Below are 72089 nucleotides of genomic sequence, written 5' to 3'. Positions count from 1 at the left end.
TAGCATTTTGTGCACTCAACAACCGGAGTGCACATAAACAATATTGAAGCTATGTGGTCGGGGCTGAAAGAGTATTTGGCACTTTATCATGACTCCAGAGGCCGACTATTCTGTAACCGTATGGATGATTTCCTCTGCTGGATGCATTACGATTTTAGAACCTCTGAACCTCATTCTAACCTTGACAAGTTTTTGAACCACGTATAAGAAGTGTATCCACTTTATTTCCTTGGTTTTGTATAACATATTTTTACTGTATACTGACTGTTTGCTGATTGTCTAATATTTCTCAAGGTTACTTAAGATTCGTTCAAAGGTCGTTCATAAATTAGAGTCCCGCCGTCTAATCTTGTCTAACCATGGGGCCCTTTAAGTGAAGTTGATAAATTAATTAAAAAACCCAAATTTTGTTGATCTTAAGTGTTTCTATTGGAGAAGTGGTAGTAAAATTTCATATAACATTAGAAATTTAGTTTACTTGGCTCGAAGAAGTTCCAAACTGAGATAAAAGTCTTGCTGAATAAAAAATCGATTAATTGCAATAACCTCAAATACGGATTTCTTCTACACAAATCTACATTCTAGGCTTCAAAATTAAGACATTTATAAGGATGCTACTAACAAACTAGTAAGTAGTAAACCTCAAGTTTGTTAATTATTTCAAGACTGTCTTTAATACAACCCTTAGAAAATGTGAAATTAAAATTGGTTAATGACTTCAGAGATTGACGAATTTAGTGATTACCGTAAATCAGTATCTTCCTGCTTGAAATAATCACGGTTGACTACCTCCAAAGCAGTATGTTCTTACTGATATTCATGATTGAAACAAACAACATTAACTGATTTAATCATAGACTTCCAAAAAACGACCAAGTCTAGTGTGAATATGAATGCCAATTAGTTATAACTGACTTCATTTTGAGTTGGTTCATTGAAACTAATCGACTAGAGATTTATAGTTGATATTTAGTATAACAGAGTTTGAATTGCATTTGGCTCACCTCTTCTTGTTCTAATCAGTTGAAGCAATATATAATTGTTTATTTTAGCATATATTGACAAAATTCCCCGAATTTCAATATCACTCGTAACCATATATATAAAACATTCGATTTCTACACCTTAGGATAAGAAATCAGTCATTTTATCGCGTTATTATTTTTAAAGTGGCAGGAATCTAGAAATCTAACAGTAATCCAACATTATGGGATTTGGCGTTAAGATTTAACAGTCTTGAAGTATTTCTTTTTGTTATATCCCGATGTGAATAATGAATGGTAACTTTCGGGACCCACTTATGCAACAATACTATGTGTATATTTTTATCGTATAACCATTGCGGAGACTGAGATTGGTGTTTTTGGCTTAACTGGGTGGGATGGGCAGGAAGAAGGACCGATAAGGATTGTAGACTACTCGTACGTGTTTTATGCGTCATTGATCTGATCGATAAATTACTGTTCTCTAATTGGCGGTATCATTACATTATACAATAACAGGGCACACAGGCCATAAGTTATAATACTTTTATGATTTGAACCAAATTTATTTGCAAAACATTTTGTATTAGTTCTCTGAATTCACTAGATCGTTTCATCAAAATCATGAACTGATCTAAGTTAGAACACTTTCGAACAACTAGAAGAACTGGATAACGATTTCGTCTTAGTATAAAATTCCTCAGCAGTGCGCATAAGCGGTCCCACATGCAAGAATTCGACCTGAGACCTTCAGTCTCGCTCACGAACGCTTAACCTCAAGACTACTGATATTGATATCTAACCTCAATCAATCCACTGAAAACAATGGAATGCGGTCGTGCAATATATTATATATAATTAGTATCTACTTTACAGAAGATGAAAATATATATGAATATTTTAGCCATATACTCAAAGAGTTGTTCTGTATCCATGTGTTTCTTGAGAAAATCGTAAGGAGCATGTTACATGACGTAATAGAGATCTTTACATTTGAGGCCTTCAATAAAATATCGTTAGATAGTATCAATAAAACTGGACCTTAAATAATATCCAGTACCCTTTAAAGAAATATAGAATTCATTTTTACTATATGAACTCACTTGCTTATTATCATTTTCAAGTAACACTAAATGATGTCGATTGATGACATTTGTACAAGTTTCCAGAATAGTGTAATTCATTTTTTGAAACTATCCCTTATTGTAATACAATTACATTTCAATGTGACATTTTTCAATTCAATTCAAAGTATCATTTATACTATTACAACAATTGTACAGAGTATAATCTACGTATTAACTCTACTATATGTGAAAATTCTCATATGAATGTTTTCTTTTTCCTTTGTCCACTTGTATTCAATACCTCAATTCATCTTCATGAATTATCAGTACTAAACATAAAGGATAAATTAAGGCAGGAATCAGTACAGAGACGATTTACACTTCGTATTCTTGGAGCTGATTGTACCTTAACTTATAATGCAAGATGTAATAAACTTGGGCTAGACCCTTTATGGGAGAGGAGACTCAAACTAAATCTTATCTTTTCCTTCAAACCACTTAATAAACTATCCTCTACATCCAGTCACGTGATTCATTATGCGGAAACTTCTCATTATGACATCCGTAATCCCTTGGCACTAGTGAAACAAACTTATTCTAAATCATCTATTTATATGAATTACTTTACCTGTAAATTTTCTAGACTCTGGAATAACCTACCACAATCTACCCGTACGATAAAATCACTCCCATTATTTGTTCTCTGCATCGATGCATACTGCTCTTCTGAAAATGCATTGAATGTTCTAGCACCTGTAAGTGTATCTCATTCCACAAGTGATATTATAGGAACTTCAAATGTTTAGTCATCTTTGTTAGTGCATTCCCTAAGTAAAATCACCTACTTGCTGTCACTTTATGTTAACACCGTCCCCAGCAAGTTTAACTAATTTGAATAACATCAACAGTATATCACTGTGACACATGATACATGCATTTTGGTAGACCTGATTGACATATTTTGGTAATTACTGCTTTGTTGTTCCGTGCTCTCTGTTTTCGTTTTAATTTCTCTAGTTGTAGATAATTATCATCAATTCGATCTGGCACACGAAATGACCTTAATTACTCCATTCATAAATCAACAGGCTGTCCATTTAAGGAATATTAAAGATTTCCGGCTGATGCATTGGATCACTGTAATACATGTACTACATAAGCAATTACTGAACTAGTATACTTAAGACTTTCTTCTATCACATGTTTGTTCTGTACATCTAATGTTACTATTTATATCAAATTGATCATGCCTGTAAAGTGGCGTGAATTCTGCAATTATTATTTTCAGAATATATAAATTATTATTATATTATTTATAATAACGTCTTGTGTTCATTTATATCAGATGTTTAAAAAAATATTCACTTTGTGCTAAGTGTAATAGACTTTCACTTCAATGAAATCAATGACAATGATCTCAATTGAATATTGCTATCAGTATTAGTTAGTTTGGGTTCTATACAATTGACTTGTATGTATGTATCCATTGTAGTGCATTTTAACATGGTCGATGGATAACATAATAAGATTTAGGACATGAAATAGAATTATTAATGGAAATTACACTCTATTATGCGATAATCATCTATTAAATGAATGTGAAATTAACCGGCTGTCCTAGTTATGACACATTAAATGAACATTAAAAATATTGGAGATAACCTCAGTGTATTAATATGTTCTTTTTATTGTGTACTGGTATCATTTTCTTATTTCATTTATCATAAATTTAAACGTGTTGGATTTGATGTTAGAAGCATTTTTTGAATTATTATTGATGCCAGCCGGCTCAATAGTCTAGAGGTTAAGCGCTCGGTCGCGAGACTGATAGGTCCTGGGTTCGAATCTCACGAGGTGCGATCTTGAATACGCACTGCTGAGGAGTCCCATGATGAGACGAAACGGTCCTACAGTGCTTCCAGATTTTCCGTGGTGGTCTAGCTTCAGTTGGCTCGTGATCTCAACTAGTAAAATTACTATAATATCCACAAAACCCTTTCTGATATTAATTACTGTTGTGTTGATCTTTATGTTTTATTGAATATATTCAACAATGTAGCTTGTAGAATATTTTGCAGAACGATTCTATGTTTTAATGATATTCTTTTCGGCGTTTTTTCTGACAGTAATGTAATCTTAAAGTTTCCATCTGTAGTAGGACTGTGATGTTTAACAGCATTTTAGGCTTTAAACTGACTTGAAGCAGTCTAGTTTTTTTAACAGTAAAAGCTTTTCAACTAGACGATCGACTGATAATAATCTTCAATTGATTGGACCAACGGACACAGATACTTTGTACATAAGAATAACATGAGAGATGGAACGAAATAGTAATTAGTATACAATTTAGAAGATTGTCATTCCAAGATATAAACTGTACACCATACAAATTAACAAAAACGGTCTCAATTATTCAACAGTAATCACCTAAAATGTTGACAAAAATAGTTACAACATGATTACTTGAGGATAAATAAACATATCTTTTCATTTAGATTATTGGAAACTGCTAATAATCCTTTTTGTTTCTTATTGGTGAACAATCTTAATAATGAATTTTTAATGATATTTATATTTATATCTAATATTTTGTTTAGAAATATATTATTTTACCATATGAAATGACTCTCTATTGATTAGCTGTGTTGTTTATTTGTTGTCCGTTCATTCGAGCATATCTGTCAACAATTTGGTTATCATAAGTAATTACTATTTGATTATGTTATTTGTATCAATAAAACAATAGATTACGGTCTACATTCACACATGCTTGTAAATTTCTTACATTAACACAACCATATCATGAACTATTAGGAGATAGTAAGCTTCAAGAATTGAAAGGAACATCCCCATTATGGACAGTGGAGTTCTATCAAAAATTGTAAATGTTTCATTATCCAAGAAAGTTAATCATAGTACTATGTTATTTACACTAATATAAATAGTTTCATTCTTGTTAAGAGAGTTGAATGGCTATACTTACATAGCGTTGTTGTTAACATAATTGTTAACTTATGATATGCACAATAAACTGCCAAATCACATGATACCTTAAGGTCATTTGGTATGTGCATGTATGAGTAGTCTACTACTAATCAAAGGATTATTCATCTAATCATAGTCAGTGTCTACAATGTTATTTTCAGTTTGGAGACCTATATAAATACATGATTTTTAGGCATCATTTAGACATCAAATTTTACCTATACAATCTTGGTATTATGTCACTCTCATGAGAACTCATGAGACCCCCACTGACTTAGTCCTGATCAGTTAGTACTACATTCAGGCACATCATTTTGAATCTATTCAAGCTACTAATAAATTTATCTTGTCAAATGATCTTTGGTCAATAATTAATGTGGTATTATTTATTCTGTAATACTGATTTTATTTCATCGATCAGCTTGACAACGTTAGGTTTATATCTTTGATTACTGATAAATGCTATTTACTCCTCGGCGTTGACCATTGATTTCCTAACGGTTGTCTTCAGTTATTTAACATAAAACAAAACACGTCATTATATCAAGTCACTATTATGCTGGGGCCTCAGAAAATAATATTTTATTTTGGCTACTGACTAGATTGTTAGTAACATAAGTCAAATTTACAAAACTTTGACTTCACCAACTCTACCCTAGCAAGATTTATCTATTGGAAATCAAATTTTAAATAGCATCCTTTTTTCGACATTTGCCCAATCTTCGTATATATGAAGTAAATAAATACTGAAATAAACTGATTAAAGGTTTTTTTCAAAAGTTGTCATATTATTGTAATCAAACAGTCGAAATTTTAATATTTATTCAGACAAAAATAGATTAGAAAGCTAGAAACATATAAGATTGTTTTAAGAAGTTGACTTATACACTAGATAATGATCTGATGAAACTATAACAGTATTTGAATGACTGACTGAGATATCGGGAGTGCTGTATCATAAATTGACTGAAGTTGAAATTGTACAGTTGGATGACCACTCACTGATATATTAGTTAAGCGCTCGGTCATAGGTCGGAGGGTCATGGAATCTATCTCTCTTGATGTCGTGAGTAAGCTCTATTGAAGAGTCTCACATTGTAGCGGTATCGATGATGCTGACCAGGTATGTGAACGTTTCCACCTCTTTCGGAGTTTCCCCATCAAGTGTTATTGCTTCGGTTGATGCACTCTCTGTTTTATTTGAGGGTTTTGCTTTTTCCCTTGTGCATGCTGAGACCTACTGTTTCAGATGCTGTTGCTATACTAGTTGTCTTGACCTGCATTTGTTGGTGTGTATGGGATAAAAGAGCTAGGTGATCTGTAAAATCCGAATCGTCTAGTTGCATTCAACCTATTCTTTTTATTCCATGTTTCTCCTCAGATATTGAGGTTTTCATAATCCAGTCAAACACCCGAAGAAAGAGAAAGGCGAGAGGAAGATGGAGAGGAAGAGTAAGCAGCCTTATCTGACTCCGGTCCTCACTTGGAATGTATCTGTCAGCTGCCTTCCTTTTAAAACTTTGCAGTGTAGTCCATAGTATGAATTCTGGATGATGTTGACGATTTTCTCAGGCACACCATAGTGTCGAAGGAGGTTCCATTAGGTTCTCCTATCCACACTGTCAAGCGCTTCCCCATAGTCAAGGAAGTTGATGTACGATGACGAATTCAACTGATCACTCAACAATGATTGGGAATGTCGCGATTTGATCTGTGCACAAACGATCCTTACGGAACCTGACCTGTTGATCTCGAAGTTGGGCGTCTACTGGATATTTCATCTGGTTTGGCAACACTGTTGAAAACTTTTCCTGGTAATTATAGTGTGGTGGACACCACTCACAAGGATGTTTATAAGTAGTGTGTGGCAGAACGTGACGTCGAAGTTGAAGGGATTGTCAGACGGAGTGAAGAGTTTCAATACATCGAAAGCACGACGTTGGCATAACTCGTGGGTTGTTATAACAAGGGAAAATTAGTGTGAGTCGTGTTGACTGAACAATTAGCCATCTAAATTAATTTTGACCAAATGGTGGCTACTTACAAATATTAATTATTGATGCGAATCCCACAATGAATGAATCTCAGAAAGAAAGAATAACTCGTCAGTGAAAATGAATCGTTTCATGTTAAAAAAACTGACACATTTACAGATTGAATATTTCAGGCAAAGCAGACATAATTTAAGTTCATTAAAAACATAAGTGATCAGTAATTTATAACTGTTTGTACTTTCTCGTTGTTGATTTGAAAGTCACCAATCCGTCAATCATCAATCGTCATATGCACATGCCGAGCGAATTACTTCGACAGTACGACCTAGTTATAAGTATCTGATTAAGTTGAATAGGGACTATCAATAGTATCCACGATTTGCATTTCATTCTGTTAGAGACTCAGCTATTGAAGTTATCCTCATCCGATTGTTGATACACAAGATTGTGACTGGAACTCAGTACATTTCGTCTAAAGTGCAGTACTCATTATCAGGCCTGACATATTAATTGGGTTGTTTCTATTTTATTTCACATCGACCAGCTCTCTCTACACACTTGTTTGCAGTTATTTTACTTTAGTGAATATTTATGATAGTATGTTCTACCAATAAATGTCAGCTATCATGTATTAATTGAGTTGTGAACGTTGATTTTAGCACAAAAAAAAACACCAAAAAAAATCCAGCAGATATCGATGACAATTTTCGATACTGAATTGATTGAGAACAACAAAATTACAAACCAGAACCTAATATTCGAATTAAATCATTAAATAAAAGTAATAAAAACACCACTGAAATTAACAACTAAAATTTGAATAATAATCAGCAAATGTTTGTAGCTACTTATAAGTAGTTAAACTCTGATAAGAGATTTTTCTGGGGCTTAACATATTGATTCTATCTTATCACTATTTATTGTCTATTTATTACACAACCGATATGATCGATATTTTACAATGAAGAAATTTACTTACAGTGAGGTTAAGACAAGGTTGTGGAACTGTTTTTTCTTTTCGTCCCCATTAAACCGCATTACTAGATTAAAAAGATTATATCACGAGTTGATCATTATTAGAAAACCATTTAAAACTAAAAAAACACTGGACAGTTGCTTCGTCTTAGTACCGTGAAATGAAGTAATCTATGCGATGTCTTCAATGAGTTAATATAAAAACTTAAAAGATATTTCCAAAATAAATACTATTTTTGGTATCATGTTACCATTTCTTTCCAAAGTAATACCATACTGAGTATCTCACAGAATTACATTTTACCATTATTATAAGTATGTCATAAACGAACTTAATAATTTACATTCATTGATTATTAATCTTCAATCAATATAAGATGTTGATTGTTTAATTCTTACAAATTTTCACTGATCAAATTTCAATATGGATATTGATCTAGGCAAATCGATATGAGAGTTGGTTGCCAATTAATGATGACCCACTCTAAATATTTCTATCCTAAAGGAAATCAACTACCGATTCTAATAACTTGATTGTGAAATCTCAGCCTGTAACACTCCAGATAATATGAAATGTGAATCGATTCAGAGAGTATTTGTTTTTGGAATATTTTTTTTAGAAATACATTGATAATTAATACTGGTGAATATCAAGCCTAGTTATAGAGTTTCCTGTTGATTATTTCTGGACAGCCCTGATGTAGAAGAGAAAAATCTGACTACACTGATATGCTAATGTTCAGTAAAGTAAATGTTTAATCAGATTGTTAATTTGTTTGTTTACTTTTATTTGTAATAATGTAAAATAGAAATTACTTTTAAATTCTTCCAATAAGTGTTATTAAGTATTGTTATGGTTGCATGTATACTGAATTTATGGGAAAGAGGAAGAAAAAAGGACACCGCGCCGGGAATCGGAAGCAGACATGAAAAGGATAGATAGCAACTGGAAAGGTTTTCCCAGGATAGTGTTCGGTTGAGAATGCTAGTGGGCGGCCTATGCTTCTCCACGAGAGGTAACAGACGTAAACAAATAAGTATAATGAATTTGAAAACCTGTTGATATTTCACAGAATCATTCAAATTAAGAGCTGTTTCAATCATTTGACAGAACGTTAAAAAATGAGTTAGTTATTAAAAGACTTCAGTTGTTCACTAACAAATTTTAGTAAAAATATTTGTTTCTGTTGACAATGTAAACTTTTGAGTTCTTTTTGTAATTTATGTCGAGGAACAAATTTGTTTCCATGACCACAAGTACGTAGTAAATTAATTACCTTAACAAAACCTTTAGTTACAAGTGTAAGTAAAGTTGAATTACGGCCAAAAAGCGTAATTCAAGACGTAAGTTTCATTCTATTTGAGATTTGTCATTTGAGTGTACTTTGATCTCAATGACTGATATTTACACTGGAATTTAAATTCAACATCTACCTCAAATGCTAACATTTTGTACACTGAACTGCTAAGTTTAAATATGCCATTGATTGTTTCGTTCACCAATGATAATACTTGGAGAGAATTGTCTAATGCTCAAAGATTTACATATTTTGTTGAGACTTAAATTAATGAGGTAATATATCTTTTTTTAATTGTTAGATAATTTTGTATAATTTTCTTTATTATGACAATCCAGGTTTTTTCACTTTATTGTAGATCATTTTATCGCCAATTCATGGCTGTCGTGAATTATATTTGCTGAGAATGGTTAAAATCTATTGAATTCATTTAATCTTTAGACGAAATTCATCCAATCTTCAAAAGAAAAAAAGCGGAAGTGTACTATGCTCATAGAAATTGGGAATGATAGGGTAGTCCCTGATTATATTGTCCAAAACGATAACGAAATCTTTGCAGTTGAACCGTCTAGCTTAGAGAACATGAAAAACATTGAATTCGTGTTTAAATGAGGAAGATATTTTTCATTAGAACAACTGATTTACGGCAATTGTTTAGTCCGAAGGTAATTTTGTATTATGTACTTAATTATTTATCTATCAATATGAATTATTTAACGAGAATGATGAAAAATTTATTTTAAGTAAAGAACTGTTGAATATTGAAAATAATAAGTGACAACTGTTCAGTTTTAGTTTGAAATCCCTCAGTGGTAAGTAACCGTATCCGTTCAATGAATTAAAACAACATTTGACTTTTGCGATGAATTATGTACCTTTAAATTATTCAGTCGGAATCTTATAGACAATAGCTACAAATTCAGTCATTTTACAATATAATACATCGTCCATTCAATTCAACAAGTATACCACATACTATGATTACTTACTTAGTCAATAGTAAATTCATTGTACTTTCATTGGATTGAACAAACTAATGAGATTTAATTACTACACATATGAAAGTAATTAAAAGTAAAAAAATTTATTCTGAAACCTTGTTTTTGGTATGATGATGTGAAATTGAAAAAAGGAACGAACAATCTATTAGTGAGATGACAAAAATAAACACTAATGCTGATCAGTCGAATCTCATGAACCTGGGTTTTGTGCCAGTTGATTCATACTGAAAAGGGGTATCTGCAGTTTTGAGAAAACCAATGTCACCAATATTAGAGAACGATATGTTACAACCAAATAGTACTAGCACTAAAATAGTGATAATTATTTTGGTTGAATTCATTAGTCAATATAATCTAGACCACCATTGAAAAAATGGAGGCATCGGACGTCCGTTTCGTCCTAGTATGGGACCCATCAGCAGTGCACACCCACGATCCCGCATCGCGAGATTCAAACCCAGCGTCTATCAGTCTCGCGCGCGAGCGCTTAACCATTAGACCACTAAGCCGACATCCAACGGTGTTAATGTCTAACTTCAACCAATACACGAAGTTGCGCCACTGTACAGCATTTTCTTCAGTGAGCTGATATCTCACAACAGTCCTGGTTGAACTCCACTGGTAACGGCTTCTCACTAGAACTCCAGGAAATGCCTCTTGAAATCACCCGCTAGTGAGCATATGCTTATTATCAGAAAGGATTTTGTGGAGAATTTTTTGGAAATTTCAATAGTTAAAGTCATGAGTCAATTGAAGCTAGACCATCATGGAAAACCTGGAAGCATTGGATGGCCGTTTCGTCTTAGTATGGGACTCCTCAGCAGTGCACATTCACGATCCCACTCCCCGCGAGCTTCGAAACCGGGACCTCCGGTCTCGCGCGTGAACGCTTAACCCCTAGACCACTGAGTTGGTATTCAACGGTGTTAATGTCTAATTTCAACCAATCCACGAAATTTAGCGATCATCTTTCATTGTACTGAGGTAAATACCTGTCTCTATCCAACATGGATTAGTAACCATTGTATCTTGATTTCGTTCCTATCAAATATTATTTTAGCTGATAATTAAAAAAAACTTTTTCCTAGAGCTTACGTTTATGATATTGTGAGTAGAATACAAGTATACAACAAGTTGATAGAATATATATATTGTATGCATCTAACTAATTTCTACCCCTTTTTTTCTATGATACAGAATTGAAGAAAATCTGTGTTTAAATATATATATGATTTAAGGCTTGTCTTCATTCTGATTGGTTAAATTATTTAGATAGTCAGACAAACATGTAAATGAAGCGAACCAACAGTGTTTGTCTGCGTTCTTGAAATTTACACATCTGCCATAGATTTCACTCTTTTTATGCATAGAATTATTGAAGAAAGTATTACACTAGAGAGAACGAAACACCAACGATAATAATAATAAAGAATATTTTACAGTTACCCCTTTGATTATGATTCTTTTTAGTTAAAAAAAAATCATAACAACAATAATAATAGTATGATTGTAACCTATACCAAAGAATCTGTTCATATGCCTATGGTATTACTCGATATTCATTACCGATTTTCCAGTTGAAATTAGACATTTTTATTTTAAAACTCTTTACCGATAAATTTATGTCATTCATTCGGTTAGTTTGTTTGTTTTTTGTTCTTGTTTATCACACGAAAAATATTTTACAAATGTCACATTATTATTAATAATAATACTACTACTAATAATAATAATGGTAGTACTATCATTATTATTACTAAAAATTATTCATCTTATGGTAGTGACCGCCTGAGTAATACCATTATTAATAATAATAATAATCTTTTATACATTAAAATATTTCATTGTCTAAAGGAAATACTTTATGATCTGACAACAGAAAAATCAAGTTCTGATCATTATCATTATTAACATTCCTACAACTGTTGATAGCAACAACAACAGCAACAACAATAAAACAGAAATTTTCTATGAATTTACACAGTGCTTTTTGCTTTTGAAAAAAATCTAACAGAGTATATGTGTACAATAAATTGTAAAACAAATGTGTATATGATCTACTGAACATTTATTGAAATATATATATATATATATATATATATATATATATATATATGATTAACCATTAATCATTTGGGTTTTTTGAAATATCCTGTATCTGTCTCTGTTTCCTTGCTACTATTCTCTTTGGATATACAAACCTATATATATATATATATATATATATATATATATATATATATATATGTATGCATAAATGTCTGTGCGTTTTTCGCTCTTGTGCCTACTCTATTCTAATTCAACAATCCTATTATAGAGGAAATATTATCAATTTACATACTTAAGTATCATTCATAATTATTTTGTAATCAACTATAAATATAATTGTGAACTATTTACCTAACGGAGGAGAAAAGTGTGCACACACAACAACAACAACAAAAATTATTCATTCCTATTCGTCACTCGTCAAAATTCTCACTATACACCTAGACACACATACAAAATATATACATTTGTATCTAAACGTACAACAATAAAATATCTAAACATTTACTTACAATAAATAATTTATAAGAAGTCAATATTCATCTCAAATTGTAAATTAACAGAAATAATAAATTCTTTATACAATTAAAAAAATTTTATTCAGTGGACTTAATTTACCATTATCATCAAATGAGTGTTCTACTCAGTATGCAAAATTCGCAAACGATTGCAAATTTACCCAAACATGCGATTGGTTCTAATTATCCAACAAGAATAAATAATCTTTCAAATATTATTATTAGTAATAGGGGTAATGTTGGATGTAGTGGTGGGGATGATGATGATGATGATGACGATGATGATGAATGTAACAGGGGTAATCATGTATCAGTTTCTAGTTATTCTTTACTTCCATCAGGGAATGATTTCACACAGATACCATCCAGTAATAATCAATATGTTGATGCATATATGCGGCATATAACAAAGTCAACAAGAACAATTACAACAACAGGGATCTTAGGTTCAGTGAATAATGTTATAACACAATCCCAACAGCGCCAACCCCCTCCTTCTCTGCCACTACCACCGTCGCAAAAACAATATCTTAAAGTATCATCTACTTCAGCGTTAACCCAAACATCTCATTCATTATCAGATAACCAAAGATCAACACTGGAATTAAATTCCCAATTTCAAACAGAACAGAACAATCGATTGGTCTTGCTTAAGACAAAATCAGAAAATGTATGTGATATTATTGATGATAATTTGCAAACTGTGGAAGATTCGGATTCATTGGACATTGAACTGACAGTAAATAGTAATAATAATAGTAATATTAATAATAGCCGTTCGCACCAGTCATCATCGTCAATTTCTCAACAATCATCGGTTCAAACACGACAACAGAGACAACACAGTTTTTCTGAATATCATCCACATCATCATTATCAACAGGAAATGTTGAATTCATGCTCAAATTCAATGGATTTATTTAATAATTCCAATGTAGAAAATGTTGTATGTCTTTCAAATCATTCACATTTTATTCAAACAAATCGAGGAAACACTGAAGATTATGAATTTGATGCCATGAATGAAGTGACTATGATGCATGGTGCAAATTTTCATTCACAAATACAACAAACACAACATAATGATGAACACCCTCATTCACGCCATCATCAACATGATTTTTATCAATTTCCAAATAATTCATGGAAATATCTTAACTCTAAACAGTCTTCTGTTACAATCACTAATCAAAGTAATAATAATAATGTTGATAATGATTTACTTAATAAATTTAATATGTCTACAAATTCAGTTGTATCAACAAGAGAAAATTGTAATACTACTACTACTCCTATTAGTGCTACTAATACTACTATTGATAATATGAGTAGTAATGATAGTAATCATGATGATCCACTTGTTACTAATCATGCTTTTACAACATCCCATTCTATTCGTAATTATCCCTCATTTACTAATAATAACATTCCAACAGGACAACTATTAGATTCAACATCATGTTATCATGTATTATCAACGAAATTATCATCATCAGCATCGTTATCATCCACATCATCATCGTGTACATCACCATTAACATCAAGAATTAATAGTACATTGGTGATGCCAATTATTAATCAACATACATTACATAATTTGCAACAATTACATAAAAATGAACGTTTATCAAATAAATATTCTAATCAAACAACAATGAATATTAATAGTAATAATAATAATAGTAATAATAATCGTCAACCAAATATCACTGTAATTTATCCATGGATGAAACGTGTACATTCAAAGGGTAAGTAATTAATTAAAAATTAATCTTCATTCATTTATATAATAATTTAGCATTTTAAAAATAATGGAAGGAGGTTAAGAAATGTATCACAGATAATGTTGTTTTCATTGTTAAACATGAAAGTTTATTCTGAGTCATTATTGTTAAGCTTCAAGCTATCATTATTTTTACCTGGTAGTAATCAATCTCGAGAGAGAATTTCTGCAATATTAACGAACCATATTGGGTATAAGGAATATATCAATAAAAGTGATATGGCAAATCAATTAATTATAAATATAAACGATTTGATACAATGTTGGTAATTTGAGGGTTATAATCCTGTGAGACCTGAAGGTTGATCCTTTATAGGGCTATGAAGAATCTCGTTCTAAGACGAAACATTTGATCAGTGATTCCCAGTCTTCAGTGGTCGTCTAGTCGAAGGTATTTTGTAATGTAAGATAACATGAAATAATTATTCATTCCTTACCAGTTCTCAATAATCCTCCAAATGATATATATATATATATATATATATATATATATATATATATATATATACATCATATCGCATTATTAAATCAAATTAGGATAAAAATTCAACATAATATTGATCTTCCTAGAAATTTTTCTTTAAGTAAACTGGGATTAAATGTGAACAAGTTCATGTCTCTCTGAAATGTTCATGAAATCAATAGTAGTTTGAATAAGACTAAGAGAAAAAAAGGGGAGAAAAATGTTGTTAAAATATATTTATGATTTAAGTTTTCATTCGTAAAATTGTATCATCATAATAAGTATGATTGAAGTTAGAAATTATACGGTCTTTATAAGATCTTAAATGTCCTATGCTTGATTTATTATGAGATTGTAAGTGAGCACTGTTGTTTACTTAGTTTATTAATTAAAAAAAAAACTATCCAGTATGTCCTTAGCTTCTAGTGGTAACCATGTTAATATATAATTTTGATTATAACCAAATTTAATTTAAAATTTATATTCATACATAATGTAATACCTTTATTATGAGACTACTAAGTTTGTATGAAAGGATTGTTATAAAAATTGGATAAAGATTATTAATTATAAGAAAGAAATTAATTGTATGATAAGTCAATTGATCATTCATAATTAATATAGAGTCTAGTACATATATAAGTCAACTTATACTGTCATACCGTACTAACATGATAAGGCCAAAATAACAAAATGAATAGTGAATGAGTTGAAATAATAGTAGTATTATTGATAATGAAAAAAAAAACACATTAAGAATCCACTTTGAGAAGACAAAATAAAATAGTATTTGTAAAGAACTACCGATATTTAAAATCTAGAAGTAGATAAAGTACAAGTTCATCTGTGTTACTGTGACCAATTTTGAACTCTACCAATTATGTCTCTAACCACTGATTATAGTTATTAAGCATACCACAAGTAAGTAGTCTTTACATTCAACATTGGTTTAATTCAACAGTTAGGGATTTCATGAAATGATCCCATATATATTTGTTTGGAACTGTACAATACTAAGAATGAAACTATTTAAAAATCATTTTAGTAGAATGATTCTCCTTTGTTTCGTTTTTCAGTTCAACAATTTGATTTATTCAAATATTGCATTTTTTTGACTTCTTACAAAAGGCACATGTATATACTAGTATGCATAAATCTAAAACTGTATGACTAACTTTTATATTCAATCCTTTTTTTTAAAGACTTAAATGTTTAATTATCAATTTGGTTGGTTGTAAAGAAAAGGTGTAAGACCTAGAAATTATAAAACAAACAAATAATAAGTAAATCAATAAGTTTGACATCACCAGTGAGTGTTATCTGCCTCATTAGGAGACCTGAACTCTTGTAATCATTGTCATATGTGGTGACAAGTATTGTACTGTTAGGAACAACTACAAACAATAACAAAATAGTTGCTCATTTCTCTTTTTTTTGTTTTTCATTAGTTCTCCAATTGATGTTCATTGAATGCAGAAAACTGTCTATTAAATTGTTAATAAATATTCTACTAATCATCTTAACTATTTACTTTTTTTATTGACTCCTGTTACCCCCATCTTAACTAATTTCTAGTTAATTCTTATCATAAACTTGCGGGTTATTTAAACAAAACTTTAAAAGGTTTATATGTTAATAGAATGGTATTAGAAATTTCAATCGTCTCAATTTAAACATCACTTATTCACACAGTAAGTCACTTATATTCAGATTTAGAAGATATCACTATTGGAAATTTGGTTGTAAAATTTTAAAAAAAATCTAAATATGAAGCGTGATTTGAGAAATATATGTAACTTCATACCTGTGAAGAAGTTAATAGGTTCTCTTAACTTATATGAACTCTTAAAATCCTATACAATTATTATGCAACCCATCTTATGAGTTTTTCTTTAATTCTAGGAATCTTATGTAGACCATTCATAACCTCTAAAATTGTTACATAATCTATCTTATCTGTTTCCTGACCTCACTTAATTGATACATCATTCATCCCTTATGTTTTTGGGATTCCAACATCAAACGATCTCCATCCTGTTCCTTCATATATATAGTTATTGTTGATAACCTTTGTTATTCCAATTCCTTTCATTCGTCTATATCAATTGTTTCACACTATATCTTACCTCAGTGTCTACTTACAGTACATATATGGTTCTAGGCAGCTGATGAGAAACCACGAAATATAATGAATTCATATTATTCTGCATCTATGTTTGTTCTGGCTTTATTTAAACTCAATATCTTATTGGATAACCCATAGATATTTGAAATACAAGATACTAAGTTTCGAATTTCAATGTGAAACTAGAATGCATGTAAATCTAATGGATGAGTACCAAATAAAATGAAACGATTACATTTCTAGCTACAGTTTGAATATGCTAAAATTTACGTGATTATTAATGAGACTGAAAAAGTGTTAAGTTTAATGTCTGTATAACGTTACTTGATTGTATCTATTTGATTCCCTAAACTTGAAAGAAACTTATCAAAGTTATATTCTCTTGTTTCTAAATACTTGCACATATTAAATTACTGAAGAATCTTTAAGTCAATCTATACACTTTAGTAGAGATTATGAAGTAGACATCAAAGACTATCTAGTCTTCCGTAAGATTATCCAGTCTGAAATAGGAAAATCTAAGATTTATATAACTTAAGGTAGAAGGGATAAACTGATGGCAAATAGAGATTTTATTCACCTCAACTGTTAAAATTATTTTATTATCATAGTTTAAAACACTAAGTGGTCTTATCCAGACCCAAAATGAAAACCTGAAATTATTATATTAACCGAATACGTTAATCTATTTATAGATTTTACTGATGCTTCATGACTCAATACACATCGTTTGTATTACTGAAGAGATGTGAATACAACTCGATTTTACACTGGAATGATTTAAAAGGATATTATACTGAGTAGAGTAGACAATAGAGACAGGTATCTACCTCAGTATAGTGGGAGATGGTCGCGCAACTTCGTGGATTGGCTGAGGTTAGACATTAACACCGTTGGATGCCGACTCAGTGGTCAAGGGGCTAAGCGTCCGCGCGCGAGGTCGAAGGTCCCGGGTTCAAATCCCGCGAGCGGGATCGTGGATGTGCATTGCCGAGGAGTCCCACAGCAGGACGAAACGGCCATCCAGTGCTTCCAGGTCTTCAATCGTGGTCTAAAATCAATCGGTTCATTATCTCAATCAAAAACTTAATAATCTCTACAACCCCATGCTGATTATACTGAGTAAATATAATACTGAATTTATGCACACGAATTATATCATGCATAATAAAAACCCTAGGAGTATTTCATTGATTTATAATAACTGTTATACAAAGCAAATAACACACTGAATTTAAGTATGATCTCAAGTCTTAATTCAATTTAGACACTTCTATTTTTATCTGATTACATAAGAACAGGATTTCTGTAGGGGTTCTGACTTCTTGCATTATGTTTTTTCGTATATTTGCAAAATATTTGACATAAGAATTTAATCATGATTAAATATTAGTTTGATTCTTAGAAAAGACATTTAAATTATTGCACACGATATTTCTGATAAATATGTTGTAGTGTCAAAACAACAATTATTAGGAAATGACCAGCTATCGTCATCAGTGGAGGTTAGACATGTCAGGAGTGATGACGTTATCACCACTAGTACTGGTTAGTTGTCGTGCTATACAGTTGTAGTTAAAAACATATAGCACTAAATCCCGACTCAGCGGTTTTAATAGTCAATCATTCCTCGCTAGCCCCAGAGATCCTGGGTTTAATTGTTGACGAGATCATTGGCATACATTTCTAAGGAGTTCTCTACCAGTAAGAAACATTTGTCCAGTGCTTCCTATTTTTCAGTGGTTTTTCAAATAAGATCAATCCATGATGATCAATCTACACGTATTTAACCAGTCAGTTTATAGAGAATATTTCAAATGTATAGAAATGATATCGTCATGAACTGATACAAACAGTAAGCACTGTTAAGTTATTTTTACTTCAATTAAAACTAATCAGCAACCGAAAACTTTCTACTCCATTCCTGCGGTTAATATTTTTCGACTGATAGTCTACATTTCCAACTTCAACTGATTTGTTATATTACGATAAAACAAATATTTAATTTGCATTTCTCTGTTCTTTATAACTACTTCCCACTACAAAATATTCATGTTTCATTTTAGGAACTTCAAGGTGTAAATATCTCAGTTGAGTTAAGTGATATTTAAAGAAATCAATTAATCCAGTATCCATTATACTACATCTTTCATTTATTTCAACTTCAGAAGTACATTTATAAACATACTACTACTACTACTAATAATAATAATACTAATATGCTAACTAAGTTTTCAGTTAAGAAAATTACCACTTACATGTGTTTTATATTATTATAACAAACATATTATTATCATATAGTGTGATTAGATAAAGAAATGATTTTCATACATTTTTTGAACAAAACATAACAATAGATAATGATGGTTTTTTAGTGCCCCGAGATCTGACTCCGTTTGGATCGTATGACGATGTTTATTGACATACGCATGTCATGAATCTTCGAATATAACCATCGACTTAAATTGTGTTAGTGAATAATGGAATTAAATAAGTCAAATACGAGAATGGATGTTTGAATACGTCTATTTTGTATAATCGTTGGTCGGAAAGCGAAACAAAACAAAATGACGCGCGACGGAGAAGGTGTAGTGAGCCAACTCAATTTAATCAAGCGTGAATCGATATTTATAGTCAGACAAAAATAAGTTAGAGACATGTAATGAATAGGATAAAAAGAGCACACACAAATGCTCATATAAAAACAATCAACGTTGATAAGCGAATAAATGACAAGATCAAAATATGAATAAAAAAGAATGAATAGATTGGCCTGTCCGGAAGCTAGAATAAGCTATGTGGACTTAATATAGCAACCGACACTACAGTCTACTACATAAAATATTAGACTTTGAATCACTCTATTACAAATTCAAATTCAATTGTAAATTACTTGATATCACTAGTTCAAGGCTCAAGTACAATAATCATGACAGGTTCGTGAAATTTCTTTTTTATTACTGAGGTTAAGATTATGAGCAACGTTTGTACTATTTAATAAATTTACTTCATCTATTACTTTCGACTGTTTCTGTCCATTTTAATGGGTTGTTGTTGTTTAGTAATAAATGGTAGAGTAATTTTTATTGAAAACTATATCTTTCATTATATTTGTGTTTTTCATTCATAAAAGACAGTTGTCATTAACCCTAACAATTACATATCGATATATAACAATTGCTTATTAGATGAAGATAAAAATGATCAAAAGTGTTGGATACAATATATTTAATAAAACACTGAAAACATTACTGATAACATTAGTCCTCAAATCATTTTAATTCTAATGAGAATTACTCAAGTAGTTTTCTTATTTTCATCAACATAATCAATCATTATGATTGAATTTATTTAAATGTTACACGTTGCATATCATTTTTTATTTTTAATAACTCCCATTTTCAAAATTTAAGTCACATAGTGATCTTAGCTAGATTACTATTGAAAGCTTGGAAGCATTAGATAGAAGTACTTTCTTTTTATATCCAGTTGTTTTAATACTATCCATATCACGTATAATAATTACTAATTACAAATGAAAGAATATAGTGTAGATAAAGTGAAATGATTTCAAATCAGTGTAGTCAGCTTACAACAGGGTATACACAATTGTTTTTAATCACATATTAACTTATCAGAATATTTATTCTAAACAGGAGATCAAATTGAGACTGATAATGGTATATAAATAACGACAAAGGTTAATAAGGGGAGGGAGATATAAAGAATAAAAGTCAAAATCAATATTACCAGGGTAAGAGTAGTCGAAAGTACAAATCGTTATTTATCATGTCCAATGGAGGTCCAAGTTTTTGTATACCTAGAATTTTAACAAATCTATATATTTATCCTTGACTAATTCTAAACACAAAATTACAGTTGTGATGGTTAGAACAATCAGTCCTTTGACCCCATTAACAACAAAAACGTTGAATGGACATCCATTTAGTCTAAATGTATTATTATTATTATTATTATTACCAGAGATTAATTGCTTTTTTTGTGGATTATAATCGAAAAAATGAACGGTTCTAAGTTAGAACACCATTGAAAAACTGGAAGTAATGTATAGTCGTTTCTTCCTACTATGGGACTTAGAAGTGCTCATCCACGATTCCGCAAGCGGAAATCAATCCAGGACCTCAAATCTTGCACGAGCACGCTGAACCTCGAAATTACTGAATCGATACCCAACAGTCTAACCTCAATCAATCCACGATACTGTGTAACCATCTTTCAATGCCTCACACCCGACACGGTTAGCTCCACTGGTAACGGCCTTTCACTAGAAATCCATTTTCGGTTCTTGCATGCGGCGATATGGATGCACACTGCCAATGAAATCCATATTGTGACGAAACAGCCATCCAGTACTTTCAGGGTTTCAATAGTTGTCTAACTAAGATCGATTTTTGATTTCAATGAAATTTAACAATCAATATTATTCATTCTTAAAAACAACTGCAAATTCAATGATTTTTATGTAACTCGGGATTTAATTTTGTCTTTGATGTATGCTAACAGTTAATATCATTATAAGTGAGGGTTTAAGTTATTCTGTTGTCTGTATCTGGGATTGAATTTCGATCATTCTTTATTGGCATATCGTCATCCTGTAAATATTACCTTGATATAACTATTTCCGTTACAAGCTATATAAAACATATCAATTGTTGTTAGCAGGGAAATTTGTGATACGCGAATGAAATATAATTCCTGGATTCCTCTGATAGCCACAATCCATCTCTTCTCAACATATAATTTCAATGTTAAGGTCAAATGAATTTTTCTGTTGCAATATAAACTATCAAGCTTTAAATATAAATATAGTTAAACACAAATTCATATCATTCTGATAATTGTTGAAAATGGTGAAATAATACAGTATTGATGGGTGTTTTCTCTAGTTTAAAACTTCTGTGTAGTACTGTATAATGTTTTCTCTTGAGATTTGTCAGTTTACTGACATCGAATACTTCTTCAATCAGCTTAATATGAAGTACTCATTGATTATGGTTGTGTAATTGTTTTGATTTAATGATAATTATACAAAAGATAAGCATATAAAATTATCCTAATGTAGAGAAAATCATTTATATACTCCTCATTAATATTTACCTTTGTATGACTTTCAATGGTCTAACTTACACAAATTTTACGAAAAAAGATTCAATCCTTTCAAACTAACTAACTGACATTTTATGGATCGCAGATTTGAAGTAGAACAATATAGTTTCTAAAATGATTCACAAATAAAATTAAAGTCTAACTAATAGCAGAATAATTAATAAATAAATTCTGAGTTACTATCCGATCTCCCTGATGAGTTAATTACAAAACCCAACTATCGACCATTACCATTGATTAATAGTCACAGTCCAATTTTTTCCATAATTCCAGTTTTTGTAGATCTAGTTACATTGAACGTAAGATTAAGTAAGCTCTTTACCGTATTCTTAAATATCCCTTCTCTTAGTTGAATACAGGGCAGACAATATCATCTGGACAAAAACTAGTAACAAATTGATTTAAAAGTAGCTTTGGAAATTAACTACCATATTTCATTCAGCCATCCACAAAATTCAGGATTTCTCTTACTAACGTGTAGAATATTTTGCTGAAGTTCATGCGATTGTCTTAAACAATGATTGGATACGTTATGTGACATGGCTGAATACCGATTGCAAAGAATCAGATCCATTCAGTTTTTTCTTGGCTTAGATCCTGAATTTTAATACCCCTTATTCCAGGAATTTATTCTTTCTTTTCGAATCATATTCACTAGGTCTAAACTCTTAACTGTTATTGATATTATTGCGAATTCTATTACTTTGATATCCATCACGACGATTTTATCCTGCTATACTGATATAGTGTGGCAACTTGGTCAGATAAACATTTGGACTGACTCAAGACTTGATATTTAAACTACAGAAAAACTATAAGAATCCATATAAATAAGTTCAATATTTATGCATCTAGGAGACAGTTTCATGTGACTTCTTCCGTCACCAGCACCCTTTATAATCTATAATTAGCTTACTCCTCAAAAATAACACAACCTATTTTCAAATACTTCTAATTAACAATCATTTAACGAATATTGATTTTGTTATCAATTGTCAAACTTATCTATAAATGTATAACTATAGTCTTTGCTTTCTCAAAGTACTTTTCTTCGAAGAAATTAATGTATTAACCATTGGCTTGTTTAACAGGTTTAGATTACCAGACTTGACTTTCAGTCATATGGTAACTGTGATGGGTAATAATATTATCTTTTTGCCCAAACCGAATCAGGTGATGGGAGATGGGTTCAAATATACAACTTAGTGGTTGAAAGTCAAACGTTTTAGTCACTGAACCATAGCTTTGAAAATCGGTCTTTCAAACAAGAAAACTGTTCAACGATTTCGATTACCATTTTCATTATATATATACTGTAGTGAGCGAGAATTCAAGTGGGAAAAACCAATTTATTTTTAAAACAAAATGATAGAATATTTCGTAAAATATGAGAACCATACATTAAATACTTCATTTGCAACTCTTCCATCAACTTTCCTTCACATTCTGTATGATATTTCCAGTTCACAATTCCTTGCTGTTTTATTCAACTCAATCTTCTTAGCCTTCTACTGCCATGCATTTCACTTCTAATTGATGTTACATACTACTTATTTCGAAAGACATAAGTAGCATACACCATAGGTATATTCGTTCCAGATAAGCCCGAAATCTCTAAAGTCACCTTCTACTTGGTTAAATATGATGAATTTTGTTTTTGCACAAAACAATTTTCCCATTAATATTTTAATGACTCCCATCTAAAAAAAATTGTAGAAAAATTTCTTCATTATCAAACACCATGTTTAATACTTTCATATCACAACTCCTTAAACATTGAAAAAGTTCGTGACAAAACCGTAAAATTTTAAATGAGAGTAAAGAATATAATGAAGGCAGTTTTTTGTTCTTCAATAAACTAATTTCCTCTAATTGTGTATCAATCAATTAGTAGTCTATTTAATTCGTTCGTGATGAACAATCCATATTTAATTTCCGTTATACTTATTATGAATATTTCATCAGATGAAATATCTATGAGAGTTCGTTTTGTTTTTTTCGCATTACTTTGTATTTTTATTAAATTAAAAAAATAAATATTTAATCAAAAATGACACTTGGTTCCTTTAGAATCCCTTTATTTATTTTGTTCTGTGTTGATAACTATGCAAAGGATGCCTGTTCATTCAGACAAAAATTCTTCTGGTAGATTATGCATATCTATTGAATTGTTTATTTTTTGTTGTTGTAAATAATAAATAAATTTATACGTTGTAATTCTGATCTAAACATATGCTCACTAGTGACTGGCTTCAGAAAGGTATTTCCTGGAGTTCTAGTGAGAAGCAGTGATCAATGGAATTCAGCTGGGTCTTTTGTGAGATAGTAACTCACTGATGACAATGGTGGATGTGTCGCTCAATTTTATGGATTAGTTGAGGTCAGACATTAACACCAATGAATGCCGGCTTAGTGGTCTAGTGGTTAAGCGCTCGCGCGCGAGACCGATAGGTCCTGGGTTCGAATCTCGCGATGCGGGATCACGGATGCGCACTGCTGAGGAGTTCCACAATAGGACGAAAAGGCCGTCTAGTGCTTTCAGATTTTCTATGGTGGTCTAACTTTAATTGACTCATAATCTCAACCATTTAAATAATTTTTGACAATGATCTTATTTACTTTAAAGAAAGGTCGATTGATAAAAGTTAATAAGTGTTGATTCAATTTCAAAGTGTTATTAATGAATAAATCCTTAAGTTTAAATTTTTTATTGTGAAGTTGATATGACATGTAAATAATTCAGTGATTATTTTGTTTATTTCTAATATCAGTACTACAGGAAGAAGATAAATGTTTGTATATATTAGTCTTACTATTCGGAGTTAGATCGGTGTCACATAGTGTTAAAATCAATGAAGTTAGCATTAATTTATTTTTGTTACGACTGAGCCATTTTTGACAGTACTAGCAAGGGAACATGTTTGATTTAGGTTTTGTACTAGTCGGTATTCGTCAACAAGGCTTACTTTCTATCTCGAATAAATTTAAGGTCTCTGTGGGACTTGAAATCGAGTCTTAGAAAATTACTTAGAAAACTTGCAGTTTACACTTTATGTTATATTATCACAAATATATTACAAACATTTGAGATATGAATTCTATTATTCAATTAAGAGAATCAGAATTCAGTTAATACCAAAAGATATACGATATTATGATATTGTATATTAGAATGTGACGAATCGGTCTGAACATCACAGTTTAATCGAGTGTTGAGAACAGTCAAAATGGTTCCATGGTTAGTATCTTAGATTACGGTAATAACTGACAAGACAACGATATGTAAGGATAACATCAGACCTTCCATTATTTAAAAAACAGTGCCATGTAGGAATAAATCCGTTAATTACTTCGAAATTGCAAAACAGAAAACAAGTTGCTCAGTGAAATTTGATTATCATTATGATCTGATCATTATGACATCAGTTCTTAACCAATGACATATAGGTTATACAAATGAGCAGATACAGAGGGAAATCGCTCAGTGTTAACGTTTCTGACTATGACAGTGGATGATTTGAGTTCAAATTCATATAGAAAGGAATTTAAATTCACTCACAGTTAGAAGAGCAAAAACACCTTAGAGATTTTCAAGGTAAAAGGATTATATTTAAGTATATATACCAGAGAAGTAGTCAGATTAAGTAGAGGCTACTTGTTGAAGTTTAACAACAAAGCCAATAAAATTACATTCCCTCTTAGTTGCAGCTTATCATTCGGATAAATAATCGTTCACACTAAAGCTTCATATGAGAACTAACACTTCGTATTGATTATTATGAATAATATAATTTTTTTTAATATTACAAACTGTATACACAATATGGTGTATTTACTTGTCAATATGAATAAAATACATGAGAAACTATTCACTTTACCGGAATCTTTCTTTTTATACAACTTTTGTAAACTGTTTAGATGAAATCAATACTCATATTGTAGCATATTGATAAATGTGTAGGTTGTATTTGTCATATATTGATCTCGACATAGTATTCAAAACCAGGAGGTACTGAACAGTTGCTTCTTCCCGGTATGGGACTATTTATTAGTGAGTTTCCAGGATATTCATATGTAGTAGTAAGGACTTAATAATTAGAATCACTGGGTTGACGTTTACTAGTATAATTCCAACTTCAGTTAGTGTTATAATTCAATGGGCATTAAATTTCATTCAATTCAAAATAAGTCAGTTAGAGATCACCAAATAGAATGACAAACAAAGATTATCATGTTGAATCGAAACTTGACTGAATTTATAAGATATAAATTATTGGATTTTGAGTTCATGTTTGAACAGTCTTATGCAATCATATGACTACAATTATGTGGTAAGAAACGATTATTCGGTGGTCGGTAGTAATAGGAAATAGAATAAATACTCTTTTAAAACAGTTCAAAACAACCTCACCCTCCATAATTTATATCACAAAGTGACTTTAGTTAGATAACGATATACATTGTTAAAGAGTTCTATACTAAGATGATACAATCGTCCAGTGCCTTTTGGTTTTCTGCTGTTATCAAAGATCTCTTGAAAATTTCCACAAGCCCATACATCTTAATCTATCAGAACACATATATTGGTTGTATAATATCGATCTTTATGAAAGTAAATTTTTCGATTAATTGGAATTTCCTTTCAAGAGAAACAAATTTCATTCGATTATGAATAATACCAATATTGTTAATTTCTCATGTTGATTTTCGACTAAACACATGAATAAATTAACCTTTCTACAGAAAAAAAAATTACTAGATAAAGTGTCCAAGTAATTTTCTGTTTATCAGTGTATGTGGAAAAGTAATCAAACTAGTCTTGACTACTTGTCGAAAACAAAACACAAAAAAAGAGGAAAATCTGTTTTCTTGTCAATAAAAATTCGTATTAGGAAATAAAAGAATAATGGTATTATCATTGCAAAGAGTAATAATAATAACAATAATAATAATAATCGCACAATCAAAATATGAGCATGACAATATAGTACATAGAATAAAGTTGAATATACTTAAGAAAAATACAGCTTAGTAACAATGATTGTGCATAGTTCTGGTCATTGAATTAAAACACAAATACATAAGTGTATTAGACCTTCTCTCTAATTTCTTTTCCCATTTAACAAGTAGTACTGACTTATCGAAATACCGAATCTTATTTACATGAATTTAATCGGAAAAAACAACGCTGGTCATCGTCATCATCATCTAATCAAAATGATGTGTACACACGTGCGTGTGTATATATGCATTTATGTGTATTTGTATATGTTTAACAAAGATAAAGAATAAAGTGATGAGAAACATTCAAAGGATATCTGACGAAGATTCCTGAAGTCTGTAACAAAAGAAATTTGAATGTCTTATATATGTACTACTACTACTATTACCGCTATACCGCATCAAACACAGGGTAGAGGAACACATATAAACATATACAGAGGTATATACCTAACGAATTCATGACTATGCAGAATCGATAGCTGTGTTTTGATGTTCACACATGCATTTATTATATTCAGTTATCAGCTGATACTGATGTATTTCCCAGAAAATATGAAAATTGATTGCTTATTCATTTATATGTGTGCATGTTGTTTTGAATATGTGCTTTTGTATGCATGTATAGATGTGGAAGGAAACACTAGTTATTCCACAAAGTTTTTGCCACGAAAAACACTAAAAGTCAAAAAAATGTATAAAAATAAGACAAAAATCATCATCATACTGACAAGTATAACATAGCAACAAAAAATAAAGAAAATCAGGTGTTTTCTACTATTTTTATATATTTCTTTTCATCTCCCTATCTTCCACATTCTCTTTGACACACCCACACTTTTATTATTCCAAAGAACCAGAGGGTTCCATCTACTTTAGTAGTATTAATCATTTAATTGTCTACACACACGCACACACACTTCTGATATTCTTTTTCTTTTCATTTGAAGTAGTAACATCATTAGTTTCGTTGATACAATTAAGTTTGTGCTTTAAAAACTTGATCATACTGACGTATGTTACCATTTCCTAATGTAAATTTTCAATAGTCAACAGTGATCAATGTTTTGGTGAAAAATGAATTAAGCATTAAAACAAACAAACAACTATTCACTATTGAATGCAGTTGAAGTCATGTATATTTACGATTAGTTATGTTGATCAATTTCTAGTTTTCATTGAGTAAATCAATTCGAATTTCAACCGATCACAATGCATTTATCATGAAATTGTGAATGTGAATAACACTGCTAAGGAGTCCCACAGTAGGATGAAACGGCCGTCCAGTGCTTCCAGGTTTTCCATGGTGGTCTAGATTTAACTGACTCATGGTCTCAACTATTAAAAAAAGCATTATTTACTGCTTAGATTATAGTTAATGTTAATGATGCATTGATGTTTGAAGTAATAGTTATCTGATACAAATTTAAATGAGAATATCAACTTTTGGATGGTAGTCCATCGATCACCATTCACTAGTTGACTTTATTATTTTTAAAAAACGTTTGACTAAATAACAGTGTTAAACCAGTTCCAGTAGAATACTTTAAGGTCAACAGATTTTGATCAGTTCTTGTATTTTATATTAAAATTAGAGGAAATACAAACTCTCAAAAACATTTATGTGTGCTAGTTACCATGTTTGATTTCTTTTAAAGGGGAAGAATCTTGCAATATTGTATTTCAGCTAACGAATTTTTAAAATTACAAACGTTAGCTATTACATAATTTTGGAAGGAAAATAGACTGGAAAGTTTTGGAACATAAGCAAAAAATTACAAATTTCCATTGATTTATTTCCATTAGTCATCATTGTATTGATTGAGATCATAAATCGATCTATGTTAGACTACCATTAAACACCTGAAAGCACTGGACGGCCGTTTAGTCCTACTAGGTGACTCCTGAGCAGTGTGTATCTACGATTCCAACCACAGGATTCGAATCCAGGAGCTTCGGTCTCGCGCGTGAATGTGTAACCTCTAGAACACAGAGCCGGCATTCATCATTGTATTTATTGAAAAATGAGAAATAATCTTAAATTATTCTTTGCTAATATTTACTTATGTTAATAGTTTTATAATAATAATAGCAAGTGACATCATTCCTTCATTAATATCACTTTCAAATCAGTCTAATACTTGCCAACTCAGTGATGATGTATTATTTAAATCTGTAACAATCAACTGAAACCTAGCTGTTTAGTTAAGAAAATTGTAATTTTAACAATGACTCATCAAATGAAGATCACACACTACGTTACAGAAGTGTAAATCATTGACTCAATTGTATCATACTTGCTGCTGCCTCTAATTGTCGTGATCTCAGTTTGCTGTAGAGTTATGTTTACAGAATCTTGAAGAGTTAAGAAGAAACTCCTGTTTAATGTTTTTTAATACTCAACGGTTTAGTATTACTTTGCAATGAGTCCATTACCAAATAAGCCTACAATGTATTATTCACTCTAGATATACAATGAAGAAAAATGTGAATGGACTGATGAAATGTTTTGACATTTTGACACAAATGTCCAGGGATAACTAGTACTAATCATATAAATGTTTTTAATGAGATAGAAACTTGTATTTTGTTATAATTTATCGGGCGTTGAACAGAATATTTGTGTTTTTTTCCTTAATTATATTTATACTCAAATAGTTTATTCAGCGTCTTGCATTAGTTCTGTTCTGAAACAATATTAAATAAGTCCTTAATTATATGTTATGACACTAATGATAGAGGTTGAACTGGATTGTAATTTAACATATCGACAGAAATAAACCCTCATACTCTAGCGTGCATCAACTAGATTGTTTGAGGAAACCAGGTAAAGTTGAAGTAGTCGGTATATCTTAGTAACTACTAATATTCCAATTAAGATATTAAGTATACAAGTCGACCTGCATTTGCAGTCTGTGTTTATAGTAGCAGTTTAGTGAAGTACACTCAAATCTTCCCATATCTTCGTCAGTTAAAATAATTAGAACTCTTGTTTGTATGTAGAGGCTCTCGAACTGGCCTTAATTGTGTGACTATCATAGAATTTAGAACCAAAAAACAATGCTTCCAAATTATTTACATCCATATAAACACTCGATAAATTATATACATACAAATTTAGGTTTGGTGGAAATCTTGATTATGATATCTGGTTTTTTTAAATTCTGGGCCGATAGGATCATATATTCTGAAAATGGTTGATTCGGGTGGTCAACTGTCTCGGAACTCTCAGTAACATTCCCTATCCAGTGATGTAATGTACCATACAAAATATTTCTTATTTTTAATCATTATTGATAAGTGGGTAAAATTTCCCAACTTATCAATAAAAGTATCATTTTTCCCATATTATTAATATGAGTAAAATCAACTCAAAAATGATTGGAAGAGCACATGACCTTGAAATGTTCGACCTTGTCATTTAAAGAAAAACCATATGTAAGAATATAGATTTTCTATTTCGGAAAATATTTTTTCTTTTTTTTTTGGGAAAGAAACCTCATTTCTATCTTTATCATTCTACTTATTTGTTTATTTAATAAAATAATCAAAAAGAAAAAGTCAAATAAATCGAGAAGTAATAACATCAACTTAGTCATAGAATATTGTTTCTTCTACTTCATCTTTGTTAATGTTGTTGTTGGTGGTAATTTTTTTTTAATTTTCACCTTTTACGCGTTCAATTCATTTCATGTTTGTATTCAAAGTGCTATATCCATATTGTCATATATGCAAAAATATTATTTAGTCGGAAAGAAAAGAAGTATACACTTAAAGTAAACTATCGGTATTTCAATGTATACCCAATACAACAATGTCCATTTCAGATATATATATGCCTACCAAATATCATATTATTCACACAATAAAAGGTAGCAATTTTATTCTCGGATATATATAATACAGTTTATAAGCACACACAAAAATAACTATTTTCACTGATATTTTTAACAGCTGTTTTCTATTATAGCTAAGTCACAAAATGCAAATGCATTTATCAGTAATAATAACAATAATAATAACTATTATTGTGATTATAGTTAATGCACAGTTTCGAGCTCATTACCCCGAGTATTGACTAGCCAATTAAGTACACTTTGTGACAGTAGACTATATTTTTACTAGCCTCTTCATTTTTAATATACATGTCGTGTATATGGTATAGATATATATGTATACATACAACACCTCTATGTATATATAGAGAGAGATAGATAGGTGTACGATGTTACATTATCTTTAAAATGCAAAAGAACTGACCTATTTAATTGATTGAATTGATTCTAATTGAAGAAATGACTAAACTATTGTCTATGAATTTGTTTAATTGATTTTTGTCCCTCTTAAATTGTCAAGACATGCTTACAATTGTATTAATACAAATAATAATGGTTATTAGGAATATATAAACGAAACTCTACTGAATGAAACAATCAATTGATTGATTAAATCATATATTCTGAGTTGAACAGCAATGGCATATACAAAATAAAACTGTTTTGTTTTTTGACGGGGGAACTTTACTATCCCAAATCAAATACATTTTTTCATCGATTAGAAATAAAATGGAATGTTTGAAAAAAAATTTCTCCTTTTATATACTGGAAGAATTTTGACAATATTCTATTTAATATAAATTAATATTATTAATATGTAAAGCGTATAACGACGAACTAATTGATCTATTGTATACAGCGAGATGGGTAACTTGAAATGAGTGGTACAATAAACATTGACTCTAAGTTTTCATCAGTAGTATAGTCTATCAACAACAACAAAAAAAAACTTCAATTGAATTCGTTTATAATCATGATATTCAAAAATTTCAGTGTAACACCTTCATGAAATATGCATTTTAATTGAAAATTATCAGTGAATATCTGATCATAGCTTCTTAGTAACATATAAATGAATTGATGAAACCATCGTGATGGTTATGTAAATGACAATTAAAATAATAACTTTTTATTAGTTAGTTAGTTAGTTAGTTATAAACAACCCTATTTCAGTTTATTTAAATTAGATGAAGTTGATAACTAATATCATAAAGATTGTAATTCTTCATATTGGTGAACTGTGATCAATAGTGGAATACAGGACATGTTTTTCTTTTTCGAATTGTAGTTCATCAATTCACTGTACCAAAGTTTCATTGTTTATGTTAGGAAAATATCACAGTATATTGTCCTTTCAAGAATTAGAATGTATTTATTCATCAGACTATTAAATCAAAAGAGTCACTAACTTGTTCAACTAGTATAATGTTTTCGCATTTATAATTGTTTTTACTTTGTCGTCATAAATATTCAAGATTAAATTTCCCCAATATCTGTTGATAGATAAACTCTGGACGCGAACATTTAAATGTCCATTATTTTCTAATTAGTTAGATAAGTTTTGAATAGTAGCTTGCAGTAGAGTTTAGGACATTTATTTTAAAACAAATAGTCTAGAATACATAATATTTTACTGAAATAAATTTCGGTCAAATAAAAGTTTTAACATACAGTTAAGATATATATATTAATTCTGGCTATAGTTAGGATCAAACCATAGATCTGCGTACAATAGGATATGAGTCGCGGCTATTAGTGGAATCTAGGATGTATGTTTCGTCTTATTTGAGATTGGCCAGCTGGATATACCTGCAGCTTGGAGTTAATGTTCATTCTAGGACTCGAATCCCGGTACCGTTCGCTTCAAAAACAAATCACAAGCTGGCATCTATCTGGACTCATTAGCTAACTGGATAATGCGATGGAATCTGAAGTGAACAATACTGAATTTGAGTCCCGGAGTAGACGTCAATTCTAGAATGCAGGTATATTCAGCCAACGAGTCCCAAATAAAACGAAACACGCGTCCTAGATTCCACTGCTAACTACCATCCATCTCTGCTTATGATGCTTGTGACTTAAGGCAATTTCGAGGCAATCCTCACAGGAACACATATGCAAATAAGAGACTGACCAATTACACTCCTAAACATCAATTAAAAGTTGCAAACTATCAATAAAAACTGAATTTATAGTTCTGCTTATTTATGAGTACGTGAGTTAATATACTTGAATTATAATGTCTAGTTATAGAATTATAGTTTTAGACTTTTACACATTTTACAGTCACACTAACCTAGTTTAAAGTCATGCTTAATGATTCACTCATTTTGTGATGAAATAATAATAATAATAAAGATTTTCCATTAGTTGTCTATATTGCTTACGATAATTTGCGTGTTTATTTGCCTAGTCAGTTAAGAAAAAGCTAATTTATTATTATTATTATTATTATTATTATCAATAATAACAACTCTTCATTCAGTATTTCATTTACAGACAATAATAATAATACAACTGTATATTGTGTAATTCTACTATTGAAATTATTTAGATCAAACCACTACTTCACACTTGTTGATATAATGAACAAAACTATAATCTAATGACTGTTTAAGAAAAATAGGAGACAGTTAGAAAGAGAAAGAAAGAGGAATGTGAGAAATAGGCTAGAAAATGTAAAATAAACAGTCAAACAATAGAGGAATTAAAAATTATAGATTAGAATATAAGTATAAAAGTTGGAAATTTGAACACTTAAGTAATGTAAATGGTAAAATCCAATAACTGAAGCTTTGATCTAATGCATGTACAATCATCCTGTCAAAAATTACCGACCAAAAAGTTTACAAGTTCGATTTAAAATTACATATGATCGTCCTATGAGGCAATATACATATACGTATATTTTTTCTGCTTATGCCGCCAAGTTCTGCTATGGAAAAAGTAGTTTTGGTGACATGTTGACTCCGTGTGAATCAACAATATATATTTGTTTGTACATGTATACAAATGTATGTATGAATGTATACCTGTACATGGTAGAAAGTAAAGCTTCTGTCTGTTACTAAAAATAGCTTGCAGTAGATTCAATGATTGTTACAATAAAAACATTTGTTTAAACGTATATGCATAATAGTATATAGAATTCATAATTCACCGTATGTGTGTACATGTATGTATATAATGTATTGGACATAATCTTACCAGTATAATCAAATAAGGTGAATAAATGTTGGTACATTTCTTGATTATTTTCACATTGTTAACTTCCTAATAGATCTAGACTTATGATTAAAGATTCATAGTTATAAAAGATATTCTGTTATTCAGTTGATCAAGAAGATTCAACTATGGAAGGTAGTAGGTTCTAATTATAATTTGTTTTGCTGAGAAGTAGACTATATAATACTGAGGTGTGTGCTACTGATGTCGACAGATACAAGTAGTACGTATCACTAGTTGAAAGTGAAATGCCCGGAAGCAGAAGGTTATGAAGATAAAAGAAAAGAGAAAGCGAACAAAGAATGCTTGCTGTGAAAATAAAAGGAACAGTGAATTCTGGGACGATTGATTAACATTTTGAAAATTAAGTATTTACAGTATGGTTCTCAGATATTACTAAAAACGTTCTGTAATTTTGTATTCAAATACTTTTGATTGTCTCCACTTGTGTTCTCGTTCATCGCAGTACGATATTAAGTATTTAACAGAGAAGGTAATATCATATTAACTGCATTGAACAAATAATTGCCACTGAATAGTGTTCTTGAGGATCATTTGTAGAGACAGTTAAATTTTCATTGTTTACATCATGCAACTGCTCCGCTTTAGTAACTTATTAGTAACCAGAAAGCATCCGACAACTGTTTCATTGTAGTATGAAACTACTTGGCAGTGTTCCCCTATGGAATTTAGCTATGTCGACCATGTCGGCAAGCTAATTATATAATTCAAAGCTAAGTACCTAAGTCTGTACTGGTATTTTAATTTCTTTAGAAATATTAGTACAGATTTGGTATTGAGTATGCCCATTTAACCGCTTACCTCGATGAGCAATGTTATCTGGTGTAGAAGCGGGTTGAAATAAAGCCAAGGGTTCCCAAACCAAAACGTGGAATCAGTCCAAGGAATCATTACTTGTTTGGAGGGGTCAGAGTTTCTATCATAAATAATGGTTAGAGACATCGGTTAACATGCTTTCAAATCATCTGCAATGGTACAGGTGTACTCACTTTTTATGTACCCTTAGTTTTTGAATCCTAAAATATTCTGACAGTTTTACGCTTTTTACATCTAATATTTTCTCCTCCCATTAAAACCATTACTAACTTTGATTCTCTTGGATTTGTCGCGATAATTTTATCTCGCTGTGCATATATGGTGAATGCCTGAATCAAAGATAGGGAGTGGAGTAGTTGAGGGTGTCAGTTGTTTTAATTATCTGGAGAGCCTCATCAGTCCTGATGGTTCAGTGCCTGACAAAATCTCGGCACAGATTCAGAAGGCTTGATTGACTTTTGCAAACGCGTTATTAGTGAAGTAGGCAAGATTTTCGTCTGCCAGTCGAAGGTCGAGTTTACTAAACAGAAATTTACTCCATTTTAATTTATGGGTGTGAAACATGGTCATTAAGAATAGAGAATATTCGTACGTTACTAGAACTGATTATAGGTGTCTTCGAGGTATTGCCCTTGTATTTTTGGACCGCGAGGTAAGCAGTGCCTGAGTTAAGAATGAGACATTAGGAAAGAATAAAAAATCGGTTACCCGAAGGGCAATTTTACTTGGTGTGGGAGTAGGCTGGACGAAAGCTAGGGGCAGTCGAACCAAGACATGTCTCAGTCCATGAAGCCATCGACAACTAGATTGGGTCATGGTAAAAGGTGTAAACCGATTGGTTGAGATTCGCGTGATTACCGTTACCAATGGTTAGTGACTTTAAATGACAGGGCTCAAAATCTTTTACAGCAGCGCAGATGGTTCCATTCTTTGTCTTCCGCCGAATTCTGAGCTTCTGAATTTCTAACAGCTTTTCATTGTATCTTTGTTTCACTAATTTATATTTCCTTAAGTCGATTAGTTGATGCATACACTTTTCTATCACCACTCGTACTGTTACTACCTCTACTATTCTGGGATTCGGCATGATAATTTCGTCTCTCTGTGGTAATGGGGTATGAAAACTTGGACTGATGTACATATATACCAGCTTCTACGTTATGGCTGTTACTGACTGATATGGTGAACTGACTGACTTATGTCAGGTTCTACGATGCATATAACTTACTAGCTGAAATTTCATAAAGCATGAAGTAGAGCTCTTACAAAATTCTTACAACTTTAATAACGAATCACTAAGTGGTCAGGTACATTTTCATGAGCAGAAACTAACATTTTGTACAACGCAAAATTATATATATTTATGTATAGTAAAGTGGTTCAGTATACATTCCTAAGACAAATATTCCTGAATTCGATCAGGAAAATAATATTATATTACTTTTATAAGTATTTTATTGTAATGATTCCTTAAATGAGCATTGAAAGAATGCTTAAATAAATAGTCTTACGTGTAAATAAAAACTACAAATTCGACTAAACAAGACAACTTCCCATTAATCTCCCCTTTCAAACTAAAGGTACGATTTTCACGAAAATGTATACTCATACATCTTTTTCGCTGTTTATCTGTTTATATATATTCTATTACAAGATATAGTCAGAAATAATTTTCCACGCTTATGTACAAAAATGAGTAAATGAAAAACATTGAAATACTGTAAGTACTTGTTCTTATGTGTTAACAATTCTTTGTTTACATACTGTGAGATAACTTATTGTTATTATTTGTTTGAACACATAAATATTGGTACAAGAGGGCACCAAATATATATGCGCCACACAAAACAATGAGAATTCGAAGCGAATAAAATAGGAAGTAGGGAGCATAAAAAAGAACAATAATGAAAAGGTCAGTGTAAGGTAGTGTAATAATAATAATGATAATAATAATGGGGGAAACGGAAAGGTAAAATCAGAAGAAATCTTTAAGTTAAAAAAGAAACAACCACTTTTTTATGAAGAAAGTAAAAGGAGGTTACAGCAGGATCGCCACTGACTTCTATTCTGAGCCATATCTAATAACGTCTCTAGCCACTATGTCGCACCATCTCTCGGACCCCAGCCAGGGAGTGGTGAAGGACCAACACAAGCCAGCCCTTCGCAGCTTTCTTTCATGCCACGACACCATGTCATATACTGACCACCTCCCCGCCTTTTCCAACCAGTCCCAGAGTCGGTAAATAATACACGACGTGGAATTCTCTGGGACGACATTCGTAGAACATGTCCAAGTCACCGAAGTCGATGTTTCAAGATAGTGACAGCAATAGACTTATCGTCTCTGCACCCGAACACACGATGCTGAACCTCTAAACTACTAACATGGTGCTGCCACTGGGTGTCAGCAATCCTTCGGAGAAAACGATGATCGAACACAGAGAGTCGTCTTACGTCCTCAACTCGGAGAGGCCAGGTTTCACAAGCATAGAGCAAAACTGCTCTCACCGACGCGTTGTAGATCCGACCTTTTACAGCCAGACTAACATCACGAAGGCGCCAAAGATGGCCCAGATTGGCATAAGCCTCTCTGGCTTTCATTATACATGAATTGATCTCATCACGCACGCCACCACCAGCACTTGTGCAGCTACCTAGATACACGAACTTCTCGACTACTTCTATCTGCTCACCATCCAGAGTGACTACAGGATTAGAATCTTGACAGTCTTGTAGAAGTACTTTGAACTTCGAAGGTGCAAAGCGCATACCGTACCTACGGACATTGATTGCCAACTGATTAAGTGCAGATTGCATGCCTTGGGCATTATCGCACAGTAAGACAATATCGTCCGCATACTCAAGGTCGAGAAGTCTTTCTCCAGTTAACAGATCCACACCGCCATTACTTGCATCCATCAGAGCTGTCATCGATGGCAAAGTTGAAGAGGAATGGTGAGATTGGGCAACCATGTCTAACCCCACTGCTCGAATGGGACAATGAAGAGAGGTGGTTGTATGCCCTCACTCTGCCGAAGGTGTTTGTATATAGGGCTTTTAAGATGTTAATAAACTTCTCAGGCACACCCTTCCTCAATAGACAGTCCCAAATATCAGTTCTGTCCAATGAATCGAAGGCAGACCTAATGTCAAGAAACACTACGATTGTTGGCCTTTGAAAAGTATGACAGTGTTCTAACATTTGGCGGAGGGTGAAGATATGATCAATACATCCTCTACCAGAACGAAACCCAGCCTGCTCCTCGCGAGTCAGTCTTTCTCGGGTTTTGAACAACCTACGAAGTATGACAGAAGCCAATAGTTTGGACGCAATCGGAGGTAGACTTATCCCCCGACAGCTGTTACAGGAACGACGTGAACCCTTTTTAAAGATAGGGACAACTATCGACTCATTCCATGGTGTTGGTACACTCTCTAGCTCCCAGACCTTTGTAAACAACGTCGTCAGTTCCTTAGTCATAAAGTCACCACCATCTTTAAAAAGAGCCGGAGATAAGTCATCTGGGCCGGGTGATTTGTAGCGCTTGAAGAGTTGGAGTTCTTTGCGGACTTCTGCCTCATTTGGTGGATCATTCGTCACCGGCCATGGAGGGCAGGACAGTTTGACCGATGTTGCCGGAGCAGCAGGCCAGTTGAACTGCCCTTCGAAAAATTATGTCCATCGTCCAAGACGTCGATGGATGTTAGTGATTGGCATCCCATCATCCTCACAGATTGTTTCGCTCACACCAGACTTCTTGCTGCCAGTGGCTCGGATGAGTTGGAAGAGCTTCCGGTAATTACCAGATGCAGCTGCTACTTCCAACTCATTAGCACGCTTCGACCACCAGGCTTCTCGGTCCTTACGCAAGCTTTGCCCAATTCCCTTACGTAACATCCTTCGTTTATGGTCAAACTCACGGTCACCCGGAGTAGACCGACGGGCTTCAGTGAGTTGTAAGGAACCAGAAGAAACCCAGTGCTTAAAAGCGGGAAGTTTCGCAAACCCACAACTGACTGTTCCCGCCATTTTCATGGCGTCATGCAATTGCAACCAATGCTCATCTATACTTTTCGGTGGAGTGGTAGCTAGCCTAGAGGCTAGCTCGGTTCGATACTTACTTGCAACAGAAGTTGCAACCAGCTTGCTAATAACAATCCGTTGATGGCGGTCACTTCGTTGTCCACTGAAAAGTAAGGCAAGATTGGATCAGACCAAGGCATGGTCAGAGTCCAGATAGGTACTCCAAAAGGAGCGGCAGTCTTGTACACAACCACGCCAGCGGTAGCTGATCGCGATGTGATCAATCTGAGTCCAGGCTTGAGATGCAGAGGGAGGACGCCAGGTGGCACATCGGCGATGACTGTGCCGAAAGTTTGTGCTAGCCAGAAACAGGTTGTGGTCTGTGCACAGTTGCAGTAGACGGTCCCCGTTATCTGTCCTACGACCAACAAGTTCCCATCAGCTACCTAGACGACTCTCTTCTGTGCCTAGACGCCCGACCTTAGCATTCAAGTCTCCGGCTAGTACTACAATATCTGTTGAACACACTTTCTGGAGGAGAACAGATAACTGGTGGTAAAACTCATCCTTGATTGCATCCGGACTGCAATCTGTTGGAGCATAGGCGGAGATGACGAAAAGACATCGTTTCTCACGCCGATTTCTTCTCACTTTGATGGAACTCTAATCTAACAGCACATAATCGACTGTTAATGGGTATCCAATCGATTAGTGCTGTCTCAGCTCTAGCGCTTAGTGCGACACCAACGTCAGCAAGACCAGACGAAGATGCCACAGAGTCCCCGAATAAACGCACGTAAAACAAGGTTTTTGAAGCGACAGATGCAGAGCGAATTTGTAGTACTTCACCAGAGTCTTGAATACGGGTCTCGGATAGACAACAAACATCGATATTAAGACTTTCTAAAGACATAGCCAGTCGTATCTGTTGTCCGACCTGCATAAGTGTGCGAACGTTGAAGGCAGCCAGTTTGAATGGTGCACGTGGTTTCAGAAAAACTGCTTCAGTATTCGTACTTGGTGGTAGCATACAATTTTCAACCAGGCAGTGACTCGAGAACGTTTAGACAGAACCGGGTTTCCACCATAGGCGAGTCGCTGTATAAGTCGAAAAATAAGGATACACAGAGTGGGAATAAAAGAGTGTGAATAAATGACGTGACAAAAATAATAATAGTAATAATAATGTGAATCGTTTGATTGTTAATCGAAGCAAGACAAGTATTTTCCATAAATATCGACATTTCATCATATTTGTATGTGGGCTGTGATACTGCCCGGGTGCGCAGACCGAAGCAGTGCTTAGGTTACAGTTGAGGTAATGGGAAATTTGACAAATAATATATGAAGTTGTAAATCTTCATTGACTAAGGTGTCTTAGACATGTGCAACGTTTACCCCACCACAGTCTACCTCTATCCCCAATGATGGTTGAAGTAGGTATATGTCGAAAAAATCTATTACGGTTTCTTAAATAACCACGTTTAATGGGTGGATACGTTGGTGACATGGACGGTAATTAGTCGCAGTGACATACATTCATTTACTCTTCATGTTCCACTAGATCTTGAGTCCCATTATTTTTTCATGCATACCTTTTCATTTTATGTTCTCATGTCTCGGTATTTCTTAACTTATCACTGATATCGATTATTTCGACTGTCTTACTATTTTGTTGAATTTATTTTATCTTGTTGATATGGTATAGTAACGTGGCCTAATGCAAGTATGCCCCAGACTCTATATTGATTATGATTGTGTGACGAATAAATATTAGCAGGGTTACACATACCTTACCTTTGAATATATATATGTACCTAGCAAAACCGAATTCTTCAATTAAATTGCTCAAACATATTATTTGCCAAAGCTGATAGAGTAAACTAGAAGTCTGGTTAGGGTTAGCATTTTTAGCAAGATTCCATTTTACAGAAAGCAATTACTAACCCGATGCCCAACACTTCCCCCTTACTCAGGCTTAGGACCGGGAATAAATCTGAAAGGTCTCCAGGGGGAGGTAAACTAGAAGTTATTCATTTATAATTTACTCGAGATTTAAGCGTTATTTTTTTTTTCAATGGCAGTTATTTTTCTCTTTAATAGAACAAGTTTATGATAAATACCATTTTCAGGTTACTTTCAAAGCATTGTACATATGAGATATTAGCCGCTTTCTGAAATGTATGGAAAGATAACGATAACAAAATTTTGTTTCAAGAATAAAACAACTAATATGACTCCGAACATTTGAACCATCGACAAATACATCATTAAATGAATGTAGTTATGTAAACCAGAATATTTTTTTCTTAAATGTTTTATTAAATGTATTTTCGGAATATACATAAAGATGAGTCTATTACTTGAAGTGTAAAATTTGGTAAATAATTATGTATTCATAATAAGCTTTGTTTTTGGAGGCTTAGATATCAGCCTTGTAAATACTCTTCACTCTTCAGAGACTGTCCACTTTTAAACTCTGAACAATAAACAAAAGATTAAAAGTATGAATGAAGCTTTACTTCCAGAGTTAGCTTATAAAAAGAAAATACGTCTATTCATAGTATACAACCAAGAACTTTTATAAGCTTCTAAAAAAAACAAGCTATAACTGGCAACAAAATCAATAATTGTGTAATCATATGATGACAAATAAACCCATGATCCTTTAGAATTTCCTTAATGGTTTACATAGAACACTGATTAGTTGAAGCTGATTTAAGCACTTTATGAACTTCTAGAAACTTGTTTTGAGGAATCATTGAGAGATCATCTTTAACATTTTATAGAATTAACTTTAAATTAGAATAACTGTTTGAGTACTAAAGATAGTATCTTACTATTATGTAGAAGAAGCTGGAAACTGATGTAAACTTATAATTAGAATTATGAATATATTAATCTTTCAATATGTAAATCATAACTTTACTAATTTCTAAAAAATGATGATTAAAACAGTAAACAACAATCTTCAGATCATCCTTATTGTGTTTTTTTTTGCAGATTAGTTTAGTCACTAAATAGTTTAAAAATCATATATATTAAAATATACATTTCTATTGTTTATGCATGTCCAATGTTTGGATATACGTTGACTATGTTTATACTTCTCCTTTTTTCTATCGATAAATTTGAAAAGGGAGTGGAGAGAAGCGAAAAGTCAACATTCAATCTTACTACTACTACTACTACTACTACTACTACTACTACTACTACTACTACTACTACTATTACTACTACTACTACTACTAATAATAATAATAATAATAATAATAATAATAATAATGGTAATAATGATAGTAATAACAATAGAGCTTCATAACAGAGTCGGAGTTTATTTTCTTTGTTTCTATCCTATAAACAGGTTGTATTTATAGAAGTTATTTCTCACGTTTCACATTGCATTTTTATTTCATATTTTCAAAACAAAACAATATTCATTCTTTGACCATAGAGTTTAAACCTCAAAATATTGTCCGAGGGACGGGAGAATAAAGGATATTTAATTACATTAAGGTTTAATATTGAAATCTTTAAATACTATTTATATTTCAGTACAATACATGTATACTACTTGCACTTATGTTAGATAAAAAATTTACATTTATAATTTTTTTTAAAAACTAAGTTTTGAAGTTAATAAATGTCAGATAATAACACCTTTGGATTGTACAGACAGATGGTAGCTAGCAGTAGAATCTGGTACGAGAGTTTCGTCTTATTTGGCAATTGTTGGCTGAATGTACTTTCATCTCAGAGTTATTGTTCACTCCTGGACTTGAATGCAATATTGTTTGCTTCAATCACCATCAAGTTATCTACCTAGCTACTGAGTTCAAATAGCCACTAGTGTGTGAAATTGGGTGAAGTTCTAATTCACTTGGCATTACTTACTTGAATCTTACCATTGATGTTTATGATTGCAAATGATCAGTCTAATGTTGGCATATGTGCATCCTGTGAGGATTGCCTCGATATTGCCTGAAGTCATAAGCATTATCAGCAGGGCTAAGTGGATAATGTAATGGCGTTTCAAGCGAACAATACTGAATTCGAGTTTCGGAGTGAATAGCAACTCCGTGATACAGATACATCCAGCTGAAGAGTCCCAAATGAGATGAAATGTGCGTCCTGGATTCCACAGTTAGTCACCACCCATTTCTGCTTATAATGCTTGTAACATAAGGCAATATCGAGGCAATCCTCACAGGATGCATATATGCCAATAAGAAACTGATCAATCGCAGTCCTAAACATCAATGGGAAGTTTCCAACAGCCAATGTAAGAATGAACTCGTTCGGTTGCTGTTGAAAAATATTGGTTCCTGATTTTCATTAAAGCAGTAGTTCAGTATTAACATAGTCACCAAAATATCTAGAATTAGCGAATAGTTTTATATCATTATACCAAATTATTAACCAGTAAGTAGTCTTAAAACTAGATTTTAAGTGATTAAACACAATTCTATACCTTATTTCGGATTTTATAGTGTTTGGTGTCGGCTCGCTTTTTTGTGTGTTATATTGATGCTTAAGTCATCGTCAAGTTCACCAGACATACAGAATTATATTTGGACATTATTTTCACCACTGAAAACACGAGAGCAATGGGTAGCTATTATTATGTTGGTTTAAGACTACTTAGTATTTCTCACCCGCAACTCCAATCATGTTATAATAGAGACATTCGACATCAATATCCATTAGGTGGAAATAACGGTACATGAAGTTCAGGATCATATTGTCATTGTCACTGTGAGCTAGGTTTGATTAAAAGTCTCAAGTTCGGATAAAATAGTTGTTTAATACCTTTTGGTTTTCAATGATTTTCCAGTTGAATATCAGTCGATAATGAAAATCCTTTTTACATTAACCTCAGTTTTCCTAATCTGTCTAATTAAACATAGAATAAGTGTTCAACTTCATCAAATTTAGATTTTAACTTTAAATGAAAACGATGATGAGTCTAAATGATGTTTACATCTATCAAATAAATAAAAGATATTCATGTTAAAAATATCAAGTTTCTACATCACTATAATAGATTAGATGTTTAGAAAACTTTAAGTTAGTGAATTCTTATAATACCGAACATTTCTTAATGAATCAGTGGAAAGGAAAATTATAGTGGTTCTTAAATGAGAAAGTATGTTGTATAAAGTCAATCAAGTAGAACTGTTGAAAACAACGTAATGTAAGAACGAACTTATATGATCAATGTTTAACTTCTAAAGTTAGATTTCATCATGTATTGACACTAACTGAATAATGGCTGAAAATCATATAGTAACTGGTAAATGTTTAGTTCTAGTTTTGTGCTTTTTAACAGTACGTGAATATGACTCTATGATTTAGAATCTTCCATTGTTTTTAGGGAACGATCATTGTCTCATAATCGTACTGTGACAGTTGTTAATAGTGTATTGACATATACGTAGTACCAAAACTAGTTCCTATTAATCACTTGATTATCATCGGATTGCTAATTATTTTGTTGGTTTAATTTAACTTCAAATTAAATATATTTGGAAGAAGATGTAACTCTCATAAGTGACATTTAACTGAGATTGTTCTTTATTACATATAGATGAGAATTAAGATTTAATTCTCACTCTCTTACGAGTACTACACTCCCCTATTATACTTAAAGATTTTAGACTGGAATCAATATAAGATTGCAGTTGCATATTGTTGAAAACAAAGCATCTCTCCCTAACACTTTCTGGTTTTAAGTAGTCCACGTTGTAAAACATTTTAAAATTTGCTAATTATATATACTAAATTCCACTGGAAACATTGATATTTTTTTCTAGCTAGATGATATTTTTTGTTGTTAACTGTAGCGTCAACAATGTTTCTCTTCATTGGATCACAATTTATACTTATCCAACTTATTCATTGTTTAATAAAATATCCAAGAAAAAGCTTCATTATGTTATAAAGAATTCTCACATTCTCGTATACAAATATTTTACTAATAAGTTACTAACTCATTTGTTCATATGTGATTAATGAATGATTTATTTAAGTTATTATCATTAGTCAACAATGACTAACTACTCAAACTATTTACATTGTATTCCCTTCTATAGACAAAATGTGTTTACATGTGTTCTTCTATATCTAATCAATCTGAAACAAATGTATAGAATATACAGTCGAGACATAACACTTTCTCAGTCAAAATAATATTTTGTTTTTGTTTAAAGAAATGAATTTTTTTCTTTCTAAAAAGAATACCACGTAATAGTGTTGTAATGGAATACTTGATTTAAACAAAATGACAACATTCAACAAGTATCCAAATTCTCATTTGTTAATTATTAGAATAAAGAAAAAACCAACAAGTGAACTTATATCTGATCGTGAATAACTGAGGAAATATCCAATAATTTTATTCTTTGTTTGTTTGCTGGTTCGTGTGTGTGTGAAAATGACAACTTAAATTACTTCTTATCATCTGTTTTTTTCTGATGAGTAAACTAAACTCTCTCTCTCTCTCTCTCGGGAGAGAGGGATTTTCTCAATTTGATTTCTGTCCAGATATCAACTAAACCATTTTTGAAGGGGAAAAATGTAAAAGCAAAAAATGAATAACATTTTGTAGATTTTATATCACATACATACATATGTACAAGTGCAAAATACTTATTAGAGCGCGTATTTCAAAATATTGCATCTCTATTTTATGTTTCGCCCTTTTTTTCTTTTTCATTACTATTACTGCTATTATCGTTGTTCATTTCCATTACTTTAGCGTTGTGTTTTAGTGAAAAAAGTTAGTATTCCTCTTCTCCTTTAAGTGATCTGATTAGTTAAGGGAGAAAAGTTTTATCATGATGTTTTCATTTGTTTGTTTTTTCTCTATCCATTTTTTCATGTTATTAAAAAAGGTGGAGGGCAGTAGCTGTGATATAATAGAGGTCATACACCATATGGTCGTAAGTCCATAGCACATACACACACACGTACACAAGGCAATCGTCGGTTTACTATGAATATTTAAATGTGGCCCCATTTAAAAATGATAGAGGGAAATAAATGATTGAAATTATTGATTGAATTAATATGAAATAAGTTTGGATTTGACAATTTACAAGTCAGAAAACACTGTTGTTCTTAGTATTACTATTATTCAACTCAGTAGTTTTTAAAGAAATTTGATTAATTCGCTAATTTATCACAAACATTATAACCACTTTCTGTTTTAAATATTAGAAAGTTGATGAATTTACGGTATATTTAATTCATTTACTCTGACGACACTGACAGAAAAAGTTATTTATTGTTTGTAAACTACTCTTGGAAGGTTAACCAACAAACGTTCAAGAAAAACAAACTGTGATAGCGGTATTAGATCATCATTATTTTCGAAATTGGAATTTGGCAGTAATGTCTTTAGCGAGATTTCGAAACAAATTATCAAGAGATCTCGCGGGGCGCGGGATCGTGAGGAGTCCCATACTAGGACGAAACGGCCGTCCAGTGCTTCCAGGTTTTCCATGGTGGTCTAGCTTCAATTGACTAATGATTTCAATCAGTGAAATTTCTAAAATCTCCACAAACCCCTTCTGAAAATATTAGCTAGTTGAATTTGCTACTGTTAAGAGTACATACCTGTTCAATTGTTTCTATTCAGATGGTCATATTAAGTATGCATAAGTAAATTAGCGCATCGATACATTATTGGAAATCATCCATTCAAGCTGGACAAGAGCTTGGTGAAGAAATATATGAATTGGAATTTCTTAATTAACTAGTATCATACCCGAAAATATGATTGTTTTTAATTCTTTCCCTTGTACATTTCAACGTGTATGTATCCAAAGAGTTTGAAACTAGGAGAAGACAACAACAAAATATTTTCTAATTTCTAGTGGTTATTCAGGCTATATCAGTTCCCTAAGAAAAATTTCCATGTTAAATAAATGTTAACAAACACCCAAATGAATAGTTCATGATACCTGATTGTCTCATAATTGTAGATTTATAAATACTGATAATTACCTTACTATCACACTACTAGATTACTAATAATACTAATTGGGGATACTATGCTTGTTATCAACTGCCCAAAATTAGAAGACAGATGTTTTCTAAACCATTTGAAATTTTAAGTGATCTCCTTGATGATATAAAAATATTTCATAAACACGTTTAGTATGACAAATTGAATTTCTACAAAGAAAATGAATTCCTCAAAGTCAGTCAGTCAGTCAGCTACAACGTAGGACCAGGCACATATGTGCATCGGTCCAGGTTGCCATACCGCATCAGCACAACAAGATGCACACTGGATTCATAGAAGTGGTTAGGTCAAAGGTGGTAATATATAAGAGAAAGTTTGCATATAGAGATATAGTACAAGAAGAAAGAATTGGTTCGTAGAAAGAAAGATATGAAGCGATTCTAATCTCTTAGTTTAAGGGAAGACAGGGAGTGTATACACCGACGCCATTGTGATCGATTCTGAGCCGTGTCACCAAGAGTCTCCAACCATTGGTTACGATAGTCACGCCGACCCCAACCAAGTAGTCTGCATCTACCAACATGGCTCAGACTAGAAGTTAGTGACTTCAAGCACTGATGCCACGTTTTGGTTTGGCCGACCCTAACTTTCTTCCAACCATCTCCAATACCGGATAGCATTGCACGTCGTGGTAATCGGTATTCAGGCATACGTAACACGTGGCCCAACCATCTCAGTCGATGAAGATTCATAACCTCATCAACTGATTTACCATCATTCCCTAATAACCTGCGTCTAACCTCACTATTACTTACCCGGTGATCCCAGCAGACGCCAGCAATATTTCTAAGGCATCTGTGGTCAAATACTAATAGCTTACGAGTGTCTTCTACTCTTAATGGCCATGTTTCGCTGCCGTAAATTAAAACAGAACGGACTGCCGCGCAGTATACTCGTCCTTTTATTGATAGACGGATATCTCGCCTTCGCCATACGTGACGCAAGTTGGCAAAAGCCAATCGAGCTTTTCGAATCCGTGCTGAGATTTCGTCCGATACCAACCCATTAGGGCTGATCAGACTTCCAAGATAAGTGAAGTTGTCAACGCGTTCGACTACTTCACTCCCTATCCTTAGTTCAGGTGTTAACGCAGACCAGTCCTGAAGCAACAACTTGCATTTCGAGGGAGAGAAGCGCATTCCAAACATCCTGGCGTTGTTGCTCAGTGCTACCAGAAGACTCTGCATTTTGTCAGCGTCTTCACCAAACAGGACTATGTCATCTGCGTATTCTAAGTCGATAAGTGGACCTCCTGGTAGGAGATCAATACCCGAGAATTCAGTCGACGAGAAAGTTATTTCCATCAGTAGATCTATGATGAAGTTAAACAAAAATGAGGAAAGTGGACAGCCTTGACGGACACCACTTGAGGTTGCAAAATCAGATGACAGTTCGCCATAAGCTCTGACTCGATTGGTAGTGTTCGAGTAAAGAGCCTTCACAAGGTTTACGTACTTCTGGGGTACGCCTTTCAATGACAGACACTGCCACAGAATCTCGCAGTCTACCGAGTCAAATGCTGCTTTTAAGTCGAGAAAGACCACCATTGTCGGACGCCGATAGGTATGCCTGTGTTCTAGAATCTGACAAATGGTGAATATGTGGTCGGTGCAGCCACGACCAGGTCTAAATCCAGCTTGGTTCTCTCGTGTTTGCAGTTCACGAGTCTTAGTTAGGCGTCTGATAATTATCGAGGCTAGTATTTTAGATATTATATTAGTTAAACTAATCCCTCTGTGGTTGTCACAGGATGATTTTGACCCTTTCTTATATATTGGGACGATAAGTGATTGTGACCAGTTAGATGGGATAACGTCTAACTCCCAGATTTTAGCTAAAATATTAGTCAACCTAATCGCTAAAATTGGACCACCATCCTTAAAGACCTCTGGAGCCAATCCATCTGGACCAGCTGCCCTTCCTCGTTTTAGATTAACTATAGCCTTTTGAACTTCAGCAAGAGTTGGGGGACCTACTTCAATGTTCCATTCACACTGTCTGGGAATGGAGGGTAGTTGTAGAGTAGCTGAAGGCCAGCTGAACTGTTCTCTGAAATGTTCCGCCCATCGTTCTAAACGCCTGGACTGGGAGCAGATGAGTGTATCGTCTTTTTCCGATATAATCTCACTTACACTTGACTTATTAATTCCAGTTTCTTTTATTAGTCTGTAAAGCTGTCTTGTGTTCCCTATAGTCGCCGCCTTTTCCATCTCTTTTGCTTTCGTTGCCCACCACTGCTCACGGTCGTTTCTTAGACTTTTTCTTAACCTAGATCTGATTTGTTGTCGCTCTTCCTCATGTTCGGAACCTGATGGGACGAGTTTGCGAGAATCCATCAGTGTGATAGACTTTGAAGAAATCCACTGGTTCTTTGAAACTCTGTGGTTTAAGTCGCTAATAGATGTCACTGCTGCTTCCACAGCTGCTTGTATTCTATTCCAAGCAACATCTGGGTCAGCCTCGTCTTCAGAACTACCTAATCGGGACCTCAGTTGTTCCTGGAACCTACTTTTGGTTTCCTCGCTACTCAGTTCGGTTCTAATGGGTCTTTTTACTGTGGCTTTTTCGCGTCCAGTGAGGCGCAAACAGATGCGTGCCCGTATTAGGGCGTGGTCGGAGTCCAAGCAGGTACTCCAGAATGAGCGACAATCTTGTACCGACCCTCTCCAACGATGACTGATGGCAATATGGTCTATTTGAGTCCATCGTTGGTTTGGTGCAGGCGGTCGCCACGTTAGACGATGTCTCTCCTTATGCTTAAAATTTGTGTTTGCTAAAAATAAGCGATTGTCTGAGCACAGTTGCAGCAGACGGTCACCATTATCTGTTCGCTGTGCCGAAATGCTAAAATATCCACCTAAATGCCTTTCTGTTTGGTTTAAGCTACCTATCTGAGCATTAAAGTCACCCCCTACGAGTACTATGTTTGAGCGTTTAGCTTTCTGAAGAAGTTCGGACAGCTTTCTGTAAAATTCATCTTTCACATCATCTGAGCTGCAGTCAGTGGGAGCGTAGGCAGAAACGACGAAAAGGCAACGACGTGTGTCCCTATCCTTCCGAGTTTTTACGGAGCCGTTTAGCCGAACAGCACATAGACGACTGTTGACGGGGATCCACTCTAGCAGTGCTTGTTCCGCCCTCATGCTTAGTGCTATGCCTACACCTGCCAGTCCACGAGAACTGGCCATCGGGTCACCAGATACACAGAGGGTGTATCTCGTTGGCTCTCCGTTTTGCCGAGGTGAGGTCAAGTGAATGACCACGCTAGAATCCTGTATGCGTGTTTCGGAGACACAGCATACATCAATGGAAAGAGACTCTAGGGTTTTAGCCAAGGAAGCCTGCTGACCGATTTGACATAGAGTGCGTACGTTGAAAGCTCCAATGTGTAGTTTGGAGCGAGGTTTCAGTAGACCTGGGACAGAGTTTTGAGCACTAGAATCGTTGGCTATGGTGACACTTGAGGAGGAAGCCGAAGGAGGAAGTTTAGGGTTGAAAGTCGATGTAGGAGGAATAATAGGAATTGAAGAGGAAGGTTGATTATGAATACAATGGTCTTGGGTGCTGTTAGAGGTATGAGGGCGGTTATCACTTCCCGGTTTCCCACACCGTGGAAGGGTTCTTCTGGAGGTACCTGAAAAGGAAACTGGATTAGAGGCGGTCTCAGTGACCTGAGAGAGTGGCCGCAGTGCCCAAGGGACAGCTGCTTGAGGCCGGTCGCGCACGGCCTTTTTGTGGAAGGTTTTTGACGTGTTAGCTCCGTTCTTCAAAGGGCCTTACCGCCGGAGACGGAAATCCGTGAGGTAAGGTGAGGTGCGCATTTTTAGGGTCGACCTTTTCTAACCCCACCCCTCCTTGTGGGAAGGCGGCATCGCTGTTGTGCTGGTTGTCCGAGGGAAACACCTTACTGCTGTCACACCTCTGTACAGTCAGCAGTACGACTTCACCTTCGGACCTTGGGTTTGTTGCTTTTAGTCTTACCGCTCTTCAACCGACCTGTCTGACATGGTAGGACCTTGAGGAACGGTTGTTCCAGCCAGTATAGCTCGGTTGCTTCATCACGATAGGCAAGCCCGACCACCACGTCAAGGTAGCAACAACAACAAGGTAACAACAACAATGTTCCTAACACTGTCTTACGTTCAATAACAAAGTCCTTAATGGTGTAGTAATATTACGTTTTAACTGTCAGTGTGAATCTATGTCTATAAATTCAATTCTAAATGGATTGGATTATCCGATTGTTGACATTTTAACTGAAGTTTGGTTTGCTTTGGTTGGTATATGGGCATCCTGTAAAGATGGTCTTATTATAACCATTAAGACACAAGTTAGTATAAAATAAAATAAATGTGGCTAGTGGCGGAATCCAGGACGTGCGTTTCTTCATGTTCGGGACTCGTTAATTGAATGTTCATTCAGGGACTTGAACCTTAGGATGCACGTACATTTAGCTGACAAATCAAAAATAGGATTGGGAGCTCATACTGAATTCCACTACCAGCCGAATTCTTTCTATCTTATACTAAGTTTATAAATGTTTTGATTAGGGTTGGCTTTATGAAAAAGTGATTGAATAATTTGCCCTATTTCACTGTCATGAAACAGAGATCCTCTAGTAACACAAAATACATTCAATTTGGAAAAACGTTTATGACTTCGTTAATTTCATTTACGAGTTTCTTAGCGTTATTCCGAAACTAATGAAGGTTATCAACCTTTTGTGCAATGATTTATTTCACCTATTATTCTACTTACTGAAACATGTATATCAATTCACTATGAAATCAATATATGTACTTTCCTCTTAATCCTATCAAAATATAATATAGCAATTCAAAATGAAATATAATTTTACAGATAATATAAGTTTTTTTTGTAATTCAAACGATAACTGGGTCAAACCTTTTGATCTTTGCCTACAAATTTCATGTTCATGCATGCTATCAACATGATAGTTGGTAAACTCACTTCATTGAATTGAAAATGAATAAGTAGAAGTCAATTATAATTATAAGAATGTATGAGCTGACTACTTTGTTTAAATTACGAACAGATTTTTTTTAAAACAATTGGTGCTAAGTACAAACAGGTGAGAACATATACATATATGAGTAAACCAAGATCATAAATCAAGTAGTCAGTAATGTAGTTTATGTTCTAGATGGTTATGTATTTCAAAAAATGGCTTTAGACAAACTAATTACAATTTCTTAGGTCTACATTGGTAATATAGTACAACGATAATCTAAAATCACCAACCAGTTTATTACACAACTCTTAATTCGGTTTACTCCGCTGACTATGAAAATAATATCAGTTTCGAAAAATTCGTATAAGAATATTAATGCATGATTTAGTTTCGCAAAGCTGTTCATCCATTTTTATATGTGATTTACGTTAATAACTGATGTCATTTGAAGTAACATTTGAAATCAAAATGTATTCAGTAACTCATACGACCACACACAAATTCTAAAATAAAAACTTTAAAGTTGAATTGGATTATTTAACAGGCAGTTGACTTATTTCACTTAAAACACTGAGCTTCGCGTAGTTGTATGATGACATATGTTGTTTACAAATTAATATGACCGCATCTATTTTCCTTTCACATTGTATTCGTGTTGTTAATTTCCATCCATTGCCCCTTATCATCACTTCACCCTACCTTACTCTTAACTAGCTCATCATCACTAATTGTGTTACCATAGCACTTCCTAGTTCTTGTTCTTTATTTGATTGAGTGGAACATTTTTTCGGTTTTTTTGGCTTTTATTTGCATTAATTTTTTTCTTCAGTGTGCATACACATTTTTTGTGTTGATTGCATTACAATACATATGCACACAACACCAACAATAACACTATTACATATTTCCTTTTAAATATAAATTGAAGCTTCTAGTAATTTCAAAAACATAAGGCGGTTCATTGAGATAAGACGCCGGGAAATTTACCATTTAGTTCTCTAGTCTTTCTCTCTCTCTCTTTCACTTTACACACAAATACAATTGTGTACACATAATAGGTTGTTGCTAATTTGTATGTTTGTATTGTACAAAAGGTGCTGACAAATACATACATGCGCATTATACATATATATATTCGTGCACACACACACACAAAATGATAATACCGACAATGGAAAAATGCACATACAAAATTCAAATGTGTATTTATTTCAAAACAGCTGACTTGAAATCAGGTTGATTTTGTTCACATTGTTGTTGTTAGTGTTACTGTTACTCAGTGTTGTTCATATCCTAGTGCATCCTAATTTTTTTTCTTTTCAAAATTTGACAACTTTGAAAAGAGGAAATGTATTTCATGGAGTTGGTTGTAGCAACAAAAAAAACACGGTAGATTGAAAATTGAAAAATGAAGAACGAACGAATAAACTGGTGAGTGAATGAGTGAGTGAGAGTATAAAGATGATGAATTAAATGTTTTTTTTCTCGTTGAAATAGACGAGAATAATGAATGTAACTTCTTTACTTCAGTCACTATGTGAACATTGAAAAAAAGTTTTTTTCTTGCAATATTTTTACTTTATTTTCACTGCATGTTAACATTTTGTTGGTAGTAAAGATATGAAAGATAATGATGTGAAGAGCTTGTGGATAACATCAGTAACAATAATGTCATCAGTCTTCTGTCTACTAGAGATGTTTAACTTCACTGAAGACCTTTATAACAAGTAATATTATCGTTATTTCTTTTGTATTGGTTTACTTTTATATTTTTAGTTACCAAAATCCTTTATTCGAGCAGTTCGAACAAGTTTTATCGGTTTGGATTCATTATGCTTTTATTCTGACAAATTTCGTCGCACTTTTTAAATTATTATCACTGCTTTTCGCGGAAATCAATTAAGGTGTGACTACAATTTATGGACGACCCTTGAGCAACGCTAAAATGACTTTGGAATGTCTACCTACCTACTGGGGTTCAGTGAGGATTATAGATTAGTATGAGGAATTAGGATTTACAGTTGGACGTTAGGATTAGGAATTAGATTTGACGTTTTTGTCACGAACTGACATCAACTATAATGCCTAAATGATGTTTAATCAAACGAGAGAACGAATTTTGCACCAAAATTCAAAACCTTCTAAATTATAGTCTCTTCGTCAATTACTTAGTCTTTCCACTAAATCTTCTAGATAAGATTAAATTCTATGAAACTGGAAAGAGTATATAAAGTTGTTATAATCATGATAACATGAATCAAAAGTTGAAATATCTTACTATCACATTCTCTTTACTCATTTGTGAGAATTAAAATGAAAAGTTAGTGGTTTTTGAAAACCCTTTTTACTTTAAAAAAGATCTAGGGATTATTTCATTCCGTCAGTAAGTTCATTGCTCAAATGATGAAAATTTGTAGCTCAATTGGATATTTTCGGTTGTGTAATGCATTCTGTCGACTGAATGATTTAATTACAAAAAATTGCTTATTATTTTGAATAACAAATTCTATGATTACTTAAATTAAGAATAGACTATTTATTAATTTTACAAACAAGATTATCAGAATAACTACTACTTGCAAAATTACAAAGTACTTTACTTCTAGGTAGTGTAATCATTGTTGGGACGGTTTCCGAGAACTATGATGGAGCATCCAGAGGCCCTAGAGGAGCTAAAGAGTTACTTCTAATCTTCACCTTATTTGCGACTCGGAGGGTTCTAGCATTCGAGTGCTCAAATTATGCGCGTTATATTAAGAATCTAAGCTCTAGATATAACATCATTCAGCTTAAAGAGCTATGATACTACTGAAAATTTTATTTTTTTAATTAAATTCCTATCTGAAAATATGTGATGTTAATTTGATTCAGCTAAGTAACATTAGTTCTCTCTTGAATTTTAAGTAATTCACACTATATAATCATCAGTATCAATATACTTTGTAGAATATCAGAAAATACAATTCTTATCTAACTGATCCAGTGATAAATTACACTTGTACTTATATTTTTTTGGCAGTATGTTTTCTAAGACGACGATAATTCCTATTGTCTTATCTATTGGTCATAAGAATTTTTAAACATGGAATGAAAAACTCTCAGCCTTAAAATGGAATAAGGCCAACTAACATCCTTTTTTGTATACAATTACTGATATTGTTTGATCTATTTTGTCAGTAATAAGGTCAACATTTATGTATTCAGTTATAGAAATCTTGGTGACAATAGTATATTAGTCAAACAACGAAAAAAGTTATAAATAATTACCTGTCAAGTATGTCTAAACAGTTGAGTGACCTTGAACCACTTTTTAAAACAAATATTTTCTCCTTGTTTCTGTTAATGTTATATAATTTAAATAAATTCCACTGTTTTTTTGTAAGTTGATATTCTCTAACAATTCTTTATTACACAGATTAAAATCACGAGTCAATTGAAGCTATACCACCATGGAAAGTCTGGAAGCACTGGATGGCCGTTTCGTCCTAGTGTGGTACTCCTCAGCAGTGCGCATCCACGACCTCGCCTCCTGCGAGATTCGGACCCAGGACGTATCAATCTCGCGCCAAGCTCTTAACCAGCTAGACCACTGAGCCGGCATCCCTTCTGATAATAATCATCTGCTCACCAGTGACTGACTTCAAGAGATACTCCTGGAGTTCCAGTGAGAAGCCGTTACCAGTGGAGTTCAACCAGGTCTGTTGTGAGATATCAGCTCACTGAAGACAATGGTATACGGTAGCGCAACTTCGTGGATTGTTTGAAGTTAGACATTAACACCGTTGGATGCCGGCTCAGTGGTCTAGTTGGTTAAGCGTATGGCGCGAGACTGATAGGTCCTGGGATCGGATCTCACGGGGTGCGGGGTCGTGGATGCGCACTGCTGAGGAGTCCCATACTAGGACGAAACGGCCGTCCAGTGCTTCCAGGTTTTCCATGATGGTCTAGCTTCAATTGACTCATGATTTCAATCTGTGAAATTTCTAAAATCTCCACAAACCCCTTCTGATAGTTCTTTATTACTTTAGTAGTACAGATTAACTAGTAAACATATCTACAATAAGGATGTCTTATGCACTCTCAACATTATATATATATATATATATATATATATATATATATATACATCGCTTTTACTACAACATTATCACCGTTATCATCGATAGCAATAGAAACAAATAAATATACAACAACAGAGACAACATTTAAACAGAAGAGAATACAAGTTGCTTCTCTATTGCTACACTCAAAAGATGCTGTAATAATAAAAGCAAGAATTTAACTCATCAAAAATAAATTAATGCATTTCCATCCACCCTGTCTTTAATTATCATCAAAAAGAACATGATTGAAGCCAAATACAGGAATGAATACATAGTATACATACGAACAGACACAAACAACGAGTAATATTAACATATTTTTGTTGCATTGAAGAAAAGAAGAATGGAAACAGGATAATGTAAGAGTAAGCAAACTAGAGGTTAAAGTTTCTTGGACTGTAGTTATTGTTGATTAAAACAGACAAACTAATGAATTATTATTTCATTGACCTTAGGTTAAAAAATGAATCTATGTGTATGCAGGCCACGTGTTCTATGACATAACAACTTGTAATTATGTCATATTGAACATTTAGTCAGACACTATATTTGGGCAACAATTTCAAGTGGCTCCCGCCATATATATATATATATATATATATATATATATATAACTGGAAACTGTTATCATTTTCAAGACTATCATACTACATGAAATGCAGTTTGATCAAGATATTACAGTTCTTCAGCGGAATAGATTTTGAGTAAATTTATCCCAAGATGATTTTCCTTGTAACTCGTTATTAGTTAATCCTAGAAAAACTGGTAGAATTCGATCATTAGCACCTGTCTGTTAAACATTACACGTATGAATTCATCAGGATATATGGGCGAGTAGTTTTAGAGAGTAATAGGTATAGAGATAAAGCATTTATTGAATATTCTCACGTTAAAATTAATTTGTATACTGATATAATACGATGATGTCATGGAAAATGAAATACTTATACCAAACAGTCAATTGATCACATCACTGTCTATATAATTTTTACATGAGGAGATAGTTTATTTTACAAATCTGAACTAATCGGATAGGAATTGGGAATTAGATGTTTTCTCTTAGTTTAAGGTTTCTCATGAACATAATTTAACAACTGTACACAGGTCGTCCAGTTCAATAATTATTCAACTCTTCAGTTATCATTTTTATGTTCAACAGTGACTAACTTAGTTAATCTTGTGACTATTTCTTGAAATTCTAGTGAGATACAATGACATATAATTAACAATATTACAAGTGAAACAGTTGTGACATCTTATGAATGTAGTATTATATATTATGAATTTGTTGAATTTGTAAAGCACAGTACATTAAATACTGATTTACTGATTCTATAGTATCATACTCATTTCAAGATCTGTATCCCCATTATAAATATACAGTATTGAATAGTTTCAAATTAGGACAAACATACTCTGTTTTTCAGATAATCTTTATTTCAGACTTAAAAAATTAACATAACACTAAATAAATCTCCACTAATCATGTAGTCAATATTTCACATAGAGCTTGGCAATTGAGAAAACTTTAAGAATATTGTCATGTACATTTTCTTTTTTGCACTTCTAAGATTAGTTTACATAAGAACTTTTGAGATGATTTCTCATTTTAATTTAATTTTCAGTTAGTTTTTTAAAGTTTTTCTGGGAATTCGATTTGTTCTGCTTAATAAATAAGTACTTTTTTCAATATGATAACCTTTCACTAAAGTTATTATTATTACTATAATATCATTACAATTATCCTTATTATTATTACTATTATTATTATTGTCGTATATAGTAGCATTAGAAAATTCTAGGAAAAAATTACCATGATGTTAGAAATTCTTATGAAACTCATGAAATAAACATAAACTGAAGGAGAAATATTAATGAGTATGAACACATATGCTCCACATAAATCATTCGATTTGTGTGAGAGCTGTGATATTGCCCAGGTGCCCAAACCGAAGTAGGTGGTTTTCCTAGGAGGCCACACCCAGAGCTTTTGACCTAAAAGTCTGATCCACAAGGCAGTGGAGCAACGTCAGGAGATGCAGTCCCATGGTAGCCGGTTCATACGCCATTTTTTCATTCACGGTACTGGAGCCCATGTGCACCATTGATTTGGAATCAGGATTTTCCAACTCTCCTAGATGAACTCTCCATGTCCATTAAACCAGTTAAAGATCCGGATATTCGCTTTTCAAACTCTCAATTTCGTAAACAACAGTAATGCCGCGAGAAGGCAGTGAGTAGGACTTCCCTGTCAGTGGTTGTATGAACGTGGCCATGTGAGAGCATTTCGATAAAGAGAGCTAACTCTCTCCACTCACGGCCGTACCAGGGTGTTTGGGGGCATGAAAATATATAACAACATAATTGTAATATCATAATCCTTAGAAGATTGAATTTCTGATATTTCATAATCTAATGTAAGTGGCTTATTTAGAGAATAAATAAATAACCCTTATTAAATTAATGTAACTCTATGTAGTATAGTCAGTCGGCTACAACGTAGGACCAGACACATCTAGCATCGGTCCAAGTTGCCATACCTCATTAGTGTAGAGGAACAAGTCGATATATATTTAATTAACTTTAAAAAATATATTGATCATTTTAATGTTATGTAATAATTTGTTCTTCTATACAATATGAACTTATATTCATTTAATCCGGTTTATTATTTGAAGAAGTGACTTATGCAATATTGATAATCGTTAAAAATTCAATTTTCTATTTATTAGGATAGAATAAATAATAACTATTTATTATTATAAGCAATTTTATGAGAAATTATTAAATCAAACCTAGATATTCTTACTTACATCTGTTACTCTACGTGGAGCAGCATAGGCCGTTCACCAAGACTCTTGACCAGACTCTATACTAAGTAATCCTTTCCAGTTTTTTCCAATTGCTATTCACCCTTTGGATGTCTGCTTCCAATTCCCAACACATCGCGTTCTTTAATCTTCCTCTTTTCTGTTTCTCTTGTGGAAGTTAGCACTTGCTTTTTGATAGAGTTTGACGGTTTGCGCAATGTATGTCCTATCCACCTCCAACGTCACTTCCTGATTTCCTCTTCAGATGGAAGCGGGTTTGTTTTCTCCAACAGTAGGTTTTTACCGATCGTGTACGGCCAACGGACATTAATTATCTTACGTAGAAAATTGTTTATAAATACTTGTACCTTTTTGATGATGTAATAGTTATCCAAATTTCAGCTCCGCACAGTAGAACTGCCTTGATATTCGTATTGAAGATTGTGACTTTGATATTGGTTGATAGTTGTTTTGAGTTCCATATGTTCTTCAACTGTAGGAATCCTGCCCTTTTTTAATCCTTTCCTTTACGCCTGCACCTGATCCTCCTTCTTTATCGATGATGCTTCCCAGGTATGTGAACGTTTCTACCTCTTTCAGAGCTTCTCCATTAAGTGTGAATATGAAATTATTTAATGCAAGCAACTAACAAGATAAAACTGAACCGCCTATACGGGTCATAGTAGGTTTTTAAGGGATAGAACTGTTAGTCCTAGTTGAAGTGATTTTGATGGAGTTTTGTTCTCTGAGCTGAATGGGATCGGTTTAAATCTCGTTTGAGTTATACTGTAAAAATTAGATGTTTTACTGATTAGAAACATTACTATTGATTCAAATATTTGATATACACTTGAATGGTATAGTGAATTTTATTTTACACTAATGAGAATCTGAATCACTCTAAGAATTGAACTGGTTATCATTGAGAAATTGGGATTTTGATGATCCACTGATTGAATCATAATCTTTGATTGTCAATTGTTGATCTTCAATTCATTTCATCGTTATTCGGGTCATTTTAAAATCAATATTTTATTTGATCTAACTAGTAATTAATCAATGATATATCAAATATAATTCAGTACAAGCAAAGATGGATAGTGGCTAGCAGTGGAATCCATCGGAATCTACGAAATGCGCGTCCTGGACTCCACTGCTAGTTACTATCTATCTTTGCTTATGAATTAAGACAATATCTAAGCAATACTCACAGTATGCACATATGCCAATAAGCGACTGATCAATTGCAGTCCTAAACATCAATGGGAAGATTCAAGTAAACTATATCAAATGAATTTATAATCTAGTACGATTTCAGTTTTGTTAAACAAAAAAGCTTTACGAGTTGACAAATCTATGTAAAGAATGAATGAGTTCAAAAAGATTTAGAGATACAAAGAATGAGTAATTTTTCATGTTATTCAAAAAACTTGGTTATAGCAGACTCTTTGAAAACTTCTCCATTTCAAATGGTTTTCAAATAACAAGAACAGATTGAAAGGGTTATATTTGTCACTCAACCAATTATATATATATATATATATATATATATATATATATATATGTCAGACAATCATTTTCACCTTAATCAAAAACTTACTACTAATATACATGTTTATGATTGTCTATTATTATTTACTGAATGAACACCTAAATGATTTATTCATGTTAACATTTAGAACAACATGACTTCTCTTCTTTTTATATTCGACATTGATATTTTCTATTTCAAATAATGAACAATAGATATCAGTATTTTACATATTTTACTTAAATAGGACCTTAGTAATTATTCATTCAACTATTTAAAGAAAAAAACATTCTCTGTTCTCTTTACATTGAATTTCTTTACTAATAACCTTTATAATCATTCAGTGTATTTCATAGAACTAAATACTTCTCTTAGTAACTAAGTTATTTCAAAATCATATTTAATAAATGTTATCTCATAAATTTTAAGTAATTTTTCTTCTCAATCTACATTCATTCCTTAATGTAGTTTATGAAAAAAACAAACAAGAAAAATGAAATAGAAAAATATTCGTGGTAATATACTACTGTTAAATATATTATATAAAAATAAGTAGTGGTACATTAACACACATATATATATATATATATATATATATATATAATCAATGCTGACATTTCACTATTTCCTAAGAATTGTACAGTATTCATTAGGCCATTAATTTATCACACTGTCAAATAAACTGAAAGATATAGAGCTGGCTAGCTAGCTAGCTAGCAAGTAAACGGGAATGATAAAAATAGAGAGAGAACGAAAGAAAGAGAAAGAATGATATTGAAAAACGAAATCGTTCTCACGGATTTTTCCGAAAATAAAATGTCCATTCAGATAATTTCTGCCGAAAAAATTAACAATATCATGTTCGAATAATTATTGAAATCAACAAGTGTGTACTTTGTAATTCATGTATGTGATATATGTACATATTAGTATATAAGTTTGTATGTATACGTGTAGATACATTTGTATAAAAAGAAATTCACTTATCTCCAGTATACATGCAAACACCGCTTAACCGACAGTAAGATCATATGCCTACTATTTTTGACATCTATTGATTCATTTTTCTTTAAATTTATGTGCAGATATATATATCACTTTGTCTTGGTTAAAATACTCCTTTGATCCTAATGGTCGTGTAGTCATGTATGTAGTATTACGAAAGTTTTGCCACAGTACTCGGTACGAACGAAATAGTGTCATGATTAAAAGAAAACATGTTTGTGCACAAAAGGCACTAGTCTTACTTCTATATATATAAACGTATGAATGTGAGGGTATATCAGTACTTATATCAGAATCAAATACATATGTGTTCTAAAATTTGATGTGAATATGCATGTGTGTGAAGGTATTGCCCATTCGACAATCAAAAAAGGTCAGCCGCTTATTACCATTACTTTGTCGATATATGATAATATGTTGGCGTCTTAGTTTTAGTATAAATGTGCATAAAACCAACGTTTATATTTGTGTTTTTTTACATGTACTGAGTGGAACATGCACCGTTGGCAAGGTAATATAACATTTTTCTTAGAAAAGTAACGTAGTTATAGTTTATTAGTGTTCAAATCAATTTGGTTTTTAACTGGCATGCCTAAGAAACTGTTGCACATCAAATTTTCTGGGCTATTTATTAAATTATCTTGACCACTTATGTGCATTTTTCAGGAGATGGGGGAGGAGGATGAAGGGTTATAAATTTTTGTGTGTGTGAGTGTGCATGGTTGAGTGTGACATGTCAAATATCTACACCCTTAATATATTTTTTCATTCATATATTGCAACGGCGGTATTTTGACATGACTTTCACTTAGACAGACAATCAATAAAGTATATTATCTTGAAGTTAATAACTGTGAATATTTAGCTTGCCCGTTAGTAGACACCATTGTGATCATGTTTTTTAGTATTATTACCATAAAACATGGAAGATGGTTTAAATTTGTGTTGGTATGTGTAAAATAAATCTATTGTTCATGGTATTTAGCATGAATTATATATATATATATATGTATATATATATATATATATATATATAATTTGTTAATTGATTTTGCTCCAGGGGGAACTTGGACAACATAATTTTTTTTCATTTATTTATCATTTATATTGTTATTTGACTAAACCGATAGATTATTTTTTTATGTACATTCAATGCTTTGATTGCTTACAATTGAACTGTGAAAAGTGAAGAAAAAACGTTTAGTTACGCTATGTTTTGATTCTCAATTGAGTCAGCTAAATATTGAAGAGAGAGAGAGAGTGTGTATGTGTATGTGTGCGTGTATGTAGACTTACATGCATAGAGCTAAGGTCAGAGCATGAAAACACAAACACAAACTTTAAGGGATCTTTTTGACATTTTTTTCTGATTTGATACTCGAAGAATAAATATCTATACATATTTATATGAGTTGTGACAAGTTCAACATTGAATATTGAAAGTATTCAACTCAAAATTGATCACTATGCTATATTTATGAATAGACAAACAACAACAATAATCATATTGACATACTCAATATTCATTTATTTTAATTATTTATGACATGGTTTATACTTATGATTTAGAGTTTAATCAACAATTTAATTAAATTAATTCATAGTTTATACATAAAAAAAGGAGAAGGATACATTAATATAAATAAAATTAATTTGATTTGTCTACGAATTGCTACACTATTGATTTAAACAATAAAAAAAAATTTAGTTGAATGTCTAAGTAACTAAAGATGTACAACAAGTATTCATATTTTCATATGGTTGGTCTTAATTTTGTAAGGTTTTCTTTCCATATATATTAAGATATTGTCAAAGTATGTAAAGATTGAGTCAAGTTATTTTTTTAACTCAGTCATACAATTTACAAATATCTTATTGAATTCAATAAATCCATATGATCAAAAGAGTGATTTTTCTGATGTATTTGTATGGTATGAAGTTTATATATAGCCACAATTACATTTCAGTCCTACAGGAGGTCGTTCGCGGCTCGGATAGCTCAGTGATAACATCTTTAACTGTGAAGCTGGGTGACACGAGATCGAATCCGCCAGGGAGCACCAGTTCCCTCAAGATTACAGGTACACCTTGGTGACGAGTGCCAAGTAGCACGAAACCCAGCTCCAGGGTTTCCTGTTGACTACCTCCAACCACCACCTAGTTTATTTATAACATAAATTAACATCAGTTGAATAATTGTTATAAACCATGGAACACTGGACAACTAGTTGGTTTTCTTTAAGACTTCACACCGTTCGTAATTCAGTAGTTTAATAGAGATTTAAATCATGATTGGAAGATCTGATAAAGAGCAAAATACTATTCAGCACAGAAATTCGTATCCAACGAATATTTCCAACTTTAATTTATGATATAGAGTAGTTTACATAACATGAACTTATTGATTATCTTTATTTGAAGTTTGTAATTATAATTCCTGAATATTCACTTCAACTGACTGTCTTATGAACCGTAGATAACGTTAATACCTTGTCATCGAATTTATGTAAATTAAGATATAATAGATTGTAGAATTATATGGATTATTCGCGTTTAACTATATATTCCTTCAAGTTTTTGTCAATTATTAAGTAATAGTGAGTTTAACTGAAGACGGGAAATCAGTTGATTAGGCTTTGAATTAGGATTAAGTGAGGTATGAATACATAATCACTCACTACATTGTCAAATGTTGTATAGTGTGGAAGTAGATTTTAAAATAATTACAACTGGATCCAGAATGATATTTAATTTAAGTTTATGAAACCACTGAATATTGAATTATGATAGATTTCAAGACTGGAAATTGATTGTCATCTACAAGATGATCATAATCCATATTTATGTAAAATTAATCAGTAAAACTTGACTACCATTGTTGACTAGACAATCTAACATTAGTTTCTTCACATTAATTGATTAATTTATATATTTGATCTAGATCAACAGTATTAAGTAGTGTAAAAGAAGTATGTCGACTAATGTAACTCAGTTGTCTTTATCAAATTCAATGAAATAGGAATTGAAGTTGAAATCCAAAGAGAAGAAAATCACTTTGTTTTAATCAATAAACCGTTTTATGTGAATAAATATTAAGTTGATCTTTGTTTTTAGGTTTATCACTTAGTTAATTCACTTTATTGTTTAGATAAATTGTCATTAAAGAGATTATTTTATTCATTTTCTTTTCCAGCATCTAGACAAACTGTAGGAAAAGCATTAAATGCTAAGCATCAAATTAAGAAGCAAACTGCATTAGTAAATCCAATTCAACATTTAGAATCTGAAGAACTAATTAAACAAAACTATCATCGTCAACATACAGAACAATTTAAAAATAAAGAGTTAAAACCAAATACAAAACATATAAACACTGAACAACATTTAAATTTACATGAAACCTCTTCACCTATATCACTTACACAAACATCACAAACAACAACTATGTTAGATATTCAATCTAGCACAATTGATCAAGTTAGTTGGACAAGAGATAATCATCATTCTCATATTAATCAACAACATCAACTAATAGAATCATCAACAGATTCAATAAAATCATCTAAATGTGTTATTGATTCTTCTTCATATTCATTAGATGAAACTGATGATTTATGTTATATAAATCAATCAAATGATCCTAAACGTACTCGTACAGCATATACACGTCAACAAATTTTAGAATTAGAAAAAGAATTTCATTATAATAAATATTTAACACGAAAAAGACGTCTTGAAATAGCTCATACTTTAACATTATCCGAAAGACAAATTAAAATATGGTTTCAAAATCGTCGAATGAAATGGAAAAAAGAACATCATTTACCAGGAATGAAACAACGATTGATTGAATCAAGGTCACCAAATGCACATTTTAATAAATTGCATAATAATGCCAATAGTATATCTATTATGAACACTACTAACAATGGTGGTAATAATAACAATATTCATCCTAGTTTAACTTTTCAAGCATCATCCTCTTCATCATCATCATTATTTTCTAATCGATTTCAGTTGATGTCACAGGATTTAAAATCAGATAATTTATCTAATTGTCCAATTACTTCTAACGAAGATAACACTTCACTGATGCCACCTGATCAATGGTCATTAATGGTTTCAAGTAATTTACAAACTTATAGCAATTTAACAATTAATACACCTTATCATTCTTCTTTACCACCAACCCAACATCATCATCATCATCATCGTCATACAGATGGTAACTATAATCCAATTGGTAGAGATAGTCCAATTCTATCTGATTACACATCACCAGCATTGAATGTTGATCACTTACATATTCATTCAAATAATTTACATAATACACAAGATCATCATAATGATAATATTGGAAATTTATTTCAGGATAACAATAATGGTAATAGTAATATAGTGAATAATTTAAGATATCCTACTATACCAGTAAATGATATGCATTTATCAAAAGCAATTAGACAGAATTATTTATCGAATCCAGTAGAAATAGATGAACAACAAACTATGTGTCTGACACGGAATTATAGTAATCACAGTGATTGTAGTAGTAGTATATGCAGTGGGCAAAATAGTAATTGTGGTAGTAACAGTACTGTTAATTGTAATAGTTATGGAAGAGAAGCAATTGTTTGAGAACATTATATACATATATATGTATATAATGTCAAATCATACAGCTTAGAAAAAAGTACTTATTTATAAAAATACATAATCATCGACATATACTGAACATCTGTACATATATACATTGAACATTGAACATATATTTGGTTGTTTATTTGAATTGTGAACTTTCAATGAATACTTCTCATCATCTACTTTGTTATTTAATATTGTTATAGAGAAAAATCTTCGTATAAATTACATTCCATGTGATGAGAACAAATAAACAATATGAAGAAATTTTTATTAAAACAACACATCTTACTACCACTATCGCAACTACTACAACAACTACTACTAATATTAATAGTGATGTCAACAATTTGAATAGATCATTATCAATATATACTACTGAAATAAATTATGACTGTTCACAATTACTTCTAATGATAGATAAGTGACATAATACTCAAAAGGAAGCGTATTCATAGTTTGACACAAGTTATCTCATTCAGATTTTCTTTCTTTCTTTCTTTTTTTTTGGTTGTTGTTATTGCTGTTGTTATGATGAATTGGTTTTCAACTAATTTCACATTGTAACAATGTTCAACTACAATCAGTAAAGACTTAAGGTATATTTATGCAAAAATGGTTTGCACAACTTTACTAAACTCTTTACCACTTCTTAACATTATGTATAACAATACAATATTACATGGGATTAATGATGAATGAATAAAATATTAACTTGTCCGCCGTTTTATTTCTTATAAAAAATCAATAAAATTGAAAATTAAACTAAATGATAAAAATCGTTTTATTTCAAAAAGAAAAACGGTTGAAGAAGAGAAAGTATGTGACGCCGAAAACAAAATGAACAAATCAATCATATAACCTTTTCGTTTCTTTCTCTTTTTTAAAAATTATTATTACTATTATTATTATTATTATTATTATTATTATTATTATTATTAATATCCAATGAATAATTCTGTGTTAATTATGATCAATTGTGAATAAAGTACTATTTTCCGAAAACAAAAACAAAACAAAGCTATTATGTTTTATTATTTCTGTTAATGATAATGGTTGTCTAAGTAAATTAAATTCATAATGTAGACTAAAAACTCAACAGTTACCACAAATATATATAATACTGGTGACTATCATATACTGACTAATGGCTAGTTTTTTTAACGTTAATTCCTACAGTTCTCGTATGAAGCCATCACTAGTAGAGTTCAACCATGTCAGGTGTGAATTGAGATGGGAATTATTACGTATCGACTGAAATTATAAACGTAACTCAGTGGTCTAAAGGTTAAGTCTCTGCTTCAACATTCGAAGGTTCTGGGGTCAATTTCCGATGTTAGAGTCATGGATGTGTACGGGTGAGGAGTATTATACTAAAACGGAATAGTTTTACACTGTTTCCTGGTTTTAAGTGATTGTATAATTCAGTTTACTACATCATGCAAACTATAGAGTGAAGAAAAATGTCTTTAAGTTGATTAAGATTATTCACATTGTAAGCTATCTAAATTTTTAAGTATATTTGTAGACATAAGGCAAGGTGATTGGAGAGAGCATTCATGGTTATGATAAGCATAATAGAATGATTATTGAAAAAAATAATCAAATATACACATTTCAAATTCTAGTTATTAAATTATAAAGTAAACTATACTTAAAATAACGATAGGATTTAGCTAAATTATCATTATAAAGGTGAAAGATTTTACAAAAAAATACAGGAAAATTCAGTTTTACTCGTAATATTACTTCTGTAATTAAACATATTGGGAGCATGGCATTCTAATTCTGTATCACGGATTGCCTTAGCAAATATTATAAGTTTCAATAATCTGAGAGAGCATCATTCCTTACAGAAGGTTATAAACTTGTCTTAATGATAACTACCAGCTACAAATGAACTATATATATAAATATAGTCAAGTGTTAAGTATATTACCAGACAATCTGTGTAGCAACAGGATAGAATGACTTTATCATATATAAACGAATGATATATTCATTATTGAATAATCATTGAGTAGTAACTAATATCATTCTTGTTTATCCTTTTTATGTTTATCAAATTCTGTTTATGATGTTACAATATAATAGTCAGTCTAGGTGGATTAACGTAGCATGCAATATATGTCGATGTTAGATGACTGATAATAATCAGCAGGGAGCCTTGAACACAGGTTTTGTGCTAGGCAGCACTCATCAACAGGATATACTCTTAGTTTTGAAGGAGCTGATGCTTTTTATGGGACTTGAACATATGTTATTCAGCTTCATAGTCCTACGTTTATCTGATGCATAGTACTTTAAAATGATAGAATGTTTCATTCGTACAGGAGTTCATTCTCAGCCTAAGCATATCTGCGACTGTAATACTAAATAATTCTAATTTGAATCGGACAAAGAGCTTCAGTTTTCACAAGAGTTCAAATATACGTTGATTATGAGGAGTATCTAACAAGAAATCTATTATATGGCGGCAGTGCTTTACCCTTATATTCATGACTTGATTTCATAGATTTGATATTTAATAATCACTTAAGTTTTAAATGAAAATCAACCATATTTATTTTGTATATAAGCATATCATTTTATTATATATGACGATTTATTTCAACTAAGGCAGTATTTCTGTCCTTTGATATCCGTGCAATGAAGGTATATTAAAACAAGAAATTTAATTTTTGTGAATAATCATCATTCTGTCACAATACCATTCATTAACTTTTAATCTATCATAGCTATTTAGGTCTTGAATCTCCTGATGATCGGATCTAATAATCTAAAAATCAAACAAAATAAATTTCCTTCATTTTATTCCAGAGATCACTTTTAACCAGTGCATGTACTGAATTCATATAAAATTCATTTGATAATTCATCAATCATAAGGAATTATATCATTATCTATTTGATAGTAAAAGACTACAAGATCTACGAAGTTAACTGAAATGAAAAATATATACAATTAAATTCTATAACATTGACTCAGTATTTTAATACTCTTTGTAAGATTTGAAAATTCTGACCACTGTCCCGATGTGAAGTCATAAATACATAGTAGCGCAGAGTTCTTACATACATATGAGACATCTGTCTAATCTTTATCAACTATCCAAATTGAAGTCAGTTCATCATTTTTAAGAGAACGTAAAGAATATGTAAAAGTCTTTAAAAAACCATTTCATTTTATGGTTTTACCAATGATATTTCGTCAAACTTATTTATTCATTTGTAGAACAAGGAAACATTATGTAAGCACTAAATCAATTTATAGTTTTTAAATCACGGACTGATCTTAGCCGGACCATTACTGAAAACCAGGGAGCATTGAACAGTTGTTTCGTCTTAAAATAGTGCTCTTCAATAGCGCAGGTTCCTAGGTGAGACCGAAGATTCTGGGTTCGATTCCCTGCTTCGGTCTGGGCACCCGGGCAGTATCACAGCCTCCACACAAATGATGAACTGTCTATTCCCTACGGTTGAATAGTGGATGTATGTTGTCTAATGCTTCCCGTTTTTCAGTGATGATCTAGTTACGACCACTTTGTGATTTGAAAACTATGAAAATTCTATCATCTTCACAAAACCCTATACCCATAATAAATGTTTTTATCTATTAACTCTGTTTGCTAAAATACATGAAAACTAAATAGTTATTTACAATCAACTGTTTATTTGGACTTTATTTATATGTTTGTAGGAACATTTCTCTCCCTCTCTTTCTAAATAACAAATCCAAAACACGTGTTTTCAACAATCTTTCATTTGTATATACACATGCGGTATAAGTGTGTAATGACAGAAAACATGTATAATGACATTTTTTGCGTGTATATAATGTTCATTCACTGATTGCATAATATTACAATGTTTATATCCCCCTTTATTTCTTTTTGGTTATTGTTAATGAAACACTGGTACATTGTAAAGTAGATAATTTAGTTATAATTTTCAACATGAATGAAAGACAAACTATGATTATCTATCAGTATAGTGGTTGTGAAGATTGTTAAGTTTTTGATTGAGATCATGAACCGATTGACGTTAGACCACCATTGAAACCTGGAAGCACTGGACGGCCGTTTCGTCCTATTGTAGGACTCCTCAGAAGTGCGCATCCACGATCCCGCTCGCGGGATTCGAACCCAGGGCCTTCAGTCTCGCACGCGAACGCTTAACCTACTGAACCACTGAGCCGGCATCCAATGGTGTTAATGTCTAACCTCGACCAATCCACGAAATTAATTATCTATGTTTATTCCTCTCTTTTTTTTGGTTTTAAATTTAAAAGATAGAGAAGAGAGTAAAATGTAATCATTAATTGGTTTAGTTTAAAGTTGATGGCTGAAATGTATTATGATACAGAGCAGTAAACTGATTTACGAATTATAATTAGTTGATTCAATATCATGATAGAATACTAATGTGAGATTGAAATGAATAGTGCTACTCCTGTAATTGTTACCTGGCCTAAAATAATGAACTTTTCAGAATATCAAATAGTATTAATCATCGATAAAACGATAACATTTTGTTATAAACGACTAAGATAAAAACAAGTTTATTCTAACAAAACCAAACAGAGTATGTGAGTGGGTATAATAGGGACCATTATATTTCAAAGATAGATAACTATAGTTTACAATCATTAAGTTAACAGGAGTCTCATTCATACTTATGATCATGTAACTTCAGTCTGGGTTACGTAGAAAAGCTTTATTGGGCCATAACAAAAGAATGAGTTCCCTTTATCCTCCCGTTATAATGAGCGATTTTTTGAAATGCTTCCATCAAAAACACTGTGAAAAGAAAGTATTCTCATATCACGGTAACTTGTATGAGGGGGGATAATTATTTGATTTGATGATGAGTACATACTATATCGCTTAGCTAGAAAAAATATCGGTAATTGTTATTAAAGTTGGAAGGTGGCAAGCGGAGGAATCCAGATTTCGTGTTTCATTGGGTGCACACATAGTTGGCATGGTATCCGTTGATCTACTGAATTTAAATAAATACTATCTTATTTAACATTGTGTAACGTGTTAATGTTTAAAAGCTATTAGTACTGGGTTTAATTCTCCATGGGAATATCAACACGAGTGTGTAAATATATCCAACTGATAAGTCTCAAATAGAGCGGAACTCAAGTCTTATGTCCTAATGTTAGTTTTCAAACTAATTCTTTATAAAAATTTGCAACCAAATAGCGATATTAAGAAGATCAAGAAAGGTTGCACATATGTCAGTAGAGATGGGTCGATTTTAGTCCTTCATATAAACAAGGGGAAAATACAACCACTTACAAATAACTTTGTACCTTTTAAAAAAAAATTAGTCATGAACTAAGTAAAAAGGTTTCAATCAGAGTGTAAATGAAATTCCTTGGACTTTTATATTTAAAAAAAATCTATTAAGTTTTAACTTTACAATTCATGTTTGAAAAGATGTCATTGTAACTATTAGGTTATTGTGATTACCCTTTTGAATAAAAATATTTTCAAAGATAATGTTCTTTTACAAGTGGATATTTCAGTTAAACTACTTCAAAAATGACCTTTGTATTTTATTATGATGGGTGGGTGGGGTGGGGTGGGGGATGTTACTCCCATTTTCTTGTATGTATGTTTGATTTGAATGGATAAATATTGAAATGGTATAAATTAAGATAATAAAGTACATTTGTACACTTGAAATAAACTTGAGAATAT

General features: G+C 32.2%; 1 protein-coding gene across 1 annotated transcript; it reads left to right on the top strand.

Moving 5' to 3' along the window:
• Nucleotides 1–12879: 12879 nt before the first annotated feature.
• HOXC4 (homeobox) lies at nt 12880–67390 on the top strand. The gene is made up of 2 exons (XM_051215725.1): nt 12880–14618; nt 64935–67390. Exons 1-2 carry the CDS (start codon nt 12983–12985, stop codon nt 66374–66376), a joined length of 3078 nt encoding a protein of 1025 aa, XP_051066256.1. The 5' UTR covers nt 12880–12982; the 3' UTR covers nt 66377–67390.
• Nucleotides 67391–72089: the final 4699 nt, after the last annotated feature.

Source organism: Schistosoma haematobium, chromosome 4, assembly GCF_000699445.3.
Source record: "Schistosoma haematobium chromosome 4, whole genome shotgun sequence".
NCBI classification, from domain to species: Eukaryota; Metazoa; Platyhelminthes; class Trematoda; order Strigeidida; family Schistosomatidae; genus Schistosoma; species Schistosoma haematobium.
Note: the sequence above shows the minus strand (reverse complement) of the source record. Positions and strands in the feature narration are given on the sequence as shown.

Coding starts and splice junctions, on each gene's coding strand:
- HOXC4 (XM_051215725.1), top strand. CDS start 12,983: ATGAGTGTTCTACTCAGTATGCAAAATTCGCAAACGATTGCAAATTTA. Junction 14,619..64,934: donor GAAACGTGTACATTCAAAGG/GTAAGTAATTAA, acceptor TTTCTTTTCCAG/CATCTAGACAAACTGTAGGA.